The sequence below is a fragment of the Lampetra planeri genome, chromosome 14 (assembly GCF_965212315.1).
Source record: "Lampetra planeri chromosome 14, kcLamPlan1.2.h2, whole genome shotgun sequence".
NCBI lineage: Eukaryota > Metazoa > Chordata > Hyperoartia > Petromyzontiformes > Petromyzontidae > Lampetra > Lampetra planeri.
Genome location: NC_136120.1, coordinates 10632707 through 10704795, shown reverse-complemented (window position 1 = coordinate 10704795; position 72089 = coordinate 10632707). Strand labels below are relative to the sequence as shown.

General features: G+C 40.6%; 1 protein-coding gene across 6 annotated transcripts; it reads right to left on the bottom strand.

The window, feature by feature from the left end:
- Positions 1-32889: 32889 nt before the first annotated feature.
- Positions 32890-65766, bottom strand: LOC144722373 (uncharacterized). Of its 6 annotated transcripts, XM_078600578.1 has the most exons (21): positions 65632-65723; positions 61425-61514; positions 59761-59829; positions 56890-56951; positions 55366-55409; positions 53766-53883; positions 52442-52500; positions 52147-52195; positions 51080-51376; positions 50674-50696; positions 50497-50528; positions 46578-46608; positions 44978-45011; positions 44737-44792; positions 43921-43954; positions 41516-41579; positions 40990-41012; positions 37937-37974; positions 37544-37621; positions 35377-35532; positions 32890-33826 (listed from the first exon to the last, which is right to left on the bottom strand). In XM_078600578.1, the coding sequence occupies exons 2-21, from the start codon at positions 61448-61450 to the stop codon at positions 33692-33694; spliced, it is 1428 nt and encodes a 475-aa protein (XP_078456704.1). In that variant the 5' UTR covers positions 61451-61514; positions 65632-65723; the 3' UTR covers positions 32890-33691. The 6 variants fall into 6 exon arrangements, with proteins under 6 accessions (XP_078456704.1, XP_078456706.1, XP_078456705.1 ...); XM_078600580.1 differs by lacking the exon at positions 61425-61514 and having other exon boundaries at positions 65632-65766; XM_078600579.1 differs by lacking the exons at positions 61425-61514; positions 65632-65723 and adding an exon at positions 60514-60672.
- Between the last annotated feature and the right edge of the window lie 6323 nt (positions 65767-72089).

The following is a 72089-nucleotide window of genomic DNA, read 5'->3' as shown; positions in this document are numbered from 1 at the left end:
CAGCGACATGACATTGAGTGTTAAGAAGAGCCAAGTGGCTTTCGGGCAAGTCACATTGCTAGAAGGGATAAAGTATCCTGTAATTATGTTATATTTCACTGACATTTTTCATCAAGACCAATGTCCTAACACGTATTCTGTGCACAATGATGAAGCGTGAAAAGTTACAATGCACACACGTCCCCAAATGTTTGCAAAGTTAACATTTAATGCTCGTATGAATTTGGGGGCTCTGAATGAGACAGCGAAATGACATTTCCTTAAAAACTCGCCTGCATTAGCCTGGGGAAATGCACCCATGACTACATACGGGGTGAAGAAGAAAACATTAACCCGTAAAAACAAAGTTTTTCACTATAAATCCTTTCTATGCGTGGCGGCTAGAGTCCTCTCGTCCTCTGGCTTGAGATGGCTGCCACCTATGGGTCAGATGATTGCCTGCCACCATTAAGCAATTGGTAATTAAATATAATTTATTTTTTCCTAAAAGTGTAACAGTTTGGAAAAAAAAATTCACGAAAATAAATTGTCACGCACAACGAGTCTGTGTGCAAAATGTCAGCTCGGTTGGATCACGGGAAGTGGGTTAAAAAACGACCGAAAGATTTGCACGGTCGTAAGCAAGCAAGCAAGTGAACTTAATATAAAGGATTTAAAAAAACCTGCGCTGCTCCTCCATCATTAAACAAGGAATTGCAGTTTCCGTCGGCAGCAAAATATGGCGACTCAAACATGCAAATTGAAACTTAATATAAACTCTCGATCGGATTGTTTTACTTCATTGTTGGAGCTCTGCTTAGAGGAACTGCAGGTTATTTGAGTTTTTTGTTTACGAGTCTACTGACTTGTATATGTTGAAACCAGGACTATTATATAATTAATAATGCAATCCCTTCCCCCCCCCCACCTCCCTCTCTTCACAGCACATCAACGCCGACTCTCCTGCCAATTAAAGCGTCAAAGAAATGTTGCTTGTGTAAACGTGTAACGTGTGGAGTTTTATTATAATTGTAGCTCTGAGCATTGGGCCATATCCTTAAAAATTTGTTGTTGAGAAATAGCACATTTGCATGGCGAGACCATCTCAAGCTTACCAGGACAAGTCGCTTAAAATCTGAGAGGCCGCCAAAATTTAGTATCCAAAAATTGTTGCCAGATGACACCCTGCACTGCCCCCACCGACCGAACCAACCCCCCCCCCCTGGAAAAAAAAATCTGGAAAATGTCAAAAAGTATCTAATCCAAACATGGAACGAACTTGGCTGCGGGAGATACAACGTATATCTAATCCTATTTCCACATGCCTCGCATGTTTGAGAAGGGTTCTGATGGGTGTGTGGTGTAGGGGTTGGGGGGGGGGGAACTAAAAGGGTTAAAAGCACCTGCAATTAATTATGGCAGGAATGTGTACCTTGTAGCTCAAGTGCGGTTCACTACACCTGTTGCGATCGAAAAAACGGTGAGCAATGTGGATCTGCGCGGCCATGTTTACGCTCGGCATGCACGACAAACATAAACTAAGCAGGTGAGGGTTAGGCACGAGCAGCGTTTATCAAACTGTGCTATGATCCCAGTAACCTGATTTGGATTCCTTGGCCAGGGCGAATCTCCCCCCCCCCGCCCCGCCCACTCGCGCCCAACACCAACTCAAAGGGTGGGGAAGTATGTATCTTCTTGGTTCTTTCGGTAAAGTCACGTAGAATGGAAATAATAAAATAATAAATACAACATAATGAGATATAATAAAATTTCGATTTAAAGCTTTCGTGACTGCAGGGTTTCATCTTCTTGGTTCTTTCGGTAAAGTCATGTAGAAGGGAAATAATACAATAATAAAAATAAAACAATAAAATATTATTAAATTTCGATTTAAAGCGTTCGTGACTGCAGTGATTCATCTTCTTGGTTCTTTCTGTAGAGTCACGTAGAATGGAAGTAATAAAATAAGAAAAATAAAACATAATAAAATAATTCTCACAACGTTTCGGCCACAACGCAAGCAGCCGTCCTCAGGTGAAGAACAGGTCTGTCAGAAAGACAGCGTCTAAATGAACACCACCAGGCTTGGCAGCGTATATTTAAGCTGGGTTGGAGGGGGAAGTATGGTTAAGAACCCCCTATTAACGACACAGCATGGGTAGACCTTCATCCAATTAAATGCTAATTATTAACACAGCACAGTGCAAATGCAACAGCATGGCTTATAAGCAAGGCTCAATTCAATTTAAATAATGTTACAACGCATTTTTCAGATTATAAAAAGGCACTATTTTTCCTTGTGTTTGAAAACAAAAGTTGTGGGGGGGGTGAGTTGTAATCTGATAGGTGAAGGAGAGAGAGTGTGTGTATGTGACCATATTTGTAAAATCTTTTGTGACATCGAGCACAACTTTTTTGGGTGCGTCTTATATTCCAGAGAAAATAGCAACAATAAATTAAAGACACGCTCTTCAGTAGTAGTTTTTCTTCTTAACCAACACAATTGATAAGTTTTGAAAAAGAAACCAAATTGCATCCACAGAAACTCAGGGACGCGTTTTAAAATGCGCGCGTGTGTGCGCACGTGAGATTATTTACCCACCAACAGCATCCTGCTGCTGTGCTAACGCAAACCATCACATATTGTACATGTCGTTGAAAACGTAAACACTATACAACTTAAAGTGTATTTTTCTGGATGCCCCGCTCATCTTGGACGTATAAAACGAAGTTGGGCAGAAGGGGAAAAAAACAATGCTAAACACTTGCTGCAAGTATTCCATAGCAGCCAAGAAGTATGATGTACTGGTTAGGTGTACTGGTTTGAGATAACGATGCCACCCAGGTGTGTTGCATTTATCTTTGAAGATTCCGAAATGAGAACGGGACTTGGCCAATGTGTTCGAGCTACAATATGTCGGCGTTATTTAAAGCTGGTTGGCATGGCATGCGATGTGAAATACAGTACTCAATAGTATGTTGCTATGAAGGCGGTGTTATTGTCCATTTTAAACCACTTATTTTGTATTATTAAGGCCAAGATTATTTATGCCATTGTGTGGGTGACACTCATCGACCACCACTTAAGTGTAGTCCTAAGGGACTCATTTCAATGGCTGGTGATTTAACATGCATGTTAAAATTAACATGCGGGTCCCTCGGTCAGCCTATGACCAAATCAGCCAGAATATGCCCGACCTCATAAATCTCAGAAGCTCATTTTGGTTCAGCCTCGATTATCCTTGGAGGGGTGAGGCCGATGCACCCTACGTTGTTATAGGCTCCAATTCAAAATCGTGGGCATTGCTGCAATATTCATTGTTGGACTGTATTTCTATGACTCCCGAATCTATGCTCACCAAACCCACACTGACCAGCGTGGTGAAGCATGGTCGAATAACAAACACTTCCTGTGTGCTGTGGGGAGGAAGGCCCTCCTCCAGAAGTAGATTGACAAGGGTGCTGCACATGTACAGATCTGCATCTTGCATGAACTCATGGCCATGGGAATACTGTTACAAAACTTGATATGAAATGGTGGCGATGTTGCAGGCCAACTTTGCTTCACATGTCAAGCAAACTTGAGGTTTTTTTTCTTCACTTCAAATTGCTTGGAAACACAGCCCTAATGCTGATCAATACCGCCCATGGCAACCATCATGTCCATCAAACCAGTAGTAGCCAAACGGATTCAATGTAAAGCAGCTATACAATGAGCTGAATGGAAGTGTGGCTTAACTGGCATTTTCTCCGCATTGCATGCTCTTAAAAATGTATTTCTCTCATCATACAAGTCCAGTGCTCACTCTTGAGTAAGGTGGTCGGTTGACATGGATGGAATTTTCCTCAATCTCGAGCCCTTTTTTGCTGGCCGCTTGCCAAAGGGGCAAGACATGCATGTAAACTGTAGCAGCTTCTTGCCGGCAACGTGGACCAAACCTAACGTCTTTACCGTGCAGAAAATATACGCAGAACTCCATTCTGTGTTTTGTGCACTTAATTTTTTTAATCCCTCAGCCCATCGACTTTTCAAACCAAGTTCGTGTTTTCAAGCAGAGTTAGTTCAAGCAAGCAACCTCTTGCACCGGTTTATACCTTCGGGATCTCATCCGCCGAGTCAGACGTGTGAAATAGATGTTTCTGACTTACCAGACGTTATTGGCAAGAGTGCTCCGAATAAACTATGGGATCCCATTAAGTAAACAAAAAATCAATCTCGTATTTCTTTACTTATCAAGAAAGTTGATGGCTCTTGTTGGGAACCCCAGCTTTAGAGTACACCCTCAACATACCTTCGAGATCTTCTTGGTTCTTTCGGTAAAGTCACGTAGAAGGGAAATAATAAAATAATAAAAATAAAACAATTAAATAATTCTCACGACGTTTCGGCTACAACGCAAGCAGCCGTCCTCATTCTTCACCTGAGGACGGCTGCTTGCGTTGTAGCCGAAACGTCGTGAGAATTATTGTATTATGTTTTATCTTTATTATTTTATTATTTCCCTTCTACGTGACTTTACCGAAAGAACCAAGAAGATGAATCCCTGCAGTCACGAAAGCTTTAAATCGATACCTCTGAGAGGTGCCGTTCTAGAGCTCCCTCTCGTGGCCGCTATTCAACTTGAAAGTGGTGTGAGCAAAAAATTGCAGGCACGCGTCTTTACCTTCATGAACATGCCAGCACACGCATCATTCTAGTTCTAAAAAAACATACTCTGTTGCAAGAGCCAGTACTTGAAAACACATTAACATGTTTCGTACTATTTTGCCCTCATTAACAACCAGAGGTAACTCATGCCATTAACATTTTAATACCACCAATATTTGTGTTATGTCCGTGCATTGCTTCCAACTTGACATTCAAATCCATTGCGCATCAAAATTATTTCTCGTACGATCGGATACATGAATTCCCCATTGAGGCTGACTCAAGCAGAAAACACTCCACATCACTCCAGAAGGGCAGGCTTATTCAGTTGATAAATAACTGAGGAATGATATGAACCTCAAAACAGCACTGACCTGTTGTCGGTAGCAGGTCTCATTTGACCTAATGATTATTCAACCCTATCTAATCTTGAGCAAAGCTTTGATGGGCTTGCAATAGTAGCATTCCTCATCAAGGACAATGCTTTTTTCTAAACATCAAGAGGATGCTGTGTACATGCCAACAATGCTTGTATAAACACAACTGGCAGTACACAGACCTGCAGACAGCAAATGTGCATTTGTCTCTGAATTCCTTGCATAGGAATGCAAGTTTTTTAATTCCAATTCCAGACACTTATCGTGGAGTGGGTAATAATTTCCAAAAGTGTTGCTTGGTGCAAGGGTGCGGGAGTGTCTTCATAACGAACTTTTTCAAAAGTACTTCTAACAATATGCAGACCTTGCAATAAGAGAAAATGGTATGTGGAAATCAGAAGGGGGGGGGTGATTTTTTTTGTATATTTTACAAAAGTAAAATATTCTTTAACAAAGAAAGGAAGGAAGGAAGGAAATCCTGGAAAGTTCGTCTCTAATATAGTGTCAATTTTTAATGTTTCCATGTTTTAACTGATTTCAATAATAAAATAAATAAATGAAAGTTGTAACATTAATAAACCAAAGTAAAGTCTCACGACATTTTTCAACTTTTTTCTCAAGTTCTCATCTTACACACTGTCTTGCGACCATTCAGGTGAAATTCTTGATTATAGCAATTAAAATAACAGCATTATTGAGTTTATATACACACACATATGCCTCATGCTCAATGCAGTTTGTGCACTGATGAATTAAGTGTAAATTTAGACCTAGGCTTGAATGAATTTAAAATGACATAACTTCCGATTCTTTAATTCTCCGTGCAGTGAAAGTCCCACAAAGAAACTGCAGGTTTCAAAGTTTGTGTGTGTGTGTCTAAGGTTACATCTTACTGCATTAGCATTATTGGAGAACAGTGGGTCCTCATGTTCCATCTTAATAACTATTTCCACCTTCCAGCGCGGAGCGAATGGGCTGGGAAGGGAGTGTTGGCACGGCACGGAAATATTCTGCGGAAGATCAACAAGAGTCACGGTTGTGGCAGGGCGCTTGGGGAGCTTTTTAATTTTTTTGCAATAAAAACGCCATTTGTGGTGGGCCGCGGTAAAACCAAATTCCAATCATAAAATGAGAGCGCGGAGGATTGGGCCTCAGCTGATTACCCATTAATAGTCACTGGCACATGCGTGCTCTCAGTGTGTGTGCGTGCGTGTGAGATTGTACAAATATTGTGGTAGAGAGAGAGAGAGGAGAGTTGTTGTGAAACCACACTTGTACGTACAGTAGTTTTGGGTTGTGGAACGAATCATCCGAGTTTCCATGATTTCTTATGGGGAAATTCGCTTTGATATACGAGTGCTTTGGATTACGAACACGTTTCCGGAACGAATTATGCTCGCAATCCAAGGTTTTACTGTACATTTGTTTCGGTAATTTACAATGTGGCTGCGCATTTCTTGAACTTGCAGTTTCAGTGACAAACAAATGGATGGCACGCAGCCTGGCCACCTCCAAGTACAGAACGCATCGACTTACTCGCACGTTACACGGGGGCAGCAGTTAAACCTCGCACTGTTGAACGAGATGGAAACGTCTGAAAGGTAACACATGCAGAAGCACGGTTCACAAAGAGGTTTGAATATAAATACACTGCTTTAGAGGGAGCACAAAAAAGCCTGTGAAAAATAAACCTATACACATAATGAAAACAATAATTTACTTCTCTGGCTGCTGCAACTAAAACCAACCGCTGTTTGCCATGTGAACACCTGTGTATGTGGTACAACATGTGGTTTGCACTTGCGTCGCATGGACTTAAATTGCATAGTTTTGGTCTTGCGTTGACGTCTTGCGGTTGCCGCTTGGCACTTATAACAAGGGCTGGAACAAACACCTCATTCAATTGTCTGCAACCAAACCCTCGCAAATGAACCCGGCTGATGAGGCCTGCAATGCTGCCACAATGCAGCGAAAGAAAATAATTTTTTCTGTGTTCCACCTTGAACCATTCAACCCAAGCACTGCGGTTTCATGCAGTTGTCGCTAAATTGAAACCGAATTATTATTTTTCGAACAAAAGTACGAATGTTTGTTTTTATAGCAACAACATAAACACGTGTTTTTTTCTGATAAGCTATTACATAATCCCGTTTTCGATTAATTTATGTATTCATATTTCTAGATTTGAAGCTTTCGTGACTGCAAGGATTCATATTCTTAGGTTTTATTATTTATCTTATTATTTATTATTTTTTATTTTATTTTTATTTTACTTTTATTAATTTACATTTTTTAAGTACGTGACTTTACCGAAAAAACCCAAGGATATGTTTTCATATGTTTATATTTTAAACTCACAATTCCTTATCTTCAGGATAACTTACATCTCATCTCAACTATGCAAATTCCCCGCTGAAATGAAGCGAAGGAGATCCCCCAGAGGCAGCTGTCTGTACGACACGAAATGTACCCATAACCACCCTGTAAATGGGCTTTTGCCACGTCCGTTTTCCCAATTAATTTTTTTTTTGCAATATTTCAAATTCAGCTCGTTATGTTCTTTGGCCGTCAGTCATAAGCATCCGCTCTCATCACTTCTTGTGACACGTCCATAAGCCCAATTGTTTTTCTTCGCGGTCAACATGATGTCTCTATTTGGTATTTATTTTCTGATCCACGTGTTTGTCTTTCTATTAGTGTAATTCGAAGCATGAGCCATTCTATACTTATACTTGTTTTGCCCGTTTCCAATCCATGACATAGTAGATGCTATCAAGTTCAGTTCTCCAAAAGCACTCCAGCATGCTCTCATCTACCTTATTTATTTCTACATTTGGATCTCAGTCCACCTTTAAAATTTTCCGGAGGAATGCAGCGTGATGTTGTGTTTTCCAATTATGTCCATGATGTATAATATAACATATACCTTATAGAAATTAATCGAGAGATTACTTTCTTACCTGGGCAGTTACACACATTGACCGATTGTAGTCACTCATCAACATCAGAGTGTTATATAATCCAGGTTAACAGCCGTGAAAGTTTAGATGTTTGTACGCAGGCCACTGGGAGCCTAGAAAGACAGTATGCCGAGTTTCTGAAAGCCAGCACCCGTGTCAAATAGTATCCGCTGATTTTAACTTCCGCAAGAAAAAGTTTACCGTAACAAGTCAACTTATATTTCGATTTAAAGCTTTCGTGACTGCAGGGATTCATCTTCTTGGTTCTTTCGAGAAGACAGACTCTGTCTTCTCGACAGACCTGTTCTTCACCTGAGGACGGCTGCTTGCGTTGTGGCCGAAACGTCGTGAGAATAATTTTATTATGTTTTATTTTTTACTATTTTATTATTTCCATTCTACGTGACTTTACCGAAAGAACCAAGAAGAAGTCTCGTTATATAAAACAAAAATATGATTTGCTCTAGCTTGATAATGCGTACATTTGCCGGTAATGATTTTTTTCCCACAATGTTGATTCAATTATCATGATTATCAATGTCACCGTCATCATCAGCCAAGGTCAATCTACTGCTGGACGAAGACCTCCCCAAACCACGGCCTTCTCCCGGCCATCGTCCAATGCCAAGTTGATTCAACGTCGTGTCAAATTATACAGTGGCTCACTAAAACATATTTTTTGGGGAATAAAGTGTAACTTACAATGGGAGGTCTCCACTCAATCCTTAAATGTAAACATGAAATCTAATATTGACGTATACTTATACAGTCTAAAGTATACGTGCAGGCTATAGAAACATGTACATTTAGGTCACACTTGCCATTACAAGCATGACCCACTATGTTTTACATGTTCATAAAAGTTGGGCATTTGTTTTACATTTGTTTTTACATCCGGTAAGTAGGAGTGTTATTCCATCACAGGGTCGTGAGAGATGTTGGCGACTGTGGGGAGACCTTCATACAGCAGTGGATTGACTATGTATCATGATAATGAAGCAGGCTTTGACTTCATCGATTCAGACGTACAAAAGTTACTTACCATAAGCAATCTCTTCATCCCAAGATTTCAACTTGCATTTCTCCTAATCTCCCCCTCCCCCCCACCAACTCCCTCGAAAAAAAATTCCTCCAAATTTTATACTTCTGAAAATGCACCCCCCTCCTCCTCCTCCTCACAACAATAAAGCAGTGTTTAACCAGCAGGTTTGGGAGGGTTTACAGGATGGGTGGTGGGTGGTTTGGGGTAGTGACTGGGCAGTAGGGAGTGGTGAGGTAGGAGGGCAGAGTTGGGGAGGGGGGGGGTGTCCGTTTCTTGGCTCAGAGCTAGAATTAACACTACACAGGGCGTGCATGGCCACGGCGCAGGCGAGAACTGAAGCAGCATTCAACTTTTGAACCGTGGCATCTGGAAGGAGCCCTTGCCTCCTTACTTCACCACGCCATAATTGCCAACAAAGCCAGCTCTGTGGGACAGCCAGGTTAAGCAAACATTGCAAGCAACCATTAAGCAACACTGGGACATGACGCGCCTTCCCAGCTGTGAGCCGAGTGGGCACTCCCCTCGCTTGTACGCAGATCCCGGACGGTAGCGTCTAAATGTTGTGCCAAGCGTTGTTATGCCACATGTTTAACAACGCCGAGCGGCTATCCACCCCGCTGTTTATTTTCCTCTGCCCCCCCCCCAATCCCAACACCCCTCCCCCGGTCCTTGTGGTTTTATGGCATTCCATTCATATTCTACAATAGGGTTAAGAATACAAAAAATAACAATCGTACAAATGGTCGTAATAATGTTGCTATGCGTGTAAAAAAAATGTACATGAAATACTTTTTTTTTGTCCAAAAAGGGGCTTTTGATTTGAAGACGTACTTTTTGCAGCAGTAGCATTATTTGTAGCTGGCATATGGATGGCGCACAATTGGGAAGACATCTTATGCCAGATTCACACGTTCATAACATGGCCTAAACACATCACCTTAGCCATTTGTACCATTTGTTGATAATATAATGTCCCATCTCAGACTTGTGCTGAATATGGCGTGTTACAAATCTTTAAATAATTGATTGAATACATAAAGCAGAAGGAGTGGACGATTGAGTTTAGGACTCATTTTTGCTCAGGTCTTCAGTAAGATAAAACAACAACAACAACAACCACATTTTCTATACTCAGTATGCCATTTGTGGCATGCTATCTTGCTCTAGAAATCTAACTCTTCCACAAAGCTAAAGAGCCCCCTTAAAGCCTTAACAAACTGTTGGGGCTAGTGCCATTAATGAGCACCTATGAAGACCGGCACGGCACATGAGGCAGTGGGTGGCCAATACCTCGCCCGGCCACCTTTGTCTCCCCAATGGTGATATTTAGACACAGCACGAGGTACTCATTTAAGGCTGAGTCGACGTCGGGGAGATCCAGGACCGGTTCATATAATTGTCACTGGTGTTGGCTGTGAGCAGGATTAGAACTCGGATCGCTGGGTTCGTTGTGCAGCGTGCTAACCGCTATACCACCGCTCCCCACACTCTACATCACCATTCTTCCACCACCATAATCACAGTCATTTGATTAGACAATACAGTACACCGCAAGCCTATGGGTCTTCATCAGCTTCAACTGGTTATTTTAAGTTGTTTCTATAATGATCAAGCAAATACATGGATGTTTTCCCCCCTATTTTATCTCAAACAAAATATCCCCATCTGTGGAGTAACAGCTCGCTTCCCTGTGTCTTTGTATAATTTAAAAGCCAAATATTATCCTTTATGATGCTGCTGTGGTGTAATGTCTAGCACACTAGAGATAACTGGTTCAATCGCCCAGCTTGGCTGTTTAAACAATGGACCACCTCACTAAATTACCTCACCTCTTTTTCGATTTAAAGATTTCGTGACTGCAGGGATTCATATTCTTGGTTCTTTCGGTAAAGTCACGTAGAAGGGAAATAATAAAATAATACAAATAAAACATAATAACATTCTCACGACGTTTCGGCCACAACACAAGCAGCCGTCCTCAGGTGAAGAAACAGAACTGTCGGAAAGAAAGCGTCCTAAAAAGACAGCATCCCATTAATGGGACAGCGTCCAATTAGGACGCTGTCTTTCTGACAGCTCTGTTTCTTCACCTGAGGACGGCTGCTTGCGTTGTGGCCGAAACGTCGTGAGAATTTTATTCTATTATGTTTTATTTTTTATTATTTAATAAAATACCTCACCTCTGTTCGCCCAGCAGTGTAAATGTTGTACGCCACAGTTAGTCAATCGACAGGTCATGCATGGTGGGTAAAGTATGGCTACTCCCACCTCTTCCAGGACATTTGGCCAGCATGCAATAGCAGGCCAAAATACCTGATATACAGGAGGTTGTGGGTTCGATCCCGACCCTGACGCCTGTATATTCGGAGTTTGCACGTTCTCTCTCACCGTGGTCGTGTGGATTTCTGTCCGGGTCCTCCGGTTTTTCCACCACATATAGAAACATGCGTTGAGAGTATTTGTCTGCGAAACATTTCCACGTAATGATAAGCCACTGATTTGAGCTATCACGTGTAATCAGGTCACTTCTGAAAAAGAACTATATAGCCCAGTGAGCCTTACCTGGTCAAATATAACAAATAGTTTAGTTTTAATTCTAGATTTGAAGCTTTCGTGACTGCAAGGATTCATACTCTTAGCTCTTTCGGTAAAGTCACGAAGGTAAAACATGAAATTTAAATTAATAAAAATAAAACAATAAAATCACGACGTTTCGGAGGCAACACAAGTCTCCGTCATCAGGTGGGACCGTCACAGCCAGATTAGCCACTTGATGCAGCAAATCTGGCTGTGACGGTCCCACCTGATGACGGAGACTTGTGTTGCCTCCGAAACGTCGTGATTTTATTGTTTTATTTTTATTAATTTTAATTTTAGTTTAGTTTTAGTTTAAAATAAGAAATTGCAGGGCTGCATTTTTTTCCTGATTAATTTCAATACGTTGTCGTGGATATTTTAAGAGCACGGCACTGTTACAGTCTCAGACAGCTCATAGTGTCGCAGTGGTCCATTCTGTTCCGGGTTTATTCTCTTGCTTGAACAGAATTCACCATACATGTCGTACCGGGTTGTAGTTTTGCAGCCGCAGTTAGGAAGAGATCGTGCACCTAAAACCCGTGCCACGTATCGCAAAGCGTGCAGGAAATACATTTAACATGGTTACGTAATGAAATGTAATGAAACAGTTTTACTTCTTTTTCCAAAAGCAATGTCCTGAACAGAATTCTTAGCTCTTTCTGTAAAGTCACGTAGAAGGGAAGTAATACAATAATAAAAATAAAACATAATAAAATAATTCTCACGACGTTTCGGCTACAACGCAAGCAGCCGTCTTCAGGTGAAGAATGAGACACTGCCAAGCTTGGAGCTTATATATAAGGCGCTCTTCTTCCACCTCCAGCCCAGCTTATATATAAGCTCCAAGCTTGGCAGTGTCTCATTCGTCACCTGAAGACGGCTGCTTGCGTTGTAGCCGAAACGTCGTGAGAATTATTTTATTATGTTTTATTTTTATTATTTTATTACTTCCCTTCTACGTGACTTTACCGAAAGAACCAAGAAGATGAGAATCCCTGCAGTCACGAAAGCTTTAAATCGAAATAGAATTCTTAGCCTTTCGGCCAGAGGATTTTAATACACCGGTGCAAGTCAATGCATGTGGGTTTGGGCCCTCAAGGGAATGCTCGATATTGACTTTTTACCCCAACGGAGAGCTTGAAGCTATGAAGTCATGCGCATTTACATTCGACGCATCACCGTTTAGTATCCCTCAGAAAGGTACAGGCTTGCCGCTTGGCAGGGAACATCCTCTCAAGTTAGACAATATCTATCCCACAGGGAAAACCACTTCGCGTACTCTCACACGACTCTCCTGTCTGTCACCCTCCTCCTCGTATTCCTCACTTTCCCACCTCTGAGGTCACAGCTGAGCAACACAGCCATCTGACACATGTGCCTCGGTCACTTATTGATCGTGTACTCCGCTTCTGTACCGTTGTTGAAAAGCGTAAATTAATTTTTTGTTAAATTATATGTAAAACAAAAAATACTCTGGCACATTCTCACGGAGGTAAAGAGTTCTTTCCCCCAGGGGAGTCGAACGTCATTGGACCGCGGAAGGTTCATCTTCGTGGAAACACTTTTGACGACGAAAGGCTTCCGGAAAAAGAAAGGGGGTGGCGGGGGAGGGAGAAAGAAAAAAAAACCTTAAAAATTGCAGTAAACATTTATGTAAATCATAATTACAACGGTAAATAGAGGCCGTATACTTTTGGGACCCGATTAAAAGCATGACCATGGTAAAACTAACAAAGCAATCACAAGCACACTCTGTCACGTACGCAGGGTAACTTCTACACATTTGGTGGTTGCTAAGCAAAGTCCATTACATCATAACACACGGGAATAACAGACGGTAAAAACAGACGGTAAAACACACACCCCGCCCCCCCATCATCATCATCATCAGAGTTTATGAATGATTATTCTAGGGTGGCGAAGGGATTCCGTTTCGGGAGGCATTTCTCGTTTGTGAAGTTGCCATCCTGTTATTGCAAAACATTTCAATTCCAAAGCGAATAACAAATATTATTTTGGAAAAAAGGTCTGTTTTTACGTAAACGGCCTTTAAGCTATAAAACAATATTACACTTTCATAAATGTGGCCAGTTTTTTTTTCAATGGACAAATATCAAAGGTTTCCAAGTTTCGAACGAAACAAGTAACTCCGTTCATATTCCTCTGGAGGGTTTCTGCAGCTACGAATTCGGGGTTCCGACTTTTGAAGCAGCAATGCTCGCCCCGTATTAACATGAATTTCAAAGCATGTCCTTGTCCCCCCCCCCCCCCCCGTGATGTAAATTGTTTCCTTGTTTAAACAGACTCGCGTGGTTACGGATTTGGTAAAGTGTACTGCTGTCGGAAAATGTTATGACGTTTTTATTTTTACAGAAATAAATATTGCTGCCCTTGTCTTCGGAAGACAAATCTCATGACCAAAATTTGCATTTTAGCTTCCTAGCATTTTTTTTTTCAAATATCCTTCGTGCATATGCTGATATTGTACAGACGAACAGACAACTGGGACATCTGAAGCTTGTACATTTTCTCTCCTCCTCCTCCGACCAATGAAATGTTATTTTATTGTGCGATTGACGTCTTCTAAGGAGATGAAGAAATCCCCTTGGGGAACTCTCAGAATGAGCAGTGTACCAACCCTGTGTCGGAATGGCCTCAGATGGACGACGTGAGAAAACTCCTTCTAAAATCACCTCAATAGGCCTTTTCATTCACATCAGGGACACACCTTGAAAAAAAGCTTGTGGCATGTCAATGAAAGCAATTTATTATAAATTTCAAACCTGGAATAAGCAGAACCGTGCGAGTAGCCACATTCACGATTACCATATAAGGTTTTTTTGTTCGTTTCTTTACACTTGAGAACCTGGTTTACACTACTTTATTTATCTCCATGGATTCGAACCCAGGATTTCCGCAATACCAGATGAGTGCTCTGATATGGTATTAGTCCATCAAATCACCCCGGCCAAACCGACCGTAAGCTTGGATTCTATGTTGTAATCCGAGAACGGTGGCCACGCATGTAGCTGGCTGGCTTTGGCGTTCACAGCTCTGAGCTGGTAGCTCTGATTATCTCTCCTGGGTTCAAATCCAGGCAGCTGTGATGAAACCAGTGTTCGAGTGCAGAGAGATGATGGTCCAAGCCTGGTAGCCAAAGGACTGCATAAAAATACAAAATTTAAACTACAACATTAAATATGGTTCTTGCAATTTACTTGACAAAAATATCAGCTCTGAGATTAAATGAAAATAAAAATAAATATTGAATTGACTGTCCTGCAACGAACATTACTCTCTGTAAAATTTCTAATTAAAACTTTAGTGACTGCAGGAATTCATATTCTTTGGTTCTTTCGGTAACGTCACGAAGTGAATAAAAAATAAAAATTATAAAAAAATAAAGGAAAAATAATTTTAAAACATTAATGTAGACTATAGCCTGGTTATTAAACGGAGTGAGTGTACTGGCAATGTATAATGTAAACTGCAGCCTGGCTCTTAGCCTCGGTGGGCGTACTGGCAGTCTATAATGTAGACTGTAGCCTGGTTCTTAACCTTGGTGACTGTACTGGCAGTCTATAATGTATTACTGAAATAACCAATAATTAGTCTACATTATAGACGGCTAGTACGCTCACTCAGGTTAAGAACCAGGCTACAGTCTACATTAAAGACTGCCAGTACGCTCACTCAGTTTAATAACCATTGCTACAGTCTACATTATAGACTGCCAGTACACTCACCGAGGATAAGAACCAGGCTACAGTCTACATTATAGACTGCCAGTACACTCACCAAACTTAAGAGCCAGGCTACAGTCTACATTAGTGTTTTTTTCTCATTTTATTTGTATTTGTTTAATTTTATTCACTTTTTTATTATTTTTCTATCTACGTGACTTTACCGAAAGAACCAAATTATATTTCTCTCCGTAGCAGGGTTTATGGGAAAGTGCTGCCCCCTACAGTGTGGACTAAAGGTCACATACAACTTTAAAACGTTTTATTTCACCAGGTCAGGCACACTAAGCTTTATAACTCTTTCTCAGAAGCGGCCGGCATACAGGTTATAGCTCTGACGAAGTGGCTTATCGTGTGGAAAAGTACAGCAGCCAAATACTCCAAACGCATGTTGATTCTAAAACCGGAAGCCCTAGAGAAAAAATCCACGTGACCCCTGGGGGAGACAGGACATGCAAACTCCAAATATACAGGCAGGCGTCAGGGTCACGATTGAAGCCACGACCTCCTGTATATGAGAGAATGTGCTATCATGGGAGGACCTCAGAAATAGTTACGTAATATCAACCTTTGTGGACCACACTCTAACATGAAGCGTGCCACTGCTCTGCAGAAGATCCGAATGGGTTCTTCTTTTCACCACGTGACTCCGAAGGCACGATCTTAATAAAATCGAGGGAAAAGACGATTTTTTTGGAGTCCAATAAATGCTAACGTTTGTAAATTAAGATTTCAAAGTAATGTATGACACTCCACGGCAACAGTGCTGCAAAGGCTTACACGTTGCCAACACATCATCGTTACCTGCACAAGTACACCAGTGGTGACTGAAAACAATTGTGTTGCTCTCCTATAAATTAGAGCCCATTGGACCAGTGTTGTAAAAGTCAACAATGCATCCCTCGAAGGGGTTGTCCTCTGCCTGTATTTCAATCAGCGGTCATACATTCCTCTTTATGTGCAGGTGAGGGCCTCAGTCAGCACGTAGTCTCTTGGAGATGGACGAGATCGATAACACTGGTCAACAAAAAAAATTCTGGCCTGGACTTTTGCAGCTGTTTTAGACTAATTTCAGGGTGCTGATTCCAAATCTGATCTCAGATTTGCTCTATCACATCTCATTTTATGCTATCGGCATACCCCATTTTCATTTATTTTACCCGAAATTAACTCTGTCACTTATGATTGCAAGTTGTTGCGAGTCAGTGACTTGCTTTAGTGTTAAAATATGGTGCTGCATTTTTAAGATAATGTGTTTATAATATCATTTTATGTAGATATCCACATTTCTTTAATATTTTTCTTCTGCAGTTTTTATTGAAAATGCAATATTTGATATCTCAAAAACCTGATGTGATAGACAAAAACTGATGCCAGATTTGGAATCAGCACCCCAAAATTACCTTACAACCGTTGGAATACCTTATGCCAGAAAAAGTGTGTTGACCAGTGTTAGCAGACAACACTTAACGGCAAATCAACAGTGTCTCTGCTAAGGATTATCATACCAACCATTAGGAAGGAATAATTTCCACCAGTGGCTCAAGACTATGTAGAGAGAGAGAGAGATGAACAGCATGCTTTGTCGGGAACATGCTTTGAAGTAATCTCTGCACCGAATCTTGAGCCACAGTTTCTGCTTACACGTTCAACAAATGCTAATAATAAACGTACAGCCCTTTTGTCAATAAAACGCTGGGAAGAAGCTCCCTCCCAGCGTTGTGTTAGTCATGGGAGTTTTTTTTTATGACAATGCTCCACGACACTGGTCAAAGCAAATCGGGATTCGAACTCGAGTCACCAGGCTTACAGCTCAGGTTTCTCACCACTGCACCCTGGCACTAGCCCCCTTGGACATGTTTGCCGATGGAGAATAAGAAACTATACCAGGTCAATGATTTGTGACGAGTGCAAACATGTGTTTTTTTTTATATACATATATGGTCTACGTTCGCACTTTCATTCTTCAACATTCTTTGTGAGTTCACGTTATGCAAGCTAAACTAACAAGAAATGCTCACACAAAGTGGCACAGTGTTCACATTTTCAGTTGGGGTTGCTCGAAAGCCTCTCATTTTAACTACCCGCCCAGCTTTGAGCTACTGTGTATTATTGAGCTAGGAAAATGCTAATGATAGCATGGAATTTTGAACATTTCATCTGGCATCGAAACAACATTTAAAAAGCGTTTGAAATTTATCAGAATTTTACTGATTTCAGAAGTTGTTGAATTTGATTTGAATCCAAATAAAATAAAATTAAAGCCAAATAAAAGTATACATTCCGTTTTTTTGAGCTGCCCCTGTATAAATGTGATTAGTTTAATTAAAAAAACAAAGTCGTCACTTCCAACCGCGATTTTTTTTGTGTGTGTGATAAAAAAAAATTCAGTGTTATTTCCTTTTCTCGACAAAAAAAAACAAACTTTCCAACTTCATTCCTTCCTGGTTTCAATTTTTTTTATGAAAACAAATGACAGGAGGATGTGTAAGAGCATATTGTTCTGCACTCAGAGCATGTGTCAGGTATCACAGGTGTCACAGACTCGCGGCGAAGGCGGGGCAACGTAGGCTCCTTCATGAATAAATAAATAAAGGTGCAGCTCCGCTATCACTTGCTAATGTCACTGCTGGTGGAACGACCTCCGCTCACGGAAGTTCTAGAGTGTCCTCTCTAAAAGAGCTTTCTCTGGTGGCTGCTTGGGCCTGCTCTTCAATGCCGGACAGATATCTTGGCCAAGGTGGAAATACCAACATTTGACCCCACCAAACGCAACCCTGCTGATCCGGCCGATGGATGTGTACCCATTTATTGCGTATTTATGTTGAACTTCTTTCACACCGTACGTAGCCAACTAGGCTGTGTAGCCAACTGCCGCACCGGGCGATCAAATCGAACCGGCCAACCCGGCGTGCCAACCATTCATACCAGAGCAGCATCCCATTCTTTTCATAAAACCCATTCCAATACGTGGTCTGTTGTGCTCTGGCAATACCACGATTTAAACATTTTAAACAAATCTCTTCGCAAAAAGAAATCGATCAACTTCTCAATATCGGCATACTCAAATGTTTCTGCTTGAAATAATAATGAATTGGTGGAGGGGGGGGTGAGTGGCGAGTGGGTGGGTCGGTGGGTAGCACGATGCCAATATTCCTTCTGTTACATTGTGTGCGGGAGAGAGAGTGATGCTTCGTAACGGTTCCAAAATGCTGTGAGTCTAGACAGGAAAAAGTCATGTGTCAAGGTAAACAGTCTGTCCAAACTGGCGATAGAACCCGCTATACAAAGTCGGGCTTGCAAAACAGGAAAGCCTTCCCCCCCGCCGCCACCCGTGCCAGTGTAAATGTTGTGACCTTCAAAACAGTTCACGTTATCATAACCTGCATTCAGAACTCCCCGTCCCTCCCTCCCTCCCTCCCCACGGAAGGTGAGGATGAGTGGATGGGAGACACTCACATATTTAGTCAATACACGACGCTCAGGATAGCGTCGCAACAGCGTGTTACAGTGGCGCGTTGTCGTAAGAAACAAAGTGAAAGGGACACTTTAGATGCGCACGTCACTGCTGCACTGCTGGCAGAAGACCCCTCTCACGATAAAGAGAGAGAGACGTTTTGACTTTTGAACAACTTTTATTGCCGCCAGCACCAAAAGCACTGGAGGCGATTTCGATATGAAATACACAGTCACCAGCAAACAAATGAAAATAAACGCTACAAATCCACGCGCTATGGCGCTAAAAGCACCGCGCACAACACGAAAGAAAAGTCACGTGGTTGTGGTGGTGGTGGTTGTGGTGGTTGTGGTGGTGGTTGTGGTGGTGATGGTGGTCATCGCGCACGCCACGGTGACGAGCGAGCGCTTCAGAAGGTGAACACGAGGGTGCCGTCCACGCTGGTGCAGAGAGGGGCTTGTCCGGCTCCCCCAGCGTTCGAAGAAGACGTGCACATCAGAGAGAGAGAGACCATCCCTGGAGGATAGTATGGCCCTCTTTTCAAAAGTCTACATTGTCATTCTACATTTAGAACGAATTGCATGCTTGTCAATGCGAGTGAGTTCGCGTGTAATGATATAATGACTATTAATACAATTCAAATGCTATGCATATTCGTCTTGTATATGGCATACACAGACGCTTCCATACCCAGCGATGGGTTTAAAGTGTATTCAACTGTCTACCGCATATTACTTTCCTGAACGCCTGGAAGAAATTAATTTTACGATACCCCGAGCTCTCATACTCTGATGGTGCATTGTCTTTGAGTTGTGCGCCTTTTGGCGTCATCTGGTCCAACCCATGTGAGACTAGGCTCTAAGGAAAGCTGTCTCGGGTGTGGACCAATCAACTTCATATATTATCAGAGTTATGTTTTTTGTTTGCATTATGACTGCAGTTATTGTGGTCTATGCAAACATGACTCCTTGTAAAAAAAAAAGTGTCAGTTTTGTTGCCAGATAGAAGGGTGAAAAAACAATTCTCATATTTTTTTACTGGCAAATGAGGTTCCAATGGTATATTTGACCATATTTTACCATATTTGGCCGTGCGCATTGGTAAAGGAAGCAGCCGAGACTGATGCAGATATCACCCGCTACTAATGTTAGCCGTGGCTGGCGAACTGAACTCAGGTCACTGGGTTGACACTCCAGCACCAGGTAATATGAAGCCTACGTGTTAAACTGATACAAAAAAGAGTATATATTTTAGTTTATGTCCATACTTGAAGACTGAACATCACTTCCGCTAAAATCTGAATCAGAATCTGTATTTAGATTTGAGGAATCCGATGAGCTATGAAGCTTTTTTCACAGATGTCCAGTAAGGGCATGGTCAGTAAACTTGCTGATCTGCCCTTGCTGGACATCTGTATGGGCAGGTCAGCTTTTACCTGAGACCACATTCATCATGATACATCAACATCTCACTTCAAGGTTACTTTAGAGCCCTGTTAATAAGCATTTAATACGTAACATTACAATAACTAAAACAAACACATTTGCTGCTTAAAACAAAGAATGCAATGGATCTGTACAGGGGCGGTTTCTTCATTAGGGCGATTGGGCGACGCACCACCAATCTCAGCCGTCACTGTGCCTCTGGATATAGTCCAATCAGCGTCATGTCACGTTCTGTGGAGTACCGCCTCTTTTTGGACGATTTCACTCTGCCTGAGAATCTCCCCGTGTGGTCCCATAGACTTACATTCAAAGATGTTTTTTTTCGAAAGGCGGGCGCTGCAATGCATTCTCTATGGCTTCCGGGAGGGCTTGCACTAACGTGCTTACGTCATCATACGTAAGCACGTTTCAGTCAACAATGTTATTTGTCGCCACCTAGTGGAATCTTTAATAAAAGAAACTAAGTGGATTTTAATAATAGTGAGATAGAAACAAACAAGATGTATTGTAAGAGTCACTTTATTTTTCATTAATATTAAAGAAGTGAAGTTGCCTTTACATGCTTAAGCTGTTAATTTATCCATTGCATGGGTGGACCTTATCCTTATCAATCATCCAGACATTTGCCCCCCCTGAGAGATTTTGCAGGAGCCGCCACTGGATCTGTATTCATGTTCAACATCAGTTTCTATAAAAAGAAGAATGTTATCAGCAGATGTGTCATTTATATATTTAAATAATGGGGGGGAAATTAGTTTGTGAACAATATAGTGTTGTTGTTATTATTGTTACACACAGTGTAGCTCCTGCGGGTAATACTCCTTGGTTCTTTCGGTAAAGTCACGTATAAAGATAAAATAATCAATTAAATAATAGCATACGACGTTTCGAGTGCAACACAAGCAATCATCATAATCAGGTATAAATGAAATAGCAACAAAAATCTAACCAGAAAACTATAGACAGACATATAAGCAGACAGATATCACCAAGATACATAAGGAGAGAGTAACACAGGCACAGAGAGGGAGATCGTCTCTGTGGCGAGGCCTTAAATAGACAGACGGGGGCGGAGAGAGGGAGGGGTTAGAGAAAAAAGTAACATGTCAATGAGTACGGCGACGCGTGGTAGTAAAGTACGCAAGCTTGAACATTAGGAGAGAGGGAGAAAGAACACACTAGATTAAATAAGCTAGCAAAATATCGAAATGTTATGTAATACAACACGATTTTACCCCCATTTATATTTGACCAGGTAAGGCCCCACTGAGCTATGTAACTCTTTTTCAGAAGCGACCTGCCCACAAACGACAGCTCAACAAGCTTGCTGATCACGTGGACATTTACAACAGCCAAATACTCTCAATGCATAGTAGTAGGTTTTTACCCTTTTAAACTGGTACAAAACTGACACCTTTATTCAAGGCATCATGTTTGCAATAACCTCTTTTTGTTTGCTTTTTTGACTACTTGTGTTGTGGTTATTGCAAACATGATGCCTTGAATAAAGGTGTCAGTTTTTTACCAGTTTAAAAGGGTAAAAACCTACTACTATATTTTGCCGCTGGTAAAAGAGATCTCATAGTGTAAATGCTTACCCCGAGCTCTCAATACTCTGATAGTGCACTGTGTTTGAGTTGTACGCCTTCTGGTGTCATCTGGTCCAACACCAATGGGGACTAGGCTCTAAAGAAAGCCGTCTCGGGTGTGGACCAATCAACTTCAAGGACAGTGCATATTATTATCATTATCAGAGTTGCTTCTTTTTGTTTGCTTTTTTGACTACTTGTGTTGTGGTTATTGCAAACATGATGCCTTGAATAAAGGTGTCAGTTTTGTACCAGTTTAAAAGGGTAAAAACCTACTACTATATTTTGCCACTGGTAAAAGAGATCTCATAGTGTAAATACTCTCAATGCATGTTTCTGAATGTGGAGGGAGAAACCGAAAGACCCGGAGAAACATCTACACGACCACGGGGGAGAACGTGCAAACTCCAAATGTACAGCAGGAGTCAGGGTCGCGATCGAACCCACGACCCCATGTATATAAGGCGAGGTAGTTAACATCTCACCACCGTGGAGTTGGCTTTAAAGTTGGCTTTCCCTCCCACATCACAGGCCCCTTTTCCATTAACAGTATCCGACAGATGAGTCACGTCGCTGAGAGCCTACAAGTTGGTGATCAAAAGCCACACTAATTTCACCGCATGTGGATGCTATACGTTTTGGGGGTGGCGGGGGGTGGGCTGTAAAAATGAACACATAGGTGTTGAAGGTTACACAGCAGTTCCACTTGTGGAATTGCATATGGTGCTGTTCAGTGAAAACAAAATATCCGCCCAGACACTTGCGATAAATTAAGGACCACCATGGGAAAGAGAAACCCTTCTGGCCCTATTAGTCGGTAAATGGCACCGTCCTAATGTCTAAACATCTTACAGTGCATGTGAAACGTTTGCCTTTAATAATGTCCGCTTGAAACTTTCATTATGAATTTTTCCTTTCAAGTTATTTCATCAGATGGGCATCTGTTTACTTCTGTACAGAGAGGGAAAATCTGCGGAGGTCCATTATTGAGCGAGTGGAAGTGTGGTGTCCTTACAAGCGGATACGTCTGACCTTTTTTTTGTTCAGATCTGCTCGGGATTTTGATGTCTGGGTGGAGTGCGCCATACTCAGGAAATAGCCGATTACAACATCTGATAACGTTTCACTGGCCGGCTGTTATTCATACGCACTGTGAGATGCAGGGCTCGCCGTGTGATGCATGCGCGCTGTGTGAATATATCTAAGGATGGCAAACATAATACAGCACAGGAGCAATAAAACAAGCAAGGTAGGTCAATGTATCTACACGAATGCTGGAAAGCAGTTGTCCAGGTTGCATGTGCAGATATCGATTAAATAATTACAATTTGGGGAAACAGTACAGAGCGTACCGCTGTACATTTAAAACACCTACCCAATTGTCAAATGCTGTACATTTTAAAACGTTTATTGTTATTTAAATGAAGCGGTTGCCAGTTCGAGTCAATCTCCCGCGGGGAATGGACACATGTAAACTACGAAACTAAAGCCATGTTTTATTTTACTGGTAGGAACGACCTGGTTCCACCAGCCCACAGGGGATGATTTTGTCCGTCCGTCGTGCATCCAAAAATGGGAGGGGTGGTGCTGCGTGAAGAGGGGAGGGTGGGGAGGGAGGGGCTGTGTGAGGAGGGTGGGGAGGGACTGGGTGGGGAGGGGAGGGTGGGGAGGGGCTGGGTGGGGGGTGGGACTGGGTGGGGAGGGTGGGGAGGGTGGGGCTGGGTGGGGAGTGGGAGGGGTGGGGCTGGGTGGGGAGGGGCTGGGTGGGGGGTGGGAGGGGTGGGGCTGGGTGGGGAGGGGCTGGTCACCCCGTGGTGCCCTTATACAACTCAACGTTTAACCTACTCACGCCGGCTTGTGCCCGCCCTCATGGTCAGCCATATTTGCGGAATACACCACGCGGCCGTTGACCCTGGCCATTGACCGAGCAACCCAACGTTCCTACCAGCTCCCTCTGCAGGAATGTGTTACCAGGTAAGGTCCACTGAACTATATAACTCTTTTTCAGAAGCAACCTGGCCACAAGTGATAGCTCAACGAAGTGGCTTATCATGTGGACATTGATAGCAGCCAAATACTCTAAACGCAAGTTTCTAAAGGACCCTGCCATCTGTTCACCCTGCAAGTTAAACATGGGTATAACAACAGTTGAGTTAATTGGTTTTTTTACCCTTCTATCTGGCAACAAAACTGACACCTTTTTACAAGGAGTCATGTTTGCATAGACCGCAATACCTGCAGTCATAATACAAACAAAAGACATAACTCTGATAATGTGCACTGTCCTTGAAGTTGATTGGTCCACACCCGAGACAGCTTTCCTTAGAGCCTAGTCTCACATGGGTTGGACCAGATGACGCCAAAAGGCGTCACATTATCAGAGTTATGTCTAAGGAAAGCTCTCTCGGGTGTGGACCAATCAACTTCAAGGACAGTGCACATTATCAGAGTTATGTATTTTGTTTTTATTATGACTGCAGGTATTGCGGTCTATGCAAACATGACTCCTTGTAAAAAGGTGTCAGTTTTGTTGCCAGATAGAAGGGTAAAAAACCAATTATCAGGTGATAATATGTTTTTAAAAAATCAGAAAAGTTAAATTCTACTTCTTATAGGTTGAGAACTCTCTGCGAGTATAGACGCTATGGCTAAAATACTCACTGGGCACTGGTGATCTTAAAAGATCGGACATGTGAACATCTACAGAAGTGAGTTATCCCACCATTCCCAAATAGGTTAGTGGATAAAAAAAGTATACTGTCTACATAAACGTGGAATTTACTCTAAACATGGGGTTTGAACATCTTAACACAAGTTTTTTTGGCCAGAAAGAGTAAAACCTATTCTTATTTTTCATCCTTTGGTACTGACAAAAGGGTCCCATGATATCGCAACTCACCTCTAGCTATAAATCCTCTGATGGAGTGCATTGTCTTTGTAATGTTCGCCGTTTGGCCTTCTCTGGTCTGACACTGGTGGTGACACTAGGCCATAGAGAAGCCTGCTTTCTCTGGTGTAGGCCAAACAGTTTCAAAGACAATGCTTATATTATCAGGCCATGCGTGTTTGCATGTTCGCAACAAGTACGTATGGGGAATGCAGATTTTATTCCTTGCAAAATGATATCTATTTGGTGTTTGAACATCTTAGCACCTGATAATTGGTTTTTTTACCCTTCTATCTGGCAACAAAACTGACACCTTTTTACAAGGAGTCATGTTTGCATAGACCGCAATACCTACAGTCATAATACAAACAAAAGACATAACTCTGATAATGTGCACTGTCCTTGAAGTTGAGTGGTCCACACCCGAGACAGCTTTCCTTTTTGGCGTCATCTGGTCCAACCCATGTGAGACTAGGCTCTAAGGAAAGCTGTCTCGGGTGTGGACCAATCAACTTCAAGGACAGTGCACATTATCAGAGTTATGTCTTTTGTTTGTATTATGACTGCAGGTATTGCGGTCTATGCAAACATGACTCCTTGTAAAAAGGTGTCAGTTTTGTTGCCAGATAGAAGGGTAAAAAAACAATTATCATATTTTTACTGGCAAATGAGGTTCCCATGGTATAAATCTTAGCACCTGTTTCATTGCCAAAAAGTGTCAAACCTATTCTTATTTTTCACACATGGAGAAATCCTCTGCTGTACTTTAGAAGCAAATGCACGCAAGGTTATGAATACATTACTGTCTATCAAAAGGTGGATTTATGATCACGTAAAATGGCACTTACATCGAACGTAAATATTGTGGTACTGCACTGGGTATGGAGTGGTGCATTGGTCAGGGCGAATATGGCTGTCGGATATGCGACATTTCATTGCAATTTAATTGAAGATGTTAATATCATTTTCTCTTCCGTTTTAAATTAATGTCATTTTAGGGAAAATATTGCACGTATTAATATAGGTTAATATTAAGACGCATTGGATTATGCACTGTCCATAACTGAAGCATCATTATTTATATTTGTATCCAGATTTTTTTTTTCTTTTACATTTTTATCCTGCAAGCAGCAATTCATGAAAACAATAGTATATTATTGCATTTACTGAACGCAGTATGGGAGTACACATGTACTCTTCGATGAGTTATGTGTAAAGTGTACATCTGCTCTTAGTTTTAATAGTGTCTATGCAAGCCTTCAAATTGCACTTGCATTGGCAAATGTATACGATAATTCACGAGCTTCCATTTATAGTTTTTTTTTTCACGTGGCATTGAATTACTTTGGGCTTTCTACTTTAAAGAATGTTTACAAAAAAAAGCGGCCGAAACAGGAACAAACAACTGTATTTCCATCCAGTCACTTATTATCCTCATCTGCCCTTTGAAGAAATACAATTGTAAATCTATATTCCATTTTCAACAGGGAGGAGGGGGAGGGGGTAACACACGTTAAAAGGCCTAGATCAGTTCTTTAGGGAAGGTTGTGGCGAAGTTGTTAGAGCACTGCTTCATGAACTGGGTGACCTGAGTTCACTCACAGCCATGACGAACATCAGTGGGCGAGCGATGTTTGAACGCACCCGTAGGCACTACCTGGCACCAACCCACACTAACCCCCCTCATCCCCTACCCCCCCCCCCCCGTGTGACTGAAATGCTACGCTGAAGCATTCGTCTAGCAGTGGATTGATAAAGGGCCGAACATTGTACGACATTTTATTTTTTATTTTATAATGTTGTATTTTTATTATTTTATTATTTCCCTTCTACGTTACTTTAGCGAAAGAACCAAGAAGATTGTACACCGTTATAAAATCAGTTTTGCGGAGCTATACTCTTAGGTTTTTTCGGTAAAGTCACGTAGGTAAAAAAAATAATAATAAAAGTAAAATATAATTATTTTACTTTTATTAATTTTAATTTTATTTTATAAAAAAAAAAGTAAAATATTATTATTTTACTTTTATTAATTTTAATTTCATTTTTTACCTACGTGACTTTACCGAAAAAAACTATGAGTATGAATCCTTGCAGTCACGAAAGCTTCAAATCTAGAATTTACGGAGCTATTTGAAGAATAACGCAGTGAGAATGTGCCGTTTGAGGCCTTGTCTTTAGCTATGGATACAACCGCCGAGTATACATTTCTTCTTACTGCAAATGATAGATTACGAATATAAAAGGTGATTATGTACGTTTTCATTTCAAAACGGAAAACGCTGACTTCCTGTTCTACTTTTGCAAGTCTTGGATTTTATTCCGCATATACTGAGCCACTTATCCTATTTGTAATATTAACACACTCGTTAAATGCGAAGATATTTATTACTTTTAAAATACAGTAAAAGTATATATATTTTTTGTGATTACATAGCACGCACATGTTGCGGAACAGATGTACATGTTCTCCCAATATTAAGACTTATAATGTTGAGCAGTGTCAATGATTGTGAGCGCACTGCACGAGTAACTCAGTTCTATTCCCAGTCAAGACGGATGTCAGTAACATCAAAAGTGGTCCTGAGCCTCTCTTTCACCAACCCGCATTGACCATAGTGGCGAAGTATGGTCAAACATAACCGATATGATTTTGGGAGGCCTTATTCAATGATGTGTTTATTCACGTAACTATCAAGGATTACATCTAGAAAAGAATAAGGAGTTTATCTTGTAGTGCAGGCACGATCCAACCTGGCTTTGCAACACACATTTTTTTATTCATACTTATGATGAAGTAAAACAATTGTAAGTGCAACGCAATGTATAAACAGCTAACGCATGCAAAGTTAATAACACTGGTCAACAAAAAAAATACATTTTTTTCTGGCCTGGACTTTTGCAGCTGTTTTAGACTAATTTCAGGGTGCTGATTTCAAATCTTATCTCAGATTTGCTCTATCACATCTCATTTTTATGCTATCGGCATACCCCATTTTCATTGATTTTACCCGAAATTAACTCTGTCACTTATGATTGCAAGTTGTTGCAAGTCAGTGACTGCTTTAGTGTTAAAATATGGTGCTGTATTTTTAGCATAATGTGTTTATAATATCATTTTATGTAGATATCCACATTTATTTTATATTTTTATTCTGCAGTTTTTATTGAAAATGCAATATTTGATATCTCAAAAACCTGATGTGATAGACAAAAACTGATGCCAGATTTGGAATCAGCACCCCAAAACCGTTGGAATATCTTATGCCAGAAAATGTGTGTTGATCAGTGTAATTATTGCAGTGGTGTCAGGTCTCCAAGTTCTATTTTTTGTCCATATAATTCTACTTTACTTGATCATAATGTTTACAAAATAAATACAATTTTACGGGATGGAAAAACAAATGATACACCGTTCAAAACACACAAACATTACACATTTGTTTTTCTATCGAATAAACGCATTTCCAATCAAGTGAATCTTACAATAATACCAGTAGCTGTGGTCAATCCACTGCTGAATGAAAGCCCTTTCTCCCCCTACCAAAGCTAGAGTCAGGATTCAACTGTGAAAACGGTGCATAAATCAGGACTCAACAACTGCCTGTGGGTGGCTACTGAAAAACAACTGAATGTTGATAGGAGAGTTAATTAACACATTTATCTGAATAAACACATGGAAATGTTGTATGAGAATACACTGCTTGTCTGGAATCTTAAAATGCAACTCCAGTGTGTGCCGCAAAACCCACAGCTGGCGATGATGCTTCGAGAAGAAATGTTTACCACTCTGGAAAAAATAACGTGTATTTATTTACACCCAAATTTGGCATCTGCCCACGGATGTTCCCAAATAACAAACGCACAAATGGTCACGTGTTGCATATATTCACATCGACATTGTGCACAACACCAGTTGCGACAGGTTAGAAATGTTCTTTTTTTACAGAATCAGATTTTAATGTGTACGAACGCTGCAACTGTATAGCATGGTTAACGCACTGGTGTAAGGGTCGCAGGTTTGATCTCCATGCATGGTAGGTGGGGGGAGGTCAAGTATCTTAAAATGCCCCACCACCATTGTCCACCCAGCAACATGAATGGGTTCACCACCAATTATTATATTTTGCTACTGGCAAAGGAGGGTCCAATGGTGTAAATGCTTAACCCGAGCTCTCGTACTCTGATGGTGCATTGTCTTTGAGTTGTGTGCCTTTTGGCGTCATCTGGTCCAACACCATGTGAGACTAGGCTCTAAGAAAAGCTGTCTCAGGTGTGGACCAATCAATTTCAAGGACAGTGCATACATTTTCAGAGTTGTGCTTTTTGTTTGCATTCTGACCGCAGGTATTGTGGTCAATGCAAACATGACTCCTTGTAAAAAATGTGTCAGTTTTGTTACCAGATAAAAGGCTAAAAAAACAATTATCATATTTTGCTACTGGCAAAGGAGGTTCCAGTGGGGTTCACCACAGTTAGCCGATGGGCAGGTCGCCTGCAGTGCGGTAAAATGCCGGTTACTCTCACCTCTCTCAAGACGTTTGGCAAGCGTGGAAGAGTAGGCAAAAAACACACACACACAGACACTCTCTCCAGTGCGATGATTGTCTGGACCTCTTCTCGAGTTGGAGGCACTTTCGCCACCAGCGGTACGAACGAGCTATTACAAAGGCTGCAAATTCATTCACTTCTGACCTCCCGTATATAACGGTCTTCAGACGTCGAGGTACATATGACAGGGTGGTCCAGATGCCTTGTGACATCTTAATTAATTGACCCCTGACATTTCTGTTTTAAATAAACCTTACTTTCAAATGATTAAGTTTTAGAACATTCAAATTGGGGTTACAAAACATCTGGACCACCCTGTGACGCACCCCAAACCGGCACAATTATTACTCAGTTCAACCAACAACGTAAGAAGTAAGTGGAATTTCCAATGCTGATGTTCAGAATCAAACACGTGACCAAATACGGTTCGCAGATAAATATTACATCAGACTTTACCCATCGTGGGGAATGCAATTAAAACATCCAATAAATGTACGGACCATGACCGTCATGAGAAATCAAATGAAAATGTAACTCTTCAACAAAAAAAATCTATGCATATTCTACTTCCAGATTAGGTCGACTACAAATGGTTCTCGTACCAGCTGGAAAAATTGAGTGGGAGTGTATAAAATGAGAAGAGCTCAAGTTGTAAAGTGAGATGCTGCAGATGTGGCCACTGATGGGGCCTAATGCAGAGTGCGTGCGGCAAAATCTGCTTAAAGCCAAGCAAACATGTTGGACATTAATCATTCACACTTGCAGAAAATGTGTGTGTGTGTGGTTTTTTTCTCCCTTTAAAGCCAGCCCCTCAAATGTAATCTGTGCACGCCACGGGGAAAAAATGCATTCAACAAAAAGGCGAGAACACTCCCCATAGGTCAGGGGTCGGCAACCTACGGCTCCGGAGCCGCATGCGGCTCTTTACGGGCTGCTTCTTGACGATATGTACGTATGTACAGTATGTACTCAGATGCATTGCGGCTCTTGAAATACTGAATTTTGTACCGAATTGGAAAGAAATGGCTCTTCTTGTTATTTTGGTTGCCGACCCCTGCCATAGGTTGACCACGTGTCGTCCCTTTGCAAGGAAATTATCCTCGGGCACTATCGCCACCTGCTGTCCAGAACGACGGGTACAAGACGTTTCACACGAGAAAGCGTGCGGTCCAGGCGACGGCTCACAAACACATTTTTCTTTTAAATGCCCACGGTTTAAATGTCTCTCACAACGGTAGTGTTGTAGTAATAGGTTTTTACCCTTTCAACCGGTACAAAAACTGACACCTTTATACAAGGCATCATCTTTGCAATAACCACAACACAAGCAGTCAAAATGCAAACAAAAAGAAACAACTTTGATAATGATATGCATTCTCAGGAAGAACGTAATCAACCAGGTAGGGTGTTGACTGTTATGTTATCCGACTCTCTGTTGTATTACATTACATTTCTAAGTATACTAGATTTGTGTTTCTATTTAATTTATACCTGATGATGATTGCTTGTGTTGCAATCGAAACGTCGTATGCTAGTATTTAATTTAATTTATTATTTTATCTTTATACGTGACTTTACCGAAAGAACCAAAGAATAATTCCTGCAGTCACGAAAGCTCCAAAATTAAGTTTGACTGTCCTTGAAGTTGATTGGTCCACACCCGAGACAGCTTTTCTTAGAGCCTAGTCTCCATTGGTGTTGGACCAGATGACGCCAAAAGGCCTTGTATAAAGGTGTCAGTTTTTGTACCAGTTGAAAGGGTAAAAACCTATTCCTATATTTTGCCACTAGTAAAGGAGATGTCTCATTTCACGGCTTCATTCGTTTTTTTTTTAAACCGCACTCCAATAACTCGGGAAACTACGAGATTGTTTATTGTTCGTTTTTTTTAATGGAAGCGACACGAGGTATGGGAAGGCAGAGGCGACACGGTCGGAGACGTGAGATATATTGTGAATTAAATAAAACTAATGAAAATAGCAAGGTCGTTTCCTTTTTTTATATATACATTGAAAAACATAATTAACGTTGTCAATGTCTGCATCACGGCGCTGACAATCTTTCACCACAATAATTCATTGAACCACATACATGGACCGCAGGTCTCCCTCGTTGATGCGATTGAAGTATTTGCGACGGTACTTTTGGAGTAGGGAAGACATTTCGATATTTCGTTCACGAAACTCGCTTTTTATGAGTGAGTGTTTTCACGCACAGTGTGTCCACGTGAAAAGTGTAAAGTTACATCTACACATTTTCATATTCTTGGTTCTTTCGGTAAAGTCATGTAGAAGGGAAATAATAAAATAATATGATATAAATATAAAACAATAAAAATTCTCACGACGTTTCGACTTTACCGTAAGAACCAAGAATATGAATCCCTGCAGTCACGAAAGCTTCAAATCAAAATTTACTTCTACACTGTTTCAGCCCATTTCGGCAATACTTTGCAAAACGTATACTTTTGAAAACAATGCAGCGTCAACATTTGTACACATTTGAGAGAAGAAAAATACACTAAGTTCGTAACACTGGGTTTTAGACTTCCATTAACACCACACATCCATTATTTGTAGGTCGCCATCGTGTTTTCTGGCTGAATCCTTTATATGCGGGGCGGCTAGAGTCCTCTCGTCCTCTGGCTTGAGATGGCTGCCACCTATGGGTCAGATGATTGCCTGCCACCATTAAGCAATTGGTAATTAAATATAATTTATTTTTTCCTAAAAAGTGTAAAATTTTGGAAAAAAAATTTCACGAACATTAATTGTCTCGCACAACGAGTCTGTGTGGAAAATGTCAGCTCGATTGGATCACGGGAAGTGGGTTAAAAAACGACCGAAAGATTTGCACGGTCGTAAGCAAGCAAGCATGCAAGCAAGCAAGCGAACTTAATATAAAGGATTTAAAAATACCGGGTAATGTGTCAAACCGCGTGCAGTTGAACCCAAAAACGCATCGGAGGACTAAACAGCAAAAATCTAGGCGGGTGTAATCCATGTTCTGTGACCAGGTGCAAATTTCTACAGGTGTACCTCTACAGGAAATTACACCCAAGACAACTAGCTCGCTAACTTTATTATATCGTGTTCATAATAAGCCAGCCCACGGCGGCGATAATTACCAATTGGAAACAAGAAAATCGGGTTTCAAAGTGTTGTAGTTTCAACCTGTGTTTCGTTGATTGCGTCTGTAACAGGGTATTTTTTTTCCACAGACACTGAATACAATCACACATCTTTCCACTATTCAATCTCAGAGGTATTTCTATTCATTCTGAATCCTGATCTCTTAACATTCTCACGTGCGGGTGTCATTGGTATATGTTTTTCTCATACAGGCCTGTGCATATTACATATTTGAACATGCATTTAAAAGGCTTTTTTAAAATAATTTCTACTACAAAATCTCTATATATCCCAATGCAAGATATTGGTACAATTCTGTATGTGTGTGTAGTTCATCTTCTTGGTTCTTTCGGTAAAGTCACGTAGAAGGGAAGTAATAAAATAATTAAAATAAAACATAATAAAATAATTCTCACGACGTTTCGGCCACAACGCAAGCATCTGTCCTCAGGTGAAACCAGGTCTGTGTGTAGTTATAAACTATAAATTAGAGTGACCATAAATAAAGGTATCAAATATTTTATTATTTTTCAGATTAACATGGGTGCTTATATTTAAACATATAACAATAAGTAACTACTTTTATGCAACTAGAAAAGTATTTAATGAGTAATAATTGTTTTACTAAATAATGACGATAACATTCATTTAGAAAGCCCAAAAATGCGTAAAACTAACCATATGCATTTTGTAAAAAATAACTCAAATCTTCATCCCAATTACATTATTATTATCAACTTTCGTCAGTTCACTGCCAAATAAAGGTCTCCCCAACCATCCGCCAGCTCTCCTGCGATATACCAAATGTATTATTCCACGTATAAAATTGTCCGATATGTTAATTAACTTTCACCTTAAAGTAAAAATCACTCTTAAAAGCATTTTTAAGTATGGATGTCAAGTGGCAGCTGTCACTAGGAGTGACATTATTGACAAAAGCAAGCATGCTACTGGTACATATATAAACACTCACTAATCGGCTGAAAACATCTTAATACATATAGAACTGCAGACCATTGACGGCTCGCCACTTGACAGTCTTCCAGCTTGTTTGTGGTTCCTCAGCGATTGTGAGATGCAATTTGCATCAATGATGCTATGCAAAACTAGTCATTAGATTGTTTGTATCATTACTCATGGCTTCTATGTGTAATATAATGTACCTTTAATATAAGAACAATAATTGTGCCTCAGTACTATATTTATTAATTGTATTGCAAGACTTTTTTCTTAACATCGCGTGTTTTGTTGAATGTTACTCATTACAGTTGAACCGGCTCATTGTAAAATTAATAGCTAAGTCACTTAAGACCAATTACCCGATGGAATTTTCACAGGATACTCCAACTTGCATTGGCTAATCTCTCCCTGTTGGCCAGAGATCAGGTTGAGTGGCCTTTTTTGATAATTTTCAATCATTTCCACAACACTGTCAAATATCTGTAAAAAAAGGAAGAAAGCACACATCACCGTATGCCATGGTTTCATAATTAGGATGATGATTCAATACATTTTTTTTTCACCAACATCAGTAAAAACCAACTGGAAAAAACTCAAACATATACACACATCTCTGTACAATGTACAGGGTGGTCTAGATATATTCTGACCCACATTTAATTACCTAAAACATAATACGTTTTAAGTGAGGTTCATTTAAAACAGAAATGAATATGCAAAGGGAAAACGATGTTAGGGGTCAATTCATAGAGGGTCACCTTACATCTGGATCACCCTGCACACGCTGATGTCAATGCACTGATGGCAAGGGCCTTCCCCACACACTGCGGGCCATGAGGGATGTCTGACCACACTTCACCGCGCTGGTCAGTGCGTGTCGGGGAAGGTAGTGGGGGTACAGGATTACAGTGGACTTGCTACGCGCCTACTACTGCACCTGTTCTTAGCGCATGATGGCCACCCATCCAACACCTATGCAGGCTCAAACCTGCTGGGATCTGACGAAATTGGGCAAAGGATCTTACAGGCAACCCCCCGCCCCCCCCGCACCTTCGACCTAATTGGTTCCTGGATAAGTCGGGGGTATGTTAATCATGGGACCATTGCTCTTCACACGCACGCACGCACAGGGATTCCCCCACGTAGCTGAATTAGACTGTTGGGAAAAGTGCTGTTAACAATTTTCGGAATATGTTCTGCGTAAGCCCAATTTACCTTTCGAAACAGTCAACAAGATTTTGGGGGGAAAAAAAGTCATGTACAACAGGTTCGTGAATAAAATGTATAATAGTTGTAGGTGGAACAAACAAAAAACTATGGAGTATTTACAATGTAGGGCGGCATTGCAGGTGGACTGGGATCACATTTATTAAACAGAGAGGGGAGGAACAGCAGGCAAGGGTGCAATTGTAAAATTAATTGAAAATTCAAACTCGCACACTAACGTCCCTAAAAAAAAACAATTACAATATTACCCATCATGCCATGTTAACCTGAAACACGGACTGTGACAAAGGAGATGTAAGAAAATGTGAATAGCACACAAAGGGGCAAGGAGAGACGCATGCTGGAAATAAAGTGACAGACAGAGGAATATCCATAAAAAAAGTTTTTGTTTCTAGATTTAAAGCTTCCGTGACTGCAAGAATCCATACTCTTAGGTTTTTTCGGTAAAGTCACGTAGGTAAAAAAAACTAATAAAAAAGAAAAGAAAAAATATTTTATTTATCAAATTTTTTCTATTATTTTTTATTAGTTACTTTTATTATTTATTTATGTACCTATGTGACTTTACCGAACAAACCTAAGAGTAAAAAGTTTTTGGGTTAGATCGCGTAAAAATAAATGTGTCGTTAACCCACCGCCACCCGACACGGTCAATGAATAAGGTTTGTCACTTAAACAATCTGTCCCAATTAGTTACGACTTCAGCAAACCGGTGTGTTGGAGAGTAAACCCACAGCATCTCCCATTTGAGGAATACGTGGGTCAGAAATCATTCCATAATTCATCACCCAATGTATTCTTACCTCCTCCCCTTCCTTCTCATTACCCAGAGCGTACTTGGAAACACCTTCCATCCATCGAATTCTCAGGTTGTACACCGTGCCTTTGTAGAGTAGCGAAAGTGTGTACGGTTGATCCTTGCAAGCCTGAGCACTTTTCCGCACCAGGAAAGCGCCGCTCTGCAGGGCATGCGGTACAGGATCATGAAACATTTATACACTTTAAGAATCTAAACGTGTGAATACAAATATGCCGATGTGTTCCAGCAAGAGTAAAACCACAGCAAGAAAATTAGCTGTAGTTTTCACACCTGATGATGATTGCTTGTGTTGCAATCGAAACGTCGTGAGAATTGTATTGCTTTATATTTGTATTATTTTACCTTCTACGTCACTACGTGACTTTACCGAAAGAACCAAGAAGATGAATCCCTGCAGTCACGAAAGCTTTAAATCGAAATTCAACAGGATGCTCGCTCTGCTGACTCCCTCGCTTCATTAAAATCCCGCCTTAAGACGCAAATTCTTTTTAAGGGAATTTTTTGTACTTATTGTAATAATTCGTTTTTGGGGTTGCATTTTATTGCTGTAAGCTTGCATGTTTTTTTTGTGGGTTGTTTTGTGTTCTGTACAGCACCTTATGACCTCTGGGTCGAAGGTGTCTTAGAAGTGTAAATTATTATGCTCCAGATTATAAGATTATTAGAGGGGGGTGATTACGCAGTGATACAGATTATCTGAGTACTCGGCATTTTAAATGAATGTGTAAAAAGACAAACGATAATGCATGTTTCATCTTCTTGGTTCTTTCGGTAAAGTCACGTAAAAGGGAAATAATGAAATAATAAAAATTTAACATAATAAAATAATATTCACGACGTTTCGGCCACAACACAAGCAGCCGTCCTCAGGTGAAGACCAGGAAGAACAGGTCTGTCGGGAAGACAGCGTCTGAACATTCAGACGCTGTCTTCTCGACAGACCTGTTCTTCACCTGAGGACGGCTGCTTGTGTTGTGGCCGAAACGTCGTGAGAATTATTTTATGATGTTTTATTTTTATTATTTTATTATTTCCCTTCTACGTGACTTTACCGAAAGAAGCAAGAAGATGAATCCCTGCAGTCACGAAAGCTTTCAATCGAAAGATAATGCATGTGTACAGATTGAGTATCTCATTAAAGAAAAACTGATGTATGGGTGTGGTACAATAGCGGCGACATGATCTTTAGAGTCCATGAATAATGCGTTCCGCTAAACTACAACATTACATTTTTGTTTCTTTTGTACAGTCCAGTTTTCGCCACGAGAACAAATTAATCACATTCCTATTCTTAGGTTTTTTCGGTAAAGTCACGTAGGTAAAAAAATTAAATTAATAAAAGTAAAATTAAAATAAAATAAAAAATAATATTTTTATTTTACTATTATTAATTCTAATTTTTTACCTACGTGACTTTACCGAAAAAACCTAAGAATATGAATCCTTGCAGTCACGAAAGTTTCAAATCTAAAATTAATCACTTTGCATTTAATTTACAATTAAACATGATTAATCATGTATTGTACGCACAACAACAGATTTCTACTTGCAAATTAATTGGGAAATCCCCGTGGCAACATCGCCCATTTACTGACAGCTTAATGCCCATTTGCAGGACATTTTTGCATGCAGCTCACTTCACATAGAGCTGTCACTGGGGGTCACCTTGGTTAAACTATTGCACGGCGTTGCAATGGCTGTGATGAGATGTAATGCAAGGTGCTTTGATCTGCTCAGGAACTTAAGCAATATCTATCAATGCAAATCCTCATCTTAAGTAATGGGATGTTGGCTATCAACAACAAGGCAACTCCTATGACTAATTGGGAATGGGACGCAAGCGTAGGATTGATCACCCTGTCTCTGGCCGCCTTTGGGGAGGGTGTATAGTGTGAAAGGCCGAAACACCCTAGGAACCAAAGGTTCACTACTGACGATGCGCTCCCCAAATTTCACCAGGCTCACTGTTCATGAACTCTTGGAAATGCTTGCACAAAGGATAGTAACATCTCATCCTGTGTTCTTGGAATATATTAACCATTACATGCCTATTCATGGTATCGCAAATAAGTGTACAAAACTAATAGTTAAAAAAACACAAGCAACTAATGTCGCAGATTGTACTGAAGATAAAATGAAATCATTCATACCTTTCCCATTTTCTCCAACGCCTTCGCAGCTTTAGGTCGATCACAGCTGTTTGTGTACCAGGTCTGAGAGTCCATGTCCTAAAGATGTAAAAGATGACAATCATTCTGAGTCCGTGGACCAGACCAGAAATCGCTACCGCCAAAGAAAGCGAAAAATTAGTCGTACCGGTTTATTTATACGGACCAATACTCAAGATTTACTTGTTAAGTATTATTATTGATCTACAGCCAAGCGCAATTAAAAGATTTAGTGAAATAGTATTGTTTTCCCATATTTCAATAGCTAAACAGATGTGTAGATTAAATATATAAACGTAAATTGCCAGAGTTAAAATACTTGTGTTTTCGTATTTTGATCCAGAATTTAAGAACTGCCAATTGTCACATACTTACATTTTTGTTTCTTAATTTCATCATATTATTCAAGGAATCTGTAACACACAAATATAAAATATTTCTAAGGCAAAACAATAAAAAAACATTAGTATGTCTAGAAACTTAAATATCATATTTTTCATCATCAAAGTTACATGTAACAACAATACAACAAAAACAATCCATGCACATGTCATTTATAATAATGCTGCTAGATTCAAAGATTAAACAAATTATTTTGTATTTTAAGCAATGTTGTAGAGAAACTCATGAATCTGTCCAATAATACATTTTGCGTAAACAATTTGAAACCTACTATGCGCTAACATCCAATGAACTATGCGGGTGTTTCAATAAGTAAACAGCTTACTGCTTCTAAAGCAGAATTGTGCAAGGGCACCGTCATTGTGTTTGTTGTAGTACGGAGTTAGACTGATGGCTTTAATCTAAGTTGTCTTGTGGTTGTTGTTGTTGTTGTTTGACTTGCATCCCACTGGGATTTTTGCACACAGCGTTGGTGTACGGTGCTTTTTATAGAAGACTTTTGCAGTTTTTTCCTGGATTTTTCTGTTTGCACATAGTCACTTTAAGATGTTTTCTTGTTCGTGTTTTTGTTTGTTGCGGTTGCACCCGATTCAAGAGCAAATGGCTCACAGGGCTATACCAAATAAACTGAAAACTGGAACTGAAATAAATAAATAAACTGAAATCTTTTCTCATGTGCTACATTTCCTATCTCGTGGCCATAATCTGTACACACATATACATAGCGTATACATACAATGAAGATTATGACCAAACCATGTGGAATATGCCCAATCCCGTCAGACCTCGGCAGCTCAGCAGGGTTGAGCCTGGATAGTGCTTGGATGGACAGCCGTCTTGCACGAGACCGGTTTAGTAGATGTAGTAGCAGTTGTAGAGGGCAGTAGAGGGCAGTGTAGAAAGATCTAATTTTTTTATCGATGGGACCTTCCTGCCAGTATCAAACTGATAAAAAAAAATAAGATATAACTGCTCAACCCGATATATGAAAAGTTGACACGTGTATTGCCTGTGTAATGTTCACTTTTTGGAATTCTCTGGTCTAACAACTGGTGAGACAAGCCCATATAGAAGCCTGTCTCTGGAGTAGGCCAATCACTTTCAAATAAGACGATGCATATATTGAATTAAAGCTTTCGTGACTGCAGGAATCCATACTCTTTGGTTCTTTCGGTAAAGTCACGTAGATATAAAATACAAATTTCTTTTCTTTTAAATAAAATACCTAATTTAAAATTGTATTTTATTTTATACCGACGTGACTTTACCGAAAGAACCAAAGAGAATGCATATATTATCAGATATTCTTAGGTTTTTTCGGTAAAGTCACGTACGTAAAACATTAACATCCCAATTTCTGACAATCTAAAAACGATACTGGCCAAAGGACTAAATTTCGCCGTCACCCCTAAATATATACCAGTAGATGATATGATTTCTCACACTTATTTGGCCAATCTTATTTGACAGACAACTATCACAGGTTTACCATGTTTAGTTGTTTTTTTTCAAACTATTGTTAGGTAGGCCAGGTTGAGTCACAAACCGTACCTCTCCATAACAAAGGCTCACCCTCTTAAGCCTCACCTTACCATATGAATAAAAAGTGTGCTGTACTTGGCCCTTCCCCCCCTCTCCAACCATTATATAAACGGAGTGGTAGCTCCTGCAATCTCTCATTTACTTGATACAGCTGTCGTGGCTGTGACGGTTCCACCTGAAGACGGAGGCTTGTGTTGCCTCCGAAACGTCGTGATTTTTATTTTATTTTACTTTTATTAATTTTAATGTTTTACCTACGTGACTTTACCGATAAAACCTAAGAATATGAATCCTTGCAGTCACGAAAGCTTCAAATCTATATTATCAAACCTTTTCTTTGCGCACATTTTTCCACAAGTACGTGTGGTTAACGCAGACTTGATGCCGTGCAATATGTATTTATTTGGTGTTTGAACATCTTAACACCTGTTTAATTCCCACAAAGGGTAAAACCTACGCTCATCTATGTATTGATCTGCGCTCTCCCCACCTTCACCAACCCACACTGACCAGCGTGGTGAAGTATGGTCTACTAACACTCATGTCCTGCACGGCGTGGGCATGTCGTCATCCAGCAGTGGATTGACACGCGCGCTTCATGCGTGCGTGTACAAGGGTCATGTCCTATTTACTCCATAATAAAACAAATATATCGACCTGTGTTACAGAAGTATATTTAAATACCGAAGCACCCTCAATCAACAGGATATGAGCAAATCGTACGGGGTGGTCCAGATGTATTGTGACCCCCAATTAATTGACCCGAACATTTTATTTCCCTCGCAAAATGTTTTTTGTTTTTAATTAAATTTACTTTTAATTCAATACAAATTTAGTTTTAAAGATTAAACGGCGGTCACAAGACATCTCGACCAGTCGGTACATTCCAAGAAGTGTACAATTAAATTATTGATAAATGTATGTTTATTTTTCTGAAACATCCTTGTATAATTCTATACGGGTACCCAAATAGTCCTATGATATTCGGTTATCACAATTCCTAATCAGCAGCAAATGTTTTCACGTATTTCTCAAGATAATGTGATTACGTTCTTCGTCTGTGTATCTTTATACATTACGAGGACAAATTGCGAGAATAATAATGATATTAGTAATATTTAAAAAAAACTTTTTTAAAGACACACTTTAATGAAATGTACCCTACTCGTAATGGCAGAAATCCACGACTCCAGAAAGTGGCCCCGAAGCTTGCCATAACGCAAGGGGCCGTGGTGATTTACAGCCAACATCAGTTGAGCATGGACAATTCGACCCAAGCCGAAACATAACATTAAAAAATAATGTTTAAAAATATTTTTTTTTGATAGAATATAGTAGTGTCATCAGTATGACATAGTATACCAAGTTTGCAGTCGATACCACATTGGGAAGTGGGTTAAAATTGAGTTAGAAGATTTTAGGATACAACAACAACGACAACAACAGACAGAGTGAGTTAAATAAAAGCGTGTAAATATAATTACCAGCTAGTGCCAGTCGTCCATTTCTAAAAAAAAAAATAAGGGGAATAAGTTAATTAAATTGTCACGTAAATTCCATGACATTATCACGTACCAGGTTTGTTTCAATGTTGAAACCTCTTACAACGTGTATATATCTTCTTGGTTCTTTCGGTAAAGTCACGTAGAATGGAAATAATAAAATAATAAAAATAAAACATAATAAAATAATTCTCACGACGTTTCGGCCACAACGCAAGCAGCCGTCCTCAGGTGAAGAACAGGTCTGTCAACCCGAATTTTGTCTTCTCAACAGACCTGATCTTCACCTGAGGGCGGCTGCTTGCGTTGTGGCCGAAACGTCGTGAGAATTATTTTATTGTTTTATTTTTATTATTTTATTATTTCCCTTCTACGTGACTTTACCGAAATAACCAAGAAGATGAATCCCTGCAGTCACGAAAGCTTTAAATCGAAATTTAACGTGTATATAGTGCAATGTGATGTATTTCAATGATTATAGAATAAGCAAATCAATACGGTGACTCACTTGGCTCCAGCTGAGTTAGCAGGAGAAGACGCTTGTGCACTGACATCCGGCACTTTTCTTGGTCCTGCAATGCATAAAGGTCATTTTTCAGTTGCAAGCAGGGAAAAAAGTTAATTTTAGCAAAATAACGGAAACAATCAACTCATTGTGCAGCTCCGATAAAAATAAAATGAACATGAATTTTAATGTTTTATTTGCGTCATCATCATCATCATCAGCCATGTTCAATCTACTGTTAGATGAAGGTCTCCCCCAAGCCGCTGCTACAGCTTTCGTTTCTGTGATGGAATCATCCGCCTAGCACTTGCAAACAAACTCATTTCATCTCTCCCAAAATTTCTGTGGACTTACTCTCGGAGGCGTTCCATTCCCTGCTTTTTTAATTGAAAATCAATAGGTCACAACCGTTGGAGGCAGTCACAATGTGAAACATTACTTATTTTTTTACAATTTCCCATTTCTGTGTTTTATGATACTTTCGTTTTTCATCCCAGAGTGGTCAAAGTGCTAAAAATATATATATAAAGCATTATTGCTCCATCTTGGTTGATAATATTCTGATCTTTCGATTTAAAGCTTTCGTGACTGCAGGGATTCATCTTCTTGGTTCTTTCGGTAAAGTCACGTAGAAGGGAAATAATAAAATAATAAAAATAAAACAATAAAATAATTCTCACGACGTTTAGGCCACAACGCAAGCAGCCGTCCTCAGGTGAAGAACAGGTCTGTCGGGGAGACAGTGTCTGAATGATCTGTCGCATTCTGATCTGTCTTATGTGCGATGAATGCATTCCCTCATAACTGATGCCACACAGCCCGTATTTGTACTTTATTTTTAAAGTTAATGTTTGCGATGTGGGATGGCGCATTTTGAGCTTGGCAACTGTGTTAGGCCTCACGTCTGTGAGAATGGACAGGACAAAGTGTGTTATTTCCATAAAACGTGGGTAATGGCCAGAGAGACCAGCGGTCATCGGTGGCTCGTGACCAGTTCAATGTGCGCTACATCTCTGCCTTGGGTTGTCCATTCTCAAGCGGCGTGCACAAGCGAATTGAATTATCTACAAGCTCTCCGATGTGTATTCCGGTCGCGCCGTGCATTGTTCAGCGAAATGTCCGGCGTTTCGCCACCGTTAGTCCTCGGAGCTTTCTCACGGACTGAATCGAAGGTAAAAAAAATAAAATTAACAAAAGTAAAATTAAAATAAAATTAAAATCACGACGTTTCGGAGGCAACACAAGCCTCCGTCTTCAGGTGGAACCGTCACAGCAACGCTCGCTGTATCATTTACTTGATGTGCGCTATTTGATACAGCGAGCGTGCTGTGACGGTTCCACCAGAAGACGGAGGCTTGTGTTGCCACCGAAACGTCGTGATTTTATTTTTATTTTACTTTGATCAATTTTAATTTTTTACCTACGTGACTTTACCGAAAAAACCCAAGAATATGAATCATTGCAGTCACGAAAGCTTCAAATCTAGAATTACAAAGCTGGCCTGTGCTTCCTTGGGACGCCTCATATCGTTTAGGTTAAACGTCTTTTGGCATTTCCACTGAGCTAAGAATTGCTGAATCGAAGCTTCCGGAACGTGGAACAAGACCTCGCACATTGCGCCGAACAGCTTACAGCCACAAGCGCGAAAAGCCACGCGGTGAGATTGATTGATATTTGCGATGCGAAGGCGATCGGTGATAATGCACCACTGCTGGGATCTCATCAGGTCCAGATCTACTGCAACGCTGCATGCCGCCCTACACGTGGAAAATATGCTGATGAAGTCACTGCCATTGCATGCTGCCATACTGGTTACTCAAAGAAGCCATCTGCGTGTGTGTCACCCGAGACGAGAAAAAAAATCAAGGCGGGCTTTGTAGGCTCACGTACGGTCAATGTGAGCAGTAAGTATCGTGTGGTAAAATAAATTACCGCAGTTAATTTTTTTACGACTGAAAGCAATATCCCTATAACAACTAGTACTCAAAGGCTTTTGCATTTGACCACTTATTATCACATGCAGTCGTGGTGGTTAGTGCACTGTGCTATGAACCCTGGAAACATTAATTCAATTCTCAGCCACGGCTGTCACCAGTGCTGAGTGATATTTTAACTGGTTCCGCACAACGTCCTTGACAAACCTGCACTAACCAGCATGGTGAAGTATGGTGAAAACACCCCTACAACCAACATGGCATGGTGAGGACTTCATCCGGCAGAATAATGACCAAGGCTGCTGCTGATGATGATGATAATTAAACGGGGACATATGGATTTTTTTTTATTAGTGATGGGCTGTAAATTATTTATTTTAATCATTTGCGGTTTAACAAATACATTTTATGTATGTAAAATTGTTTTTGTAGTAACAATAAATCCCCCCCTCCATGTAATTGTAAAGTACGTACCGTTGGTTGCTTTAAACTTTCCTTTATCACCTCCCTTCCAAGACAACACAAAATCCACACAGACATTTTAATAACCCATATTGAAATTGGGCGAAGACCCCGGGGCCGGCCCCAGGACACGTAAGCAGGACGATGTTGCTCGCCTGGCCTGGGAACCAGAGGTCGCAACCGGGTACCCGATACCCGTACCCTACCCGATACCCGGCTACCCGTACCCGGCCAGGTACGGGTACCCGTTTGCGAACCTGGTGAGGCCGGGTACGGGTAAGCCGTGAGTCACTGGTGAGTAACTGTCACTCATTTCCCAACGTCTTGTCTCTTCTCACAATTCAAGTTCCTAGAATCAACCCACCCGCGCCTGCAACATGGCTTCATCCCAGAGGTCGCAATCAGGTACCCGATACCCGTACCCTTCCCGTACCCGGCCGGGTACGGGTAGGGTACGGGTACGGCCGGGTACGGGTACCGGTTTGCGACCCTGGTGCGGCCGGGTACGGGTAAGAAATCAAAACCTGTTTGCGACCTCTGCTGGGAACGCCTGGGAATTCCCCAGGAAGAGCTAGAGTCTGTGTTTAGTAGTGTATAGTGTAAGAAGTGTATAGTGTATAGTCATTTAGTACTGGAGTCTGTCGCCAGGGGAAAGTGAGGTCTGGACGGCCACTACTCAACACGCTGCCGCCACGACCCTCCCCAGGACAAGCGGATTGAGAAACGAAGGAACAAACGATATTTAAATTGTTTATAAGTCACGACAGTGACAATAATATAGTGTACATATAGGCACAATAATGAGCATGTTTGTTTTGTGAAATGTACCAGAGCGATTAGACCAGGAAGTTGGTTGGGAATGACCAGTTTGTTTGGAGTTGGCCCTATATAAAAACAAAATAAAAATTATAAAGATCACAGGATGAATACAAAACACATTTTGGAATCCATTTTGTAAAGTGAAACATTTCAGACATATGATATATGCAGTAATAACTGTACTTTGTTAAAATATATCCAAATGTGTGTGTGTTTACATTTATTAAAATGTGCACTTGGTTTTTTTTACCCTGCATTTCTTCACAGTCATTGATTTCTTCTTTCTTCAACGAGAGAGACACGAATGTAACATGTTAATAACATTGGTCAGAAACGCCACATAAAAATGTTAATATGTACCATACACTTTCAGCAGAAGACGAATTTTAACGTGTTTTACGTCCATGCAATAACAAGAATCTCATTTTGCAAAGTGCATCTCCAAATTGTTTAATCTAAAATGACTATGTACCCGATAACCACATCACTCAGAATGTGTCCGATTTCATAAGATGTCAGGAGCTGAACAGGGTTGAGCCCGGAGAAAGCGTTCACAAACGGCCACCGTTCAAGCCACAGGTGCTTGGAGCCAGCTATGTGGCTACGTTGTAAGCGGGCAGCTGTCCAGCCAAATCCATTGTAGCACTGTGCTATGCTCCAACACTGACGCTCCCTGACTTCACCAATGCACTGACCAGTACGGTGACGTATGGTCAAGTAAGCCCCCATGTGTCGCATGGCGTTGGGAAGCCAGTCATCCAGCTGTGGATTGACTTAAGGGGCTGTAATTTGTACCTGTCACAAATACAAATTCGTTTTGACATGATACAAAACTAAGTTGTCTTCGGATAAGCGTAGACAAGGCACGAGTAGTGCACAGCGCTTTGCACATGTGTGCCATAACACATCGCTAAGCATGGAGAGCTGGCAACCTCTGGAGGAGGGATATGTGTTTTGATAAAAGATAAAGGCTCAGCCTTGCAATGCCTTGCTCATACTACTGCTAGCAGAAGGGGCCCCCTACTGGAGGTAGCCTCTATAGAGAGTCCCTCTGGAGGGTATTTGGTCTACTCTTCCACGCTGGCTAGATGTGGGAGGACCTACAGTTTACCCCACCACACTTGGGTAGCAGGGGGCGGGGGATTTAAGAAACTCGTCCCATTGTTTCAACTGCCAAGCGGGGAAATCGAATCGACGGCGTCAACCCGTGGAACCGCTCTTCCTTCCGATATTAGGAAACGCCCCCGAAGGGACGCACTTTTAAATAATCTCGATTGAAAAGGTAACTTGAATTTCGATGTAAAGCTTTCGTGACTGCAGGGATTCATCTTCTTGGTTCTTTCGGTAAAGTCACGTAGAAGGGAAATAATACAATAATTAAAATAAAACATTATAAAAATAATTCTCACGTTTCGGCCACAACGCAAGCAGCCGTCCTCAGGTGACAGCCCTGTTCTTCACCTGAGGACGGCTGCTTGCGTTGTGGCCGAAACGTCGTGAGAATTATTTTATTATGTTTCATTTTTATTATTTTATTATTTCCCTTCTACGTGACTTTAACGTAACTTGCTTTCGAACTGATTGTTGTCTTTAGTTTGTTGTCCTTCCCTAACACATCCGATTAGCGCGATTGGCGACGTACCGTGCAAAATAAGTACAACATACATCCACACAAATTCAGTGTGCTAACCATTACACCAGGACAGCATTCCCCCTCCTACCTGTTTCATAATTATCCCCAACACATGCTTCAGGATGGCTGGTTTAAACTGACGACACGTGGACATGGAGGGAAGCATGCAGGACCACCCAGTTACTCCATAAATCTCAAACAGCAATTAGGTGCATACCTTGATTGCTGGTGCCTGGTCACTTTTACGTCTGCAAAGACACGTGGGGATGTTATTACATGAGCGTAAAGAACAGTCTGAAATATGTAGACAAAAGTGCAGTTTCTGCTGGAGTCTATCCAGGCAAGGCAGGCGTTATCATTTGTCTATTTCATGATTTGGTTTACACTTGTGCTCTGGGGATCAATTCGCGGTGCGAAGGAATGTCCTTTCAAAACTCTCAGAGTGCAACGCATCACATTGTGTCAAAGAGTATGCGTTGGGAGGTGACATTGGAAGTTGACAATGGAAGGTGATATTGGAAGGAGATATTGGAAGGTGATATTGGGAGGTGATATTAAAAGGATTATTGGAAGGTGATATTGGAAGGATTATTGGAAGGTAATATTGGAAGGATTATTGGAAGGTGATATTGGGAGGATTATTGGAAGGTGATATTGGGAGGTGATATTGAAAGGTGATATTGGAAGGATTATTGGAAGGATTATTGGAAGGTGATATTGGGAGGTGATATTGGAAGGAGATATTGGATGGTGTTTTTGGATGGTGATATTGGAAGGAGATATTGGAAGGATTATTGGAAGGTGATATTGGAAGGATTATTGGAAGGTGATATTGATAGGTGATATTGGAAGGTGATATTGGGAGGTGATATTGATAGGTGATATTGGAAGGTTATATTGCAGAGGTATTTTTTAGATCACTTCCAATGACCCCTTATCCGCACATGCGGTGCTCCACTTTCCAAAACATCCTGCTATACAGATGTGCATTGCTTGGAAATTAAACTATATATTAAAAAAAACAATATTCTGAACAAAATTTTTTGCCAAATTTGGCGAAAATTTCAAATTTCATTGTGTTTATTGTGTCCGGTCATTGGTCACTTAGCCGAGACCATAAACTCATGACACTTGAGGACCTGGCCTAATCTCAGGAGACCGAAACCTGACAGTGAACCAAGGATCTCGGGAGTTTGACTTCAAGCTACCTCGCTATCTCTTGGCAAAGTAGGATTTTAAAGACCCATGTTCTTTTTTTCGATTTAAAACTTTCGTGACTGCAGGGATTCATATTCTTGGATCTTTCGGTAAAGTCACGTAGGAGGGAAACAATAAAATAAAAAAAATAAAACAATACAATTATCACGACGTTTCGGCCACAACACAAGCAGCCGTCGTCAGGTGAAGAACAGGGCTGTCGGAAAGGCCTCTCATTAGGATGCTGTCTTTCTGACAGCTCTGTTCTTCACCTGAGGATGGCTGCTTGTGTTGTGGCCGAAACGTCGTGAGAATTGTATTATGTTTGATTTTTATTATTTTATTATTTCCCTTCTGCGTGACTTTACCGAAAGATCCAAGAAGATGCACCTATATTCTTCCCGAAATAAATGAATTGCTCCACAAGTGCATGCACCGTTTTTTTTCCACAAACAACAGCCATTCCATGCAATTGTCTAAGTCAGGGATTGTGCGACCTGTCACAGACCAAGAGCCAACAGGTACCCATGAGTTCTGAAAAGAGCTACCTACGTGACTTTACCGAAAGAACCAAAAAGTATATATCGACAGTTTTTGGCAAAACACGGGAGACATTCATTATTCTTTGCTACTGTGACACTACGTTCTACGTTATGGCGCCTTCCATAGAGCGGCATCTGGGAGATGACGATTGGCCCACCGCTGGTCTACGTTATTATGTGCATTGCTTGGAAATTCCGTCACAGTTCCTATGATTGCTTTTTCATTGCTTTCATGGCTTTATTTTGGTGATTTCGAAAAGTGTATTGGTTTAGCCATGTTTGTTTGTTGTAGTACAGAGTTAGACTGATGGCCTTAATCTAAGTTGTCTTGTGGTTGTTGTTGTTATTTGACTTGCATCCCACTGGGATTTTTGCACACAGCGTTGGTGTACGGTGTTTTTTCTGCAATATTTTGCTGTCTTTTCTTGGATTTTCTGTTTGCACTTAGTCACATATTCACTTTAAGATGTTTTTTGTTCATGTTTTTGTTTTTTTTTTGTTGCGGTTGCACCCGATTCAAGAGCCGAATGGCTCACAGGGCTATACCTAATAAATTAACTTGAACTTGAATATCACAGGAGCACTATGCCACGTTTTCGACGTCAGCTTTTGGAAATTCTGTGTCACCTCATCTTGGTCGTAACTCGGGCCCTTCTTTGTAGAGTAGCAACTATCAAACAAACTGCCTTTAGAGGAATCAGTGAGTTATTACACGTTTACACCATTGGAACCTCATTTGCCAGTAAAAAGTATGATAATTGTTTTTTTACCCTTTTATCTGGCAACAAAACTGACGCCTTTTGGCGTCATCTGGTCCAACACCATGTGAGACTAGGCTCTAAGGAAAGCTGTCTCGGGTGTGGACCAATCAACTTCAAGGACAGTGCACATTATCAGAGTTATGTTCTTTTGTTTGTATTATGACTGCAGGTATTGCGGTCTATGCAAACATGACTCCTTGTAAAAAAGGTGTCAGTTCTGTTGCCAGATAAAAGGGTAAAAAAACAATGATCATATAACACGTTCTAAAAAAAAAACCCCCACCGATGGCACGAGTTCGTTTCAACTCAAATCTGTAACATCGAATGTGGAAGACAGTGTCCACCATAAGTAATGGAGCACAGAAGTTGGACAAGCAATGGTCCTATCAGGTGCGCATTTAAAAAGCGAGTCTTATTTATTCGGATGCACGGATGGAATTGTGCGCATGAAACGTGATTGTCTGTTGCTCATATACGTTTTGTGTAGTTGTTTCAAGGGAGTCAAGCAGACACGAGAGGCTTTCAATTTTTTCAAAATCGAAAAATAAATCATCCGCTCTGGCATCGAATTGAAATCCCTGATCGTGACAATTAATCGAATCATTCCACACTTACTATGAAAGCATTCAGATCACCTCCATTGCACAACACAATTGAAACACTCTGATAATTCAGACGCTGTCTCCTCGACAGACCTGGTCTTCACCTGAGGACGGCTGCTTGCGTTGTGGCCGAAACGTCGTGAGAATTATTTTATTATGTTTTTTTATTTTTTTTTATTTCCATTCTACGTGACTTTACCGAAAGAACCAAGAAGATCACTCTGATAATATATAGCCCTTTCTTAAGCCATTAGCAGATGAAGTCCTACACTTGTCATGTCAGTGTTGGGACTTGGTCGGCTATACCTCACAGGTTTATTCAGATATCACAGGCTCCTCATGTTCGCCATGGCCGCGAGTTAAACTCAGGTCGCCAGGTTTGCAATGCAGTATGCTAACCACCGTGCCACCGTTGCACAATGTGGTACATAAACTCTAACTGGATCATTCATCGTTGGCCCCGAGAGTCATATACATTACTCAAAAAGCACTACGGCATTGGTTGAGAATTTTATGCAAGCAATTATAATCAAGAGGATCATTGAGCCAATAATGTTACCACTTAAATTCATCACATGGGCTTGTGCTCCGACTACAGTAGGGCAGTATTACAATGACCCAGAACATATTGATACAGTACGTACTAATGTAGCATTGTTCGTGCATCGATCATTTTATTGCGCTGTAGCTATTTAGTGGCAGAATGATGGAATAAATAAATAGCAACAATAAATAACAACATCATGTATCCAATTAGTTGGGGACTAATGTATGGATGGACATGGGAAATATCGGACGTATGAACATCTCTATAAAATGACAGTTACACCACGCACACATACTGCATTAGGTGTGGGCAATACATTTGTCATGACGGATATGTGATGGTCGGATATGTGACATTGTACCGTACATGAAGTGGAATACAGTTTATTGCTGCGCTTGTAAATTGAAAGAAGCTGTGATTTCGGAGTGGCTGACAGTAGTACAAAATAGAATTATTTAAACCAGCATTTATTATTTTAGCAACCTACCCAGGATTTTGTCCAATCTTTGGTCTGCCACTCTGAAAGTAAGACAATGACAGTAAAAGATTACCAAATCATCGGCTTTCCTGTTTATAAAATAAAACTGTAAAATGAATGCGTTATTTTTTTTTAAAATGCGGTTTAGTGTGGATGTTGATGTCACGGCAATAGCATAATTCCCACCTCTGGAACAGGCGGGCGAAATTCTGCAAAATATAGAAAGTGATCCAAATGAATTCAACAAAACCATCATTGTAATCTGGAATCAGGCACTTCACGACAATCTTTGATCAAATGTTTGAAGGTAAAAAAAATATCATCCTACATCTATATGCGTATGTTCCGTGTTGAAAATAAATAAAACAGTGTGAAAGGATTCCATTTTATTTAAAATAACGAATACGGGTGTTTCCCGTTTAAAAACCCTACGACATTCATGAAAAAATTACTTCATTTAAAAAATCTGTTACAGAAGTTCAACGCTGCAAAACCCTTATTTAATAACACTTCACACGTAATATCCAACACATAATCATGTCACGCATGGGTGTCATTCGAATGTAGAAAACAAGCAAGCTCGCACAAATACCTGAATTGATTTGTTTGGTGCCACCTCCAGGGATTGGTGGCTTTTTTGGCACCTGTGGATTCTTTGGATTTTGATTGCACACTTTTCTTGCCGCAGGGGTATCTTCATTGGCCAGCGTCGGCACAAAACCTTGCCTGGGGTTGACTGGATTAGCTGCCGGATGGCTTGCAATGGACACTGGAGGTCTGAAATCTGGGTTTTTTAAAGCAGGGGGCCTGGGTGGATCTGGAGTTACAATACCACGGCCCCTTTCATAATTCGCTTGCATTGGCTTTAAACTCCTTATCACCTGAGGAGCTGATGAAAAGAAAACAAGCACAGCATGCTTCTTCAAATGTCATAAGTCACACGCACAATGATAATTATGAGGGCCAATATACCATGTTCCACGTATAATGGGGGTAGGGGGGGTCTTTTGAGAACCCCCACAAAAAAATGAATGGCCAAATGTGAAAGCCACATAGCTGTTCTTCAAAATATGAAGAGCAAAGCAAACGAATGTGTAGCTTCACCGTTCGAGTATTGATGTCGCCGGTCTGTTTTTGCTGTTTATCTGCATATCTACTTGCCGTGCAGACATGCCAAACGAACTGAGCAGTGACCAGGTCGCTTTTGATAAATAAGTTGACATCTCAGTTGGCTTTGCCTGGTACGATGGGGATGGTTAAGTTGTATCTGTATGCGTTTGGGTGATTTCATTACCGTTCTTGTATTGTTTGTTGTTGGAACGTTTTTACCCGCCCTTACTGAACATCTATGAAAAAAATCTACGTAGCTCATTGGATTTTTCCAGTATAAATGCATATTTTGATTCTGAAACAATGGTCCAGCACCCTCCAGACAAAGTAAGTTCTTATTTTTTTTTATGGACAACTTTATTACCTTGATATTATTTTCTATGTTTATATATGCTGTTGATTTATGATCGATCAACAAATTACACTACAAGAGATACACGTGGCATTTGCGGTAGTTAAAGCGAAGCATGCGCGATGGATGAAAACATTGTTGGACGAAGAAAGTGAGTAAACAAGATTCAATGCTGAACAATACCGATATATACTTACGCGGATTCGGATTAGGATCGATATAGGAATCCTCAGCTGTTTCATAAATCTAGGAAAATGTTAAATAAAAATAAACACATTCAAGACGTATTATGAGACACGAAAAGAATAACATGTATCAGAAGTGATGCGTTTATATTTTTTTTTAAATCTTGTAGCAACTTTAAATGTTTGAGTTAGGACTTGCAATTATGTACAGTATGTTGAGTATAATGTATGCCATTGTGTTCTATGTATTAAATCTTGTTGGGGGAGAATATCACACTTTAAATAGTATTGTAATGCTTATACTCACCTCATTTTGTGGTGGTTGTTGTTGTTGTTGATTGTTTTCCCATGGAGAACGTACACCGTCTGGTTTTTAAAATAAAGTAGCATGTTAAATACCAAGCCAACAATCGATTTATTTTTGTGAAGGTTTATGACAGTGTTCATTTAGTCAGATTTTTTTTTTATCATTTGAGTCGTAATCTTAAGTCTTGTCAATGATCATAATTAAATAATTATATTAATCTCGTCGACTCGACCAGTCAAAGTTTAAGGTCATTGTCAGTCATTAAATGTTTGTCTGAGTGGGAATTTCATTTTTGCCATCCACCAATATTATGACATCAGCCAATCAGTGATCTCAATAGTCAGCTCAATAGTAAAACATATTTGTATACAGCATGTTGGGTCTTATTCAGTCTGCTGCTGTTACTAATAACATTGCTGTAATAAAATATCATAGTTTACTCCATCATTCTTTTAAAAAGAACAGCTGACTTGGCTCTACTTGGGAAATAATAAACGATCGATTCTGAACTCATAGCAAGCTTTAACTCGTCAAATTCATTTTCTTGGTTCTTTCAGTAAAGTCACGTAGAAGGGAAATAATAAAATAATAAAAATAAAACATAATAAAATAATTCTCACGACGTTTCGGCCACAACGCAAGCAGCCGTCCTCAGGTGAAGAACAGGTCTGTCGGAAAGACAGCGTCTGAATGAAACACCCCAGGCTTGGAGCGACTATTTAAGCTGGGTTGGAGGGGGAAAAGCGCCTTGACAAAATAATTTGCATATCAAGATAATGATTTAATTAAGTTTGATTTTTATTATTTTATTATTTCCCTTCTACGTGACTTTACCGAAAGAACCAAGAAGATGAATCCCTGCAGTCACGAAAGCTTTAAATCGAAATTCGTCAAATTCAGTCATGCTTTCCTTGGTAGCGGTAATATTCGTCATGCTTGACAGTTGTCGAATAATTATTTGCTTCTTCATATACACGCATGTGAAAAAGCATTTTTAAAGCAATGTTCTTCAGAGGGGAAGGGTTGCTGGTAATGTTGGCACAGTTGTTAGTGACGTTGCCCTCTGAACCCAGCTACCCGAGATCGATTCTGATATCTGAATCAGAATCTGTACTGATCCTGGAGAAATCCGATGAGCTATGAAGCACTTTTTTTCCGCCCACAGATATCCAGGAGGGGTTGGATCTGACCCAATCCTGGGTCCCCCCCACCACTTCCCCTTCAGCAAACAAGACCCCATGGGACCCTCATCCGACAGTGAATTTGAAAAAAAGGGACGTGCATTGCCATTACACTTGTTCTTTAGTGGATAAAGGGTACGTACCGATATAGGGTTTTTCAGCACTATTCGTCTTGTAAGAGAAAGGCATTTTTGTCTCTGGCTCGGGTTCCTCATACATGTCCTCTTCGACGGGCGAATCGTATTCACTGTCACTGGAACTCTGAGGAAGGCACACTCTCTGTGAGCAACAAAAGTCAACGCAGACCAGCGAGCTTGCTGATGACGAGTGCTGCCAATGTGGATCGCCCCTCATTCATATCACGTTCAGGAATGATGGGGAACACAACGCGGTCCACACTGAACAATCACGCGAAATGTGTCACTGGCACACAACCACGTGAAACACAATCTAAGCATGGTGCCCTCTTCCTAGCTGCTGTTGATGATGATATAATATAGGGTGACCCATTTATAGATACCTCACTGATTTTTGTACGCCCTTTTTCTTCACAACGGGTGGTTGAACACGTTCCTGCGGAGGGAGCTGGTAGGAACGTTGGGTTGCTCGGTCAATGGCCAGGGTCAACGGCGGCGTGGTGTATTCCGCAAATATGCCCGACTGTGAGGGCGGGCACAAGCCGGCGTGAGTAGGTTAAACGTTGAGTTTTATAAGGGCACCACGGGGTGACCAGCCCCTCCCCACCCAGCCCCACCCCCCACCCAGCCCCACCCTCCCCACCCAGCCCCTCCCCACACACCCCCCACCCAGCCCCTCCCCACCCAGCCCCTCCCCACCCTCCCCTCTCCAACCAGCCCCACCCCTCCCATTTTTGGATGCACGACGGACGGACGGACACAATAATCCCCTGTGGGCTGGTGGAACCAGGAGGTTCCTACCAGTAACATTGTGAACGTGATGGCTGCATATCTTACGGAGGAGTGTGAAGATATTTTATAAGCGTATTCAAATTGGTGGAAGACATGTAGAGGCGGTTGAATTATAAATCGTATTTTCCTTAATGTTTAACGAGGTATCTATAAATCTATCAGCCTCAAAGGAAAATTGTGCAAATCATAGTTTCACTTCAGCTTAAAATATAGCAGAAGAACTCCGACGTCAGCAGTTCTCCTGCTGTGTTTGTTTCACCTGATGATGGTTGCTTGTGTTGCGATCGAAACGTCGTGATCTATTACTTTTCTATCCACGTGACTTTACCGAAAGAACCAATGAGTATGGATTCCTGCAGTCACGAAAGCTTCAAATAAAGACTTAAAATAGAATTTCCAAGACTAAATATGTTTTTTTTTATTCTGACAGGCAAGATCTCTGCACATTGCATGTTATATTTTTACGCTACTTTTACTTCCATATTAATAAAAAAGTGTGCCGTACTTGGCCCTTCCCCCCTCTCCAACCATTATATATACGGAGTAGTAGCTCTTGTAATCTCTCATTTACTTGATACAGCTGTCGTGGCTGTGACGGTTCCACCTGAAGACGGAAGCTTGTGTTGCCTCCGAAACGTCGTGATTTTTATTTTATTTTACTTTTATTAATTTTAATGTTTTACCTACGTGACTTTACCGAAAAAACCTAAGAATATAAATAAAAGTATGTTTACTCTTTCATCGCACGTGGATTTAATAGCTGAAAACTGTCTTATTAAAATATATTTCCTTATCCTGCTGAAGTTGTACGTACAAATTCGTTGGTAGGCCATTCTTGAACGAGCTCTTCTTGACATTCTGATGAAGATGAACACAAAATCAGAGTCATACGGATATCAGATTAAATATTCAAGGCATCGTGCACGACACTGAACCCTGTAGACCTGTATACAGTATTGCAGTTCGCCTGACAGCTTCGTGTTAATCCTACAATGTTCACACTGATCACTAGATGGTAGAAATGTAAAACAATTAAAAGTCGAGCGCGAGCACTTCTTCAGATTCTTGGTTCTTTCGGTAAAGTCACGTAGAAGGGAAATAATAATAAAATAATAAAAATTTACATTCTCACGACGTTTCGACTGCAACACAAGCAATCATCATCAGGTGTGAAATCCACAGCATTTTTTTATTTATTTAATATGTACAGTCCATATTTTTCATGCACAGTACTTTTAACAAGACAAAAGCGCCCTTGCATTCGTTTCAAATAGTGAAGCACAATTCATATCGGGCCTTGCCAAAATGCAATTGTGAAGTCTGGGTTGCAGATTTATTTTTTACCGTCACTTTCTCTAAAGAAACGTCGTCCTATTTGAAGCGACTTTGCGTAATAAATTATTTAATTCAGCTCGTCCTTCCTCTGCGTTAGTGTAAAAATCCACCCACTCATGAATATTAATGAGGGGGGGTGGGCCTCGTGTTGAGTGACGTCACGCGCGGGACGGACAGACATTTCTGGGTGATTATAGTCGGTAATTTTAAATAATTCCAGTTTCATTTTAATTGTGCTTAATTAAATTCGGAATATTTAAAGTAATGTATTAAAAAGATGAATCGTGCAAAAATTACGTAGTCAATTTAAGCCGAATTTTTGTGAAAATATAAACAACTTAAATGTATGTTTAATTATATATAGGGAATGTACAGCATTATAAACAAAATAAAAACGTATAGTTAGCTACATTAGAGCGATGAGAGCAGCTTATGTTCCAGAGCAAGATGCATTGCTGCATCATGAAATCGTGTGAGATGGTGATGGCGTGGCGAATCTTTAGTCAGCAGTGGATTGATCACGGCTACTGCTACTACAGAAAATAGCGTGTAGCCAATGTGCACGTTTTATATTCTGCATGTAAACCAAAGTAAAAACCAAGTCTTGGATTTTTTTGATTTTTTTTGTATTGTATGATTAACACGTTGAAATGATATTCGTGGTTCTTTCGGTAAAGTCACGCATAAGGGAAACAATTTTATTGTTTTATATTTTCATTATTGTGTTGTTTCCCTTCTGCGTGACTTTACCGAAAGAACCAAGAATATGAATCCCTGCAGTCACGAAAGCTTTAAATCAAAACGTTGAAATTAATCGAGATTTTGACAGCATATCATAATCGGGAGCCTCCCTATAATGCATCTATATCCCCAGGACTTCACGATAGTGTCCTTGTAATTGGCCCCGAGACTTTGCAGTCCATCAATTAGCTGCGAAACAATACGAAACATCTTTTTAACCCTGAAACAAGCTTTTGGAATTTAACTTACATCAAACACTTACCTTGCAGGTTACTAGCCACGTGCAACTTAGCAGGCAGAGACGGTGCGCCCTGTTCGACATTCCTGTAATGATAATCCCGAACACACAATTTACACGCACACAAAGAAGTGGGGCTGTAACAATCTTCTGTTAAGAATATCCCTTTAGAATATCTGAATGAAGATGAAAGCGCAGACGTAGAGTAGAGCACGCCACAGAATTTGCACGAACGAACGACACTTCGAAAGCACATTTAGCAAAGTGATCATGTTCAAGTTCTGTGGCCAAGGCTAATTAGAAAATCTATCGAAATTGAGAGAAATAAAAAAATAATTTAACCGTTCGGAGAGCTACAGAAATAGTCCTGCTTGGAATGGAATCATCAAATAATACATTGTTTAAATGCATGCCTAGACAGGTCACTATACTGTTGAACAGACAATTACAGGTACTGATATTTTAGTACACACAATCGACATGAGGTACAATAACAATGAGCTTCCATAATACGCAGGCATAATGCACGTTGATTACCAAATAAATAACACAACCGGCAATGGATACCCATTGTTATATTGGTAGGAACCACCTGGTTCCACCAGCCCACAGGGGATTATTGTGTCCGTCCGTCGTGCATCCAAAAATGGGAGGGGTGGGGCTGGGTGGAGAGGGGAGGGTGGGGAGGGGCTGAGTGGGGAGGGGCTGGGTGGGGAGGAGTGTGTGGGGAGGGGCTGGGTGGGGGGTAGAAGGGGCTTGGTGGGGAGGGGCTGGTCACCCCGTGGTGCCCTTATAAAACTCAACGTTTAACCTACTCACGCCGGCTTGTGCCCGCCCTCACAGTCGGCCATATTTGCGGAATACACCACGCCGCCATTGACCCTGGCCATTGACCGAGCAACCCAACGTTCCTACCAGCTCCCTCCGCAGGAATGTGTTTGATATGCGTTCATTAATCCCTCCCCCACTTCACTCAAGAAGACATCACAAGTGACGTCATCATATCTACCCCTCGATTTAAGGAACGAAACAGGAGGATTTATCTACAAATCTGTCTGTTGCCTGATAAAGCTAGTTGTAATTACTGGCGAAACGTCGTACTCAGATTGTAAATGTGGATTTGCTCTCCAACACACCGGTGTGCTGTGCTAGTAACGAATTGGCATGTTCTGTTTACGTGGCAAACCTTACTAATTGGCTGTATCGGGTGGTGGCGGGTTTAACGACACATTAATATATTTACGCGATCTAAACCCAAAAAAAAACCTGTATTATGGATTTAGCAAAGTAGTTGCAAAAATAACTCAATGTGTTTATATTTATTTTAAGATATTATGGTAGCAGTAGCACACAAAAAAAATGCAGACAAAATACAAAACAGCACTTATACAGCCAATAGATTATAAAACAAAATAATCCATGATGCAGCAAGCGTTTTACGTACAGTATATGTTACAATGCGATCAAGAGAGTATATCACGTTTTCAGTTGCCATTTGGTCTATACATTCACACATCTGCAAGTTCCGCTAATCACCATTGCTATTCGCTGTTTCTGAACGTCTGTACTGTACATTAATGTGGAATAATGGCATGTGATGTAAGCTAAATTTAGTTATGGTGGAAATAACTAACTTGTATTGTAAATTGTTTCAAAATGTGATCAAATACAATTGAAAGTACATTTTGAAAGTTTTGAAGCAAATAACAATAATAATGCTCGTAAAATGTTTGACATATTAACTATTCTGTTGATGCCCAATGGGACACAACAGTGTACTCTGTTAAATAAAACATTTCAAAGTGGCTCAGAGGTCAGAGCACTGGGTTGGCTTTGCTGAGATCGTGGGTTTAAATTTTGGTCAGGCCTTAGTGAATAAACTGGGATAATCCAATCACCAATGACTGCACAAAAAAACATCTACATTGGTTTTGCTTTGGATTTGGCTACATGTTTATCCTTGAGGATGCAAAACATCACTTTGTCATCAACTAGCATGTACTTTGTGGCAAAGCAGGTGTGAAAAGGCTGTCCCCCTGCAGTGTGGTTCAGAGGTCACTTGAAAATACCTCAAAAGTAGTTGTGGCACATTAGGAACGGATCACTCTTTTAATTATATCCTTGTGCAGCAAAGGAGTAAAGTGTGGCTCTGTGAAAGTCCTGATGTGCCGTGCAGTGCATCAATGCATGTGTGTACAGCAGCATGTGTTGACTGAGTTTAGCTTGTAGGTGGCTGGCAGGGCTATTGAATAACCGCACTTGGACACCAGCCACGTGCTTAATGGCGACTCGGAAGAATTGCTGTGTGTGACACACGTGCTGTTGCATTTTACAGAGTGACGGTGCTGTTCTTCACAAGATTGCTGTTAACCACAATAAACGTGTCTGCCCTCGATTTGGAGCACCTGCCCACGCTCTTCATTTCGAGTGTGCAACATAGTCCTGTATACATTTTGACTTAAAACTGTCGTGACTGCAGGAATTAATATTCCATGGTTCTTGGAATATTAATTCACGTAGATGACTTTACCGAAAGAAACATGGAATATGCATACTCTTATTTTTTTCGGTAAAAATTGAAATTAATAAAAAATATTATTTTATTTTTATTCATTTTAATTTAAAATATTTTTTTTTTAATTTAAATTTAAATTTTTACCTACGTGACTTTACCGAAAAAAACTAACAGTATGAATCCTTGCAGTCACGAAAGCTTCAAATCTAGAATGGAATATGCAGTTCTGTATAACCTCCTTCCACAGACCATCCTCTAACATCGAGTGATGCACCGCCCTGCGAGAGTTCCAAATTTACTCTTCATCTCATCACGTGATGCCAACGACACAATCAGGACAACATTGGGGACAAAGATAAAACATTAATATCAATACTTGCCTTGCCTTGAATCCCGGCAGGTTGCGTCTCAAATTACGCTGGAAATCGTGGGCCATTTCTCGTATTAAACTGTGAAAAAGAAATGCACACATTCACGAATTAATCCTTCGGTAACTTAAACCGTCACGGCATTCCTGCAACTGCCCAATAAAGTTTGGCAATGTGGCTAAACATTTGTGTGAAGGTAAACAGGCCGAGATGTCATTTTGATCAGGTCTACATTAAAATGATGAGACATTCATGAGATCATTATCGAGTTTAACATTTTGAAGTCGCGTATCGAATTTAAATGTCTATTAAGCCAATTTATTTCTAATATGAGACAATTCAAATGGAATGTAACATTTTAAAAATAAGCAATGCAAATGTTGACATCGTTGTCTGATGTGTTGTTGTGTTGTACGGTGTTTTTCGCCACCGATGTCCATTGCTTTGCTTCACGTGGAACTGAACATTTGACTGTATTCACGACGACAGTACAGTCTATTCCATTACGTGCAGCAGCTTTCAGCAGGTTAAGCAAAACGTCGGACATCAGGCCGAACAGCATTTGCGGTACAACCCGAAAACACATCGCGCTCGCGGCTTCTTCAGGAAACGAATGTGCTGCTGAACAATATAATTCACTTCCTGAAGGAGCTCTCAGCGCACAAAGCAAAACGTCGGACATCACATCGAAACACAACCCGAAGACACATTGGAGCGCAATACAGCACGCAGTATTAACGTCGAAAGGTAAACAAAAATGTGTACTCAATCTGTGACGGACTTGGGCTTCAACAGGAATGGAAAGGAGACTAAGTAGCCTCTAGAACATTTGTACAGAGGTGGGACAAGCAACATGCTATGGCATGTCAGTGTTCAAGCTTCCTCCTTCGCCAAGGCTATTTGACATTGACCTCAAACGATTTCTTGCCACTCTCCACCCCCCAATTTCACAATCCACAGCTCAACTAAACTTGTATACGTCAGTCCTTGTTCACACATTCCAGGAATTTCAATGGTTTCCAGGGAGAATCATAATTATGGTGTTACAGCCAACACTTAAGCTAACACACGCTTTTGATAACAAAAGTGACTAATGCATTGGGTAGTGGCCGTACATTAATGCATTTTCTTTTTAGTGGTGACTGATAATCGATAATTATTCATTGACACGAGTGTAGATTCTGCATTAGCAAGTCCTCGTTAACTTTCCTAATACTAACTGACCTTTGAGTTTTACAACTACAGGTAAATCATTAAGCAACACAACAGCAAGGAATGTGTAAAACAGCATCAGCAGGTGAGACTACGCGAACGATACACGATTCACACTGAAAGTTAAAATTACGGAGAGCAAAGAAAACATGGGGGGCATAAATAGTACCGTACTTTATGGATAGCATTTTTGAAATGATGAACTTTTTCATGTTTTATGCAACATATGTGCCCACCGCCATGGGACGAAAATGCTCGTGCCAGAAAAATACAGTTTTTAGATTTACGTGAATGATTAGCTCTGCAGGAGGAAGTGTTTCGTTGCTTTGTTCAAGCAATTGGAAATCCCAAGCTGAATATAAATACATCCCAAGGTGAATAACCTTGCCCGTTCGTGATAATGAAAGCATGCACAGTTAACACAATTTGTAAAATCTAAACCCATCAGTCAGTAGGAAGACAACCTGTGAGTCAGACTTGAGTCATCCATGAGCAGTCTGAATGTTGCCTCTGCTCGGGGCAATGTGGGTGGCAGGATCGGTGTTTGTAGCAGCCTATGTTGCATGGGGGAGAAGGAGGTCTTCGACTGAGCACACATCCAACAAAGGCCCGTCATGTCCTTTTAATTATTACACGCTTTTTATTAACTCTGTTGTTGTTGTATCTTCAAATCTTGTAACTCAATTTTTACCCACTTCCCAATGTGGTATCGACTGCAAACTTGGTATACGTATGTCATACTGATGAATATACTATAGTCTATCATTAAAAATAAAAATAAAAACATTTAAACAATATTTTTTCTATGTGATGTTTCGGCTTGGGTCTACTTGTCCATGCTCAACTGACGTTGGCTGTAAATCACCACGGTCCCTTACGTTAGAGCAAGCTTTGAAGCCACTTCCTGGAGTCGTGGAGTTCTGACATTACGGTGCATTTCATTAAAGCGTGTTTAAAAAAATATTTAATGACTTATTCATGTTCAGCTTATGTGACTCTCCAACCTCCAATCTCAAAAGCTCACTACCAAAACGATTGCCGGAAACAACTACAGCAGATCTCCTCCTATCCGTTACCCTATTACCTGCAACTCCCATTGTCGGCAGAAGCCGTTGGTTCCATTAAAACATGAATTAAAATAAACGAAACGATTAATGTTATATAGGAACTGCAGGGACTGTGAGATGCAGTGAGCTGGCTCCAACAATTGTTCTGTAGTTATCTAGATATTAAGATGTGTTCAGACAATTACTGAATGCGTATACTAATGGGAGGAAACCGGAGTACTTGGATTAAACACAAACGTGCGAGGGGGCAATACTCTATTCCAAGGGACTTACTATATCATTCTAGATTTGAAGCTTTCGTGACTGCAAGTATTCATATTCTTAGGTTCTTTCGGTAAAGTCACGTAGGTAAAAAATTTAAAATTAATAAAAGTAAAATAAAAATAAAATAAAAATCACGAAACGTCGTGATTTTTATTTATTTTATCACGACGAAACGTCGTGATTTTTATTTTATTTTTATTTTACTTTTATTAATTTAAATTTTTTACCTACGTGACTTTACCGAAATAACCTAAGAATAAGATACTATATCAATCCACTCTGCTGTACCGCATTATGCTGGTAAGCCGGGATATTGCACCGAGATGCCCACATTAAATCAAGCTGTACAATCTCGTATCCCGCCTTTGATATGACCACATCCTGGATTAATTCAAATCTGCTCCAGCGAACCATTGCCAAGAAACTGAAGTCCTCCTCGTTGGCAAAAAGCCACCTCTCAATAAAGACTTCACTTTTAACGTGCAGCTTGACTCTGATACCACACTCACAAAGGGTGTGTGCAACTCTGGAATACCTCCTATCATCACCCAGCAATGTCTGTCCTTAACGCTCGTGACGTCACTTCACATCGACCAGCCCCCCTCATGAATATTCATTAGCAGATGACGTCCTCCAAATGGACACCCCCCCCGTAACAATAATTAGTGGGTGACGTCACTCCGCATGGGGGGGGCGAGGCGCCTCCTCCCCCCTCCTCGGCGTCAACTGACAACCCTCACTACAAAGGCAGAACCCTCACGTCACGTGATCTCCGTCACGCTGTTGAGACATCGAAGTAAAAAGGACGTCACGATGAACAAGGGATTATAACCTTTAAATTAAATAAGTCTGTGTCACCGCGCCCTTACAAATTGCACACGAATTGATGCAATGAATATCACGTCACGGTCTGCTTTTCGCTTGCAAGTTTCAGATTTACTGCAATACACCTGTCCTTGGACGGGCAAAAGGCTAGCTATGTATGTATGTTGAACTTTTTTCGCACTGTACGTAGCCAACCGTGCTAATCGGAGGTGCGGGGGAATGACAACAAACGAACACAAAGCAGTTCTAAAGAAATTAGTTTTAAATCTAGATTTAAACGGGTAAAGCTCCAGTGGCTCCATAATATCGCAAGTAAGAGCATTCCAGATGGCTGCAGAAGTGAATCTGAAAGTGTGCGATGCAGTGACCGTCTTTGTTCGATGGTTAGACAAAAGTCTGATGGTTATGACTGACCCCAAGCTCTCATTCTTTTCCTACATATTTCAACTCGACAGGAACTTCCAACCTCCACCTGTGCGACATCTCCCATATCCATCATTCCCTTGCCCTGTGTGATGCCCAAACCCTCACCTGTGTCTTCATCACCTCCAACTTTAACATCTGCAATGCTCCCACGTCTCTCACCTCCAAACTCAAAACATGCCAGAATGCCATTGCAAGACAGAACCACATGCCCCCAATCCTTAGACACCTCCAAGATTGTCCTTGATACAGCAAGCGTGCTGTGACGGTTCCACCTGAAGACGGAAGCTTGTGTTGCCTCCGAAACGTCGTGATTTTTATTTTATTTTACTTTTATTAATTTTAATTTTTTACATACGTGACTTTACCGAAAAAACCTAAGAATACGAATCCTTGCAGTCACGAAAGCTTCAAATCTAGAATTGTCCTCAAAATGTCCAAGATCCTTCTTGATCTAACCCCTGCCCAACCGTCCCCTCTCATCTCGCTCAACTTCCCTGCATGTGCTCTCTGCTCAAGGAACCAAGGTTATCTGACAAAACCCTCAATCCCCCTCTCCTCAATGGGAGGTCGCCATGTACTTCTCTGCTGCTGGCCTCTTATTTTGGTCCTGTACCAGTTTAAAGGGTAAAAACCTGTTACTATATTTTGCCACTGGTAAAGGAGATGTCTCATAGTGTAAATGCTTACCCTGAGCTCTCAATACTCTGATAGTGCGCTGTTTTTGAGTTGTACGCCTTTTGGCGTCATCTGGTCCAACACCAATGGAGACTGGGCTCTAAGAAAAGCTGTCTCGGGTGTGGACCAATCAACTTCAAGGACAGTGCATATCATTATCATTATCAGAGTTGTTTCTTTTTGTTTGCATTTGACTGCTTGTGTTGTGGTTATTGCAAAGATGATGCCTTGTATAAAGGTGTCCGTTTTTGTACCAGTTTAAAGGGTAAAAACCTATCACGAAACTAAACATTGTTTTACTTTACCAGGTAAGGCTCACTGAGCTATATAATTATTTTTGCAGAAGCGACCTGGCCACAATTGATAGCTCAACAAAGTGGTTTATCACGAGGAAATGTATAACAGCCAAATGCACTCAATGCATATTTTTATACGTGGAGAGAAAAACCGGAGGACACAAATCTACGTGACCATGGGGAGAACATGCAAACTCCCAATACACAGGCATCAGGTCGGGATCGAACTCACGACCTCCCGTATACCGGGGGAGGTAGTTAACATCTCGCCACCGTGGCATCTGTCTATGACTGTCTCCTATCTACTGTTCAAAGTGTTTTCAACTGCATTTCACTTCATGAAAAAAATTTACACAAAATATCTATCTCACTTTCATCCCCATTACGTACATGTCCCACATTTCTGTACAAATGCTTGAGATGCAGTTTGACTTAGACCCTCTATAAATATGAACGGCACTGTAGAACCCAAACCGTAACATTTAAGAGAGGTTCACGAACTTCAATGTCCGAACAATGTATTGGTTGTGCAGTGACATCATCACAACATATTTAAGGGCAAGTTCCTCCGTGGACCTTGATATTTGTATGTTCATTGTAAATCCTGCTCAAAACGATCTTCCCGTTTGTTCTCTACTTTTGTCCTATTTCTCGTTAAGAGTCGTGTACCATTGCTATGTTATTTGGAGCTTCGCGTTTCACGTGACAATTTTAATACTGTAAGTTTTCAACACACAGTATATATATCATTAGACCTCCTTTGCCAGTACCAAAATATAATAATAGGGCTTTTCCCTTTTTTTCTGTTAACAAAACTGAAACCTTTTTACAAGGATTCATGTCTGCATTAACCACAATACTTGCAGTCAAAATGCAAACAAAAACACACTCTGATAATATATGCATTGTCCTTGAAACTGATTGGTCCACACCAAGGGACGGCTGTGTGTTTTTGTTTGCATTTTGACTGCAAGTATTGTGGTTAATGCAGACATGAATCCTTGTAAAAAGGTTTCAGTTTTGTTGACAGAAAAAAGGGGAAAAACCCTATTATTGTATATATATACATCAATCTATACTTAAACAAGGGTGTGTTAATATATGCATGTAATACTCACAATTTGAAATGTATCCAAATGTATGCAGGCAAATGGAAGAAAAAGCACTTAAGTGCACCTGATGCTTGCAGACCTTAAGCTTGTCTCAAAACTTGGAAGTAATGCTCGATTTTTTTTTTGGAACATTTCGTTTTAAAAAAATCTGGTCGGTCGTGGAAAAAAAAAGTGAGTGGGCTGCCAAAAAGTAACATTTGCATAGAGATATCGTCCAATGGCAAGCTGTGTAGATTTCACAACCGGTGCACAGGCGGCATGCATACATGATAAGCCTAAACTTGGTATTGTTGTCCTTGATTGTGCACTGATACGCTGTTCTTATCATAGCAGCTACATCATAGGCATATGGTAACTCCACACTGGTTTTTCCAGAAAAGCGGATACATTCATACATCTGAAAAACCAAAACCTCAGCAAAATTGGAACGGAAATGGTGTAAATCAAGGTTACAAGATGGACACGTCCACTACGCTTTTTGGTTTTATACGTATCATTAGTCGATATGTAAGAACAACTGTGTGTGCCTATGTGTGTGTCTCTCTCTGTGTATCTCTGTGTTATCTCTCTCTCTCTGCGTATGTGTCTGTCTATGTGTCTCCGTGTCTGTGTTTTGTCTCTCTCTCAAATTTAGCAATCTTTGGAAGAACGTAATCAACCAGGTAGGGTTTTGACTGTTGTGTTAGCCGACTCTCTGTGTTGTATTGCATTATATTTCGAAGTTTACTAGGTTTGTTTTCTCTTTCATTTGTCCCCGATGACGATCGCTTGCGTTGCAATCGAAACGTCGTATGCTATTATTTTATTTATTTTTTATTTCTACGTGATTTTACCGAAACAACCAAACAACAACTTTGAATAAGTAAATTATTTAATCCAAACACCAATGCCGATCTGAGCCATTCCTCAATTTAACGTACGGTGGTGCGGAAGATGGGCAACACACGTACATACATACAAAATAAGTGCGAAGTAACTGGGGAGGGAGAGACTTTTTGACTTTTTAAACAACTTTCATTGCCACCAGCAGCAAAAAAGCACCGGATGCGACTCCAAAACGAAAACCAGTCACCAGCAACCGAAAAGAAAACAAACGTTACATAATGGTTACAAATCTACGTGCTGTGGTGCTGAAAGCACTGCACACAGCACAAAAGAAAAAGTCACGTGGTTGTGGTGTCATCGCGCACGTCACGGTGACGAGCGAGCATTTCAGAAAGTGAACACGAGGGTGCCGTCCACGCTGGTGCAAAGGGCCTTTCCGGCTCCCCAGCGTTCGAAAAATACGTGCACATCACCGACATGTGTGTGGTACGCGTGCTCCAGCCGGAGCCGCGCCTTAAGCAGGCCTCTGAACACCGGAAGCACAGAGCAGCCGTCAGTATCACCCTCCAGCATATTTTTCCTCGTTCTGTACACCACCATCTTCGCTTGCGCGCAGGCGAAATTGGCGAGGTCATGGCGCTTGTTTGCCAGGTAAGGCACTCCGTATACGAAGCTGCTGTTGTAGAAAGGCACCCTCAGTTTCCTGAAGATGTCCCCCAAAAGGCGGAATATTGGCTTGAGCCGCTGGCAGTGAGAGAGAGACGCAAGAGACAAGATACATAACTAGAGCGAGATAGAGGAGGCCTTCTTAAACAGGTCGGGTCTCCAGCCGGGACTTGAAACTCTCCAACGACTTCTTCTTGGTTCTTTCGGTAAAGTCACGTAGAGGGTAAATAATCAAATAATAAAAAATTTACATAATAAAATACAATTCTCACGACGTTTCGGCCACAAGGCAAGCAGCCGTCCTCCGGTGAAGAACAGGGCTGTCGGAAAGACAGCTGACTTTACCGAAAGAACCAAGAAGATGAATCCCTGCAGTCACGAAAGCTTTAAATCGAAATTTCCAACGACTGAGATCATAACCTCCAATGGCAATTGGTGGGTCTTAGCGAGGGGTGTGTGTGGCTGAATGAGCTCCTGGATGCATGGTGGGGTATACCCATTGAAAGCCTTCAACACAATTAGGAGAATGTTAAACTAAACTAATTTGAAACTAATCTAAAACACTAAACTATATTTATTTTACCGGGCAAGGCCCATTGAGCTATGCAGCTCTTTTTCAAATGCTGCCTGGCTATCACAAAATGATAGCTCAACGATGTGGCTTATCACGTGGACATTTATAGCAGCCAAATACTGTGAAAGCGTGTTTCTAAACGTAGAGGACCCGGAGAAAAATCCACACGACCACGGGAAGAACATGCAAACGTCAATTATACAGGCGAACCCACGACCTCCTGTATAACAGGCGAGGTAGTTAACATCTCGCCACCGTGGCACCCTTAAACTCTTGAATCTTCAACTCAATGCGGTTTAGATATGGTCACAACACTTACTGGATTATAAGATTATCCCACAAATACAAACAGGGAAAACAGAGCGCTTCTTAATTTTAATCTATAAAATATTGATGGATAATATTTACCCAGGAAAGCCTCACTTGAGGCAATCATGGGCAGCTCTAAAGAGGCAAGTCACGCAACAAATCCTGATTTTCATATTTTCAAATCGGGAGATATGGACAAAGAAAAAACCAGTCTACCTGGAATTACTGCATTGAGCATTTGGTAGTGTTACACTGGCAAAAATAGCATACTGTACACTGCATAGTGCACAAAGATAAGAAGTTGTATGATCAAAGTACACTAACTGTACAGGGTTAAATGTTGCCGGTCATTTAGTACATACATTTAGTATGTGAACTGTATTTGCAAATCTTTGCTGAAGAAATTCGACTCCAAAGGATTACCTTACACTGTAGACATTTGCATAGATAACGTCACTTTAAGTGCAAATTTTGGAAATATATTTGACAGATATCTGCTTAAAGTCTACACGTGTGGTAATGCGAAGGAGTTCACAGATCGTGTTGCTTTTTATTATTATTTTACACGCTTTTTATTAACGCATTTTGTCTGTTCTTTCGGTAAAGTCACGTAGGTGAAATAAAAAATAAAATAAAAAATAACTACATTTAATTTAGCTATTTTTATTCTTATTTTTTTCACCTACGTGACTTTACCAAAAGAACCAAAAAGTATGAATCCTTGTAATCACGAAAACTACAAATCTAGAATTCACTCTGTTGTTGTTGTCGTCGTTGTTGTAATCTCAAATCTTTTAACTCAATTTTAACCCACTTCCCAATGTGATATCGACTGCAAACTTGGTATACTTATGTCATACTAATGACAATACTATATTCTATCATAAAAAAATAAAAAACATATTTTTACAAATATTTTTTAAATGTTATGTTTCGGCTTGGCTCTAATTGTCCACGGTAAACTGACGTTGGCTTTAAATGACCACGGCCCCTTACGTTATGGCAAGCTTCTGGGCCACTTCCTGGAGTCGTGGAGTTCTTCCATTGCTAGTATGGTACATTTCATTAAAGCGAGTTTTTAAAAAAGTTGTTTAAAAAATTACTTTTGTGTAAGGGAGGTTAGGTAGCACGCAGGTCACTGGTGTGTTTGCAAAGATGGTGTGTGTCTGGCATGAAGGCTGGACAAGGACAGAGATTGATGATTGATGAACAACAATTGTTTCTTGACTTTAAATACTGACACCGTGGTTTCTCTGAATCATGGAGGGTTGTTTTATAGAGAGAACTTGAATGGCGAGTGAGCTGAATTATTTTTAACCGTCGACTGTTTTTGTTTGCATTCCGACCGCAGGTATTGTGGTCAATGCAAACACGACTCCTTGTAAAAAAAGGTGTCAGTTTTGTTGCCAGATAAAAGGGTAAAAAAACAATTATCAAATTATCGTCGACTGGATGTTTGAGATCTGAGGAGAGAGACGTCTGAGCAGACCTGGGAGAGCCTGGGAGAGTCAGTGCCAGATAGGCAATAATGCTAAGTTCAGATGGGTTGCCACCTCTGAGATAAACACATTTATATATTTTAAATATCATGGGAAGATCTCACAATACTGGCAGACGGGGGAACTGCATGCAAATGGGTATTGCCTTGAGTGGTCTATGATTACACACGTGATGGAAACTGAGGCTTTCAATGTCCCGAGAAGACTTAGAGATTTCTCAAGACAACTCTTCAGAGAAATATCACGATCCTGGGAAGAGCAGAACAGGTGGAAACCCGAGTTCAGAGTGTGTGAGAGGTGATTATTGTAAAGGCATGCTAGGTGAGAGCACTGGAAAGGAGTTTGACACCTGGTCAGAGGCTCCAAGAGCTTTGTGAAATAACAAAGTTGTACCGAGCATGCTAAGGAATTACAAGTTAACGTTTCATTCTTTGGTTCTTTTCGGTTAAAACACGTCTAAAAATAAAATAATAAATTAAAATAACATATTACGACGTTTCGATTGCAACACAAGCAATCATCATCAGGTATAAAAGAAATAGCAACAAAAAATCTAACTAGAAAACTATAGACAGACATACAAGCAGACAGACATCACAACGGCACACAGAGAGAGGACACACATCGGCACAAAGAGAGGGGTTGTCTCTATGACGGTCCCTTAAATATAGAGAGGGGGGGCGAGAACGGAGAGAGGGAGGGGGCAGAGAGAATTAGCATATCAATGAGTGTACGCCAACGTACTGCTGCTGCAAGTAAGATGACAATGTTGAACGCGCACGCGTTCCACATTGTGCTTGTGTTGCAATCGAAACGTCGTAATATGTTATTTTAATTTATTATTTTATTTTTAGACGTGACTTAACCGAAAAGAACCAAAGAATAATTCCTGCAGTCACGAAAGCTCCTAAATTAAGTTAACGTTTCTCCGTTATTGCTGACTTTAGTGTTTCGTGGTACAGTATTTCCTGAGGCTTGAAATTACAAAGCTGATACTCTTAGGTTGTTTCGGTAAAGTCACGTAGGTAAAAATAAAATAAAATAAAAATTAATAAAAGTAATAATAAAAATAAAATAATAAATCACGACGTTTCGGAGGCAACACAAGTCTCCGTCATCAGGTGGGACCGTCACAGCTACATTTAGTGTATCAAATCTGGCTGTGACGGTCCCACCTGATGACGGAGACTTGTGTTGCCTCCGAAACGTCGTGATTTATTATTATTTTATTTTTATTATTACTTTTATTAATTTTTATTTTATAATTTTTTTACCTACGTAACTTTACCGAAAAAACCTAAGAGTATGAATCCTTGCAGTCACGAAAGCTTCAAATCTAGAATTACAAAGCTGGCCTGTGCTTCCTTGGGATGTCTCATATCGATTAGGACCAGCGGTCGGGAACCTATGGCTCGCGAGCCATATATGGCTCTTCCGATGACGGCATATGGCTCCCAGACAATTTTGAGTTGAAAAAAATAATAATAATAAAATAAAATTAATAAAATCAGTTTGGAACTGATTTTAAAATACTTGTGATATTGCTTAATAATACTGTGTCATTTTAAAGTAAACATAAATTAGTTTTGAAGATAAATTTCACGAATTTCTTTCACGTTGTAAAAGAAGTTCAACATACACGTGGCAAAGTAGGCGACATTCCCTTTAGATCTCTCAAGCGCTCCCTCTAGTGGAGGCACTCGTGTCGGAACGGGCATCAGCAAGCAATAGCATGGCTAGATTTGAAGTTTTCGTGACTGCAAGGATCCATACTCGTTGGTTATTTCGGTAAAGTCACGGAGATGAAAAATTGAAATAAAAAATGTATGAAGGTAAATTAAATCACGACGTTTCGATTGCAACACAAGCAATCGTCATCAGGTGTGAAAATCACAGCTAGAAATTTTGTACATTTCTCCTACTTTAGTAACAAAAATTCTAGCTGTGATTTTCACACCTGATGATGATTGCTTGTGTTGCAATCGAAACGTCGTGATTTAATTTACTTGTATTTATTTTTTATTTCTATTTTTTACCTACGTGACTTTACCGAAAGAACCAAAGAGTAATTGCATGGCTGTGATGTTACCTCTTTCTTACCCGGGAAGATACCTTCATGGCTTTTATCTCAGGAGGATCCTGCATTGCGATATTTGTCCGTTTCCTTTCATTTCAGCAACGTTTTACATCATTGTTTTCAATTGCTCCCACGACAATAGGATCTATAAAGGGGAGTTTGTTTTCCGCTGTACATTATTTACAACATTCCGTCGAGGGACAATTAAAATAGTTACCACGGTCGAAGTGAACATACCTGTGCATGGTGATAGATGGGTTGTTTGTTACTCCTCTGCTGGGTTTTCAATCACGGCAATTGGCACTTTTTTCATCTTAGGGGCCGTCCATAAATGACGTCACGCGATTTTGGACGATTTTTGACCCCCCCCCCCCACCTCGTCACACGGCGTCACAAAAGTCAGACCCCCCCCCCCCCCCCACAAATATGACGTCACAAAGCTCTGCCCCCTCCCCCCCAAAAAAACATATTTCAATAAAACATGCTTCAAATCGCTTTCAACTATTGTCATTGT

Coding starts and splice junctions, on each gene's coding strand:
- LOC144722373 (XM_078600578.1), bottom strand. CDS start 61,450: ATGGATGACTCAAGTCTGACTCACAG. Junction 46,609..50,496: donor AAGATTGGACAAAATCCTGG/GTAGGTTGCTAA, acceptor GTGTCTTTGCAG/ACGTAAAAGTGACCAGGCAC. Junction 44,793..44,977: donor TGACTGTGAAGAAATGCAGG/GTAAAAAAAACC, acceptor GTTTTTATATAG/GGCCAACTCCAAACAAACTG.